This window comes from Balaenoptera ricei, chromosome 4 (genome assembly GCF_028023285.1).
Source record: "Balaenoptera ricei isolate mBalRic1 chromosome 4, mBalRic1.hap2, whole genome shotgun sequence".
Lineage (NCBI taxonomy): Eukaryota > Metazoa > Chordata > Mammalia > Artiodactyla > Balaenopteridae > Balaenoptera > Balaenoptera ricei.
In genome coordinates this window covers 19,530,386-19,602,474 of record NC_082642.1, presented here as the reverse complement: position 1 = coordinate 19,602,474, position 72,089 = coordinate 19,530,386, and the positions used below count along the sequence as shown (strand labels likewise).

The 72,089-nt window shown below is 41.5% G+C and overlaps 2 protein-coding genes across 3 annotated transcripts; both read left to right on the top strand.

Moving 5' to 3' along the window:
* Nucleotides 1-21,935: 21,935 nt before the first annotated feature.
* LOC132365224 (14-3-3 protein gamma-like) lies at nt 21,936-22,838 on the top strand. The gene is made up of 2 exons (XM_059921913.1): nt 21,936-22,022; nt 22,135-22,838. The coding sequence occupies exons 1-2, from the start codon at nt 21,936-21,938 to the stop codon at nt 22,786-22,788; spliced, it is 741 nt and encodes a 246-aa protein (XP_059777896.1). The 3' UTR covers nt 22,789-22,838.
* A 23,819-nt stretch (nt 22,839-46,657) lies between these two features.
* Nucleotides 46,658-71,139, top strand: CLDN18 (claudin 18). Of its 2 annotated transcripts, none has more exons than XM_059921912.1 (5): nt 46,658-46,877; nt 66,942-67,106; nt 67,724-67,841; nt 69,856-69,966; nt 70,968-71,139. In XM_059921912.1, exons 1-5 carry the CDS (start codon nt 46,658-46,660, stop codon nt 71,137-71,139), a joined length of 786 nt encoding a protein of 261 aa, XP_059777895.1. The 2 variants fall into 2 exon arrangements, with proteins under 2 accessions (XP_059777895.1, XP_059777894.1); XM_059921911.1 differs by lacking the exon at nt 46,658-46,877 and adding an exon at nt 56,315-56,534.
* Nucleotides 71,140-72,089: the final 950 nt, after the last annotated feature.

The window sequence follows — 72,089 nt, the reverse complement described above, 5'->3', positions numbered from 1 at the left end:
AAGAGAAAAGAGAATGTCTAATTCTTCCCAGCATGCGTTTCGCGGTTCTGCTCCCCACAGCCAGGAGGTAGACCAGTTGTTTGACACACTTCCAGTAAGTCTGAGTCGTTCTTCCCCAGGGTAATTTATCTGGTCTGGTCAATTCTGTCCTATGACTTCCACAGTCAGCTCTACCCTCCAGAAAATGACACAGGAAGAAGACAAGTTAGCTTTTAGCCAGAGATGCAGGGAGCAGGACAGATCCTCTTAGGGTCCCCGTTCTTCATCCAATACTGGGACCTTGAGCATTAGTATTTCATTTTGTTCACTCCTGATCCTCAAAGTACCCACATATGCCAATCTTAGTTATAAACTGAAGCTGAGATGCAACGTACTGGGTTTTAGCAGGATTATCTCCAAAGCAGTGAGTTTTCAAGTGAGTTTCCAAAATCCTGCCCCTGGAGCCTCCTCCCGTGTATATACATGATGGCAAAGCACCAAATGAAAATGCAAATAATTCAATCTAAAGCCAAAGCCAATTCTGAATGATTTGTCTTGACAGAATTAACTGATTTTGCCAAATGCTCTGAGGTTCTATAACCATAATTACACTTCACAATTTGTTGCAACACCATCACTTGGAGACAGAAGTGCTGAATTAATTGTACCATTTTTGTGACCTCTAGACTATCTCCATTAAGATCAAGTTAATTTCTCAACATGGGAAGATTCATTTTTCGTACAGAATAATATCAGTAATAAACCCAGAGCATAAGTGAGCAGTGTGCACAAACGGCTGCTATCAAACAGCTATGCGATCACACCCATAGTTCCGCTTAAATGCAATTTATGTCAAATACGTTAACGGAGGATGTGATGAGTGTTTGATTTGTTTTGGCTTTGTGGGCAAATAGCATAATTTCTCAAGGATTCGTATACGTGTTTGTGACTAGGCAAAACTAATAAGTAGGAGTGTTCACCTGGAGGGTCATTTATGGAGTCTCGATGCATTTCTGGAAGACAGGCGTCTCTGTAGAGACAGCTGGGGGATCTCTTGTCCAAGACACTCTAGTCGTCAAGAAGGCATTGGGCACATGCTGGTTCTGGGGACATCTCATCATCCTTCAGGAATTTCCCTGAATATGTGCAGAGCAGCTGGACAATCCTGAGATAGTCCAAGCCAGCCCCTTGGGCCAATGTTTTGACCCCAATATGTCTGTGAGCCAGGCAGGACTGCAGCCTGGTGGTCGGTCTGTGAAGAGCACTTTAGTTGATGGTTTGAGCAAGAAGGTTGTTTCAGAACATCATTCTGTTGCAGATTGAGAAGTGACCCGTGTGCTGGCCAGGGGCTGACCAAGCTCCACCCATTTCTCTGCATTGGATTCAGGAAGGCAAAAGTTCTCATTTATGGATAATGCCAATAACCAAGGGAATGGACTTAGAACTAATTAAGATAAATAATCAATGCTCCATGATTTCTGAGCGACTGACTGATTTCACTTTAAAAGATGTATTATTTTTCAGAGCTAATACTAAGCTGACTTGGTTTTAATGTAAGTAAAGAATGGGGGATGCAAAACTTTAAGCAGACCGAAATTATTCATGGCCTCTCCTAAGTCAGCTAGAACTAGTTTTTCAGATTGCTGTCTGTTGTTTAGATTTTTTGTCCATTAATGATCTTGAGTATGAATGCTAGTTGATTCTAGGACATTACACAGTGATAAATTTATGTTATTTCTACTAATAAATTCTATTTAACTCTAAACAGTGGAGTTAGTTTGTGTCAACAAAATTATTGATGAAGATGATACATAAGTAATACTATGGCTTTAAAAATGATTTATCAAGGAATCAATCATTCAAGTGATACAGTATTAAGCATTTGTAAAAAAGTTGAGACAGATTAGCAATCATACTTTTTTAACTTATTTCTCCTGAAAATGGGGGAAATAAGCTAAATATGTGTTACATGGCAAAGGTCTGACATTACCACCATGCAGAGGTTTCTGGGAGTGGCAGGGCAGCATCCAGCCCTCGCAACCTATAGGGTGGAGAACATGCAAATGTTTAGAGGGGGGAAAAGACGCTGGCACTAGGTATCCTCAGAATATGCCCCAAGCCTTTAAGTCTCAGGTTTGAAAAATGGCACCTTTTGATGAACTGTGCTCTGACTGAGAAATATCATTACGCTTTTAAAATGTAGAGTTTCGGGCTTCCCTGGTGGCGCAGTGGTTGAGAGTCTGCCTGCTAATGCAGGGGACACGGGTTCGAGCCCTGGTCTGGGAAGATCCCACATGCCGCGGAGCAACTAGGCCCGTGAGCCACAATTACTGAGCCTGCGCGTCTGGAGCCTGTGCTCCGCAACAAGAGAGGCCGCGATAGTGAGAGGCCCGCGCACCGCGATGAAGAGTGGCCCCCGCTTGCCACAACTGGAGAAAGCCCTCGCACAGAAAAGAAGACCCAACACAGCCATAAATAAATAAATAAATTTTAAAAAAATAAAATAAAATGTAGAGTTTCATGTGTGATGAGAAAATCTGCATGTATGTACTCAAAAGCCAGAAGGAAATATTGAGACACTCAATGTACTATTAAACTTCCTTGATTACCACAGGTCTTCTTGGGATTTTTGAGGTGATACAGTCCAAACCTGAGATGAAGTTGGTTTTTCAGCCTCCTGGAATGAAATTGTTTACAAGGCAAATTAAGAATGCAGAGAGAAGATTTCAGATGAAATTTTCATATTGAAATAACTTTTAAAATACCCTTCAAACATGTCAGAAACAGTCATTTATAAAAAAGAAATGACAAGCTCGTTACATTTGCATGTCACATATCTGAAAGCTAAACTGACCAAAACTTCAAGAACAAATGTAGCCAAGAATCCAGAAGTGAACATGACCACATTCCTTCCATCCTTCAGCACTGTGACCAAGACTCACCTTCCCCAAGATGTGCACCCTGCTCCCAGGGAGCCATTGGTCCACACTAACACAGCACTGAGCAGTCACTTGGAGATTACATGTTCATTTCCCTGAATCCACAGTGGACTGGGAGCTCCCTAGAGAAGGGACCATGTCTTTCATCTCCTTGTCTAATCGTGTTCTCCTGACATGAAGAAGGAATCAATAATTGCAGGAATAGAGGAGGTGGAGGAAGAAAGTAAAAGGAGGAGGAGGTGGAGGAGAAGGAGAAGATGGAGACTAAATTAGAAAGAAGAGAAAAGTCCATGCAAAGAAAAAGCAGCACCACCTTCAGGTTATCTTTTTTTTTTTTTTTTTTTAATTTATTTATTTTTGGCTGTGTTGGGTCTTCATTTCCGTGCGAGGGCTTTCACTAGTCGCAGCAAGTGGAGGCCACTCTTCATCGCGGTGCGCGGGCCTCTCACTATCGCGGCCTCTCTTGTTGCGGAGCACAGGCTCCAGACGCGCAGGCTCAGTAATTGTGGCTCACGGGCCCAGCTGCTCCGCGGCATGTGGGATCTTCCCAGACCAGGGCTTGAACCCATGTCCCCTGCATTGGCAGGCAGATTCTCAACCACTGCGCCACCAGGGAAGCCCCAGGTTATCTTTTTTATATGAAAATAAGTACCTAATCATGGAAAACTATGTGCTAATGTAAGGAGAGATAGAGGAGAGCAGAGACAGCAAACAAAAGACTTATACGAAGCAGGGGCTTTTTCCTCTGTGCTCTGGTAATTTAACACAGCAACCCAGAACGACTTGGGCTAAACAATGTATATAGGGCACAAGACTGAGTAGTTACTGGAAATAAGATACAAGGTGGGAGCTTAGTCATAAATGAATATGAGAACCTAGTTACTTAGATCTGGAATACAAGGACTTGCCTAAGGGAGGATTGGGCCTGGAATCCTAATTGAGGCCAAGTTAATGGCACTAGTTGACAGTCTTGCAGAGGGCAGGAGAACAAGCCAAGACGGTCACTATACTTACTTTTACTCTCTGTAAATCCTCAATTTTTTTGATATTTGCTAAATGAATTTTTCTTGAAATGGTGGAAAGGCCTGAAATTGTAACACAGCTAATATATCTCAAGATGGGAGGCAAAATGTTACCAGTTGGGTTCTCCAGAAGCTGACACTTGAGATGGAATTTGAGGTACGAAATGTTTTTGAATCTCAATAAAGGGATTCAAAGGGAGGAAGTAGGATTGGCAGAGGAAGAAGTCAAACTGAAATGCAGCCCTGATAAAACCTTAGACAACCCAACAGGGAGGTCTAGAGCAAATATTCCCGGTCATAATTTCCCACATCAGGTCAAAGTGGCCAAGTTTTTATACCCCGGCTTTGCTTAGCCACCGGATTCAGGCTGTTCCATAAAGGTTTGATCTCAGACAACATGCCTCTCTATAGCAAGATAAATTTTACTTCCTCCTTTCTGATTTGGATGCCTTATTTCTTTTTCTTGCCTGATTGCTCCAGCTAGGACTTCCAACACTATACTGAGTAGGAGAGGTGAGAGTAGGCACCTTTGTCTTGTTCCTGATCTTAGAGGAAAAGCTTTTAGCTTTACACTGTTGAGTATGATGTCAACTGTGGACTTGTCAAATGTGGCTTTTATTATGTTGAGGTAAATTCCCTCTATACCTAATTTGCTGAGAGTTTTTATCACGACAGGATATTGAATTTTGTCAAATGCCTTTTCTGCCTCTATTGAAATGATCATATGATTTTATCCTTCATTCCGCTAAGATGGTGTATCACACTTTTTGATTTGCAAATGTGAACTATCCTTGCATCCCAGGGATAAATCTCACTTGATCATGGTATTAATTGTCCTAATGCATCGGTGAGTTTCTATTGCCCTCTAGTGGTTGTACAAAAGAGTAGCCCCTGGGATGATTACCTCCTGGGGACATGGAAGTACAGTCTTCAGGTCTCTGGACTATGTAACCAGTGAGCTTTATTGTGGCATACTGTTAGGATCCCGCAAAGAAAGGCATACCAAAAAAAAATTTCAGACATTGGGAAAATGTGGGACAAATATCTGGCTAACTTCAAACAGAGAATAAATAAATCTCACAACCACCATCAAAACTTGACAATACCTTAAGTATGTTAGTGACATAAAATATGTCCAATAAATGGGTAGACTCTATGTTCCTTGTAAGATTTCAGAATCCTCTTTGGTACTTCTTAGCATGAGTCAAGATTTTGAATCAGAACTAAAACAGTGTCCAACGTATCCTAACTTGACACTGGCACTTATGTCATCCATTTCTATAATCCTCAACACCTAGCAGATGGTCTCATATTTAGGAGGCACTCGATTAAGTTTCATGAAATGGTTAAATGAATCCACACAATTGCATATGTCAAATGGCTCATTCCATAGACAGAATATTAACAGTTAATATTTAGCAAGCACTTAGCTAAGTGCTGGGCATGGTTATATGCACTTAATATGCAATCACTCGTTCGATTCTTATGACAACCTTATGACACAGATACAATCATTATCATTACCTCTTTACAGATAGGGGAACCTGCCCAGGCTACTCTAAAGTAGGGTTGAACTCACACCCCCACCCACACACATGAAGTTAAGCATGACCATATTACTTGCTTGGGCCAAAGAAATATGTGTGGAAGCGACATGCCACTTTCAGGCATAAGCTCTAAGAATCAATGCATAATTCACAACAATCTTTTCCCCCTTCCAAGGTGATCATGGATGCACTTGTCAAGATGAACCTCTGTCAGCCTAGTCCCTGAGTGACTGATGAACAAAAACAACCCCTGTTGGACATGTAGCATGGACAAGATATAAACCTTCACTGGGTTAAGTCATTGAGATTTGGGGCTTGTTTATTTTTTCAGTATAATCTGGCCTATCTTGAATATCATTTATTGAGCATGTAACAAATGCAATCAAGGTGCTAAGCTCTTTACATAGATCATCTCATTTAATTGTCAAAACAACCTTGCAAGGTAGATGTTATTATTCCTGTCTTATAGTTGGGCATGTAGCCTTGGAGATGTTATACAGTGTGATCTAGTCCTCCAGTTGCTGAGTCACAGAACCAGCAAAGCATGTGCAATCATTTATCACTTGCCAGTTATTAGCCATTCACTACATGGGCTGCAGAGGAATGCACAAAACTAATACTACATGTTCTTTTTTTTTTTTTTTTTTTTTGATGGCATTATTTCCTTTTTTTTTTTTGTTTGTTTTTTGTTATTTCGAATTTATTTATTTTTTTATTTTTATTTTTGGCTGCGTTAGGTCTTCGTCGCTGCCTGCTGGCTTTCTCTAGTTGAGGCAAGTGGGGGCTACTCTTCGTTGCGGTGTGCGGGTTTCTTACTGCAGTGGCTTCTCTTGTTGTGGAGCACGGGCTCTAGGTGTGTGGGCTTCAATAGTTGTGGCACACGGGCTCAGTAGTTGTGGCACATGGGCTCAGTAGTTGTGGCACACAGGCTCAGTAGTTGTGGCTCGTGGGCTCTAGAGCGCAGGCTCAGTAGCTGTAGCGCATGAGCTTAGCTGCTCCATGGCATGTGGGATCTTCCTGGACCAGGGCTTGAACCCATGTCTGCTACATTGGCAGGCAGATTCTTAACCACTGCACCACCAGGGAAGCCCCATACTACATGTTCTTAATCAAGGAGTTTGCCATCTTAATTGGAAAGACAAATAAAGATGGCTAGCCATAAAAAAAGGAAAATAGTGGTCTGTGATGGCCTGAACGTTCAAAGAAGGCTTCATGGGAGGGCTGGCGAGGTGATCCGCATTGGTGGGGAAAAACATTTATGTGCACAGAACAGAGAGAGGATATCTCAAGCAGGACTAACAGCATAAGAGAAATGCATAATGACAGGAGCAAGGAGCATGTAAGTAGGGAAAAGACCAGGCGGGCTAGAGCAGAAGGCTCAAGTTGAAATGGAGCAGCAGATAAAATGAGACAGGCAAGATCAAGAGTATGGACATGAGTGTCAGGTGGAGGATTTTATTCATTTATTCATTCATTCGACAAAAAAATTCTGACCACCTACAATGTACCCAGCACTGTGCCATACACAGTGAGTGTAGTTTATGGTCTAGGGAAAAATTGATATTAATCAAATAATTACAAGGGAAGTAGAAGGTAAAGTAGGAGCAAGGGAAGGGGTCCCCATGAGGAGAGGTCTTGGGAAGTAGTGACTCAGTGCCCAGCTGGTTCATAGAGCCAGTCAACCAGTGCTTGTTGAACTCCCAAGAGTGAATAGAGAGGAAAAGATTAGTATGAGATTAATTATGATGGATGACCAGGCAAGATTAAGTGACCTAGGGAACAGAAATGAAAGGCTAGTTATGTGCTACAATAAGAATATTTTATCTGACATCACAAGACCTGAGTTCAAGCCTCCATGATAACATTTAAGATCTATGTGACCTTGGGAACATTACTTGACTTTTCTGTACCTCAGTTGCTAGCTGTGTGACTTTGGGCAGCTTACTTAATCTCTTTTCCATTTCTTTATCTGTAAACTGAGGGCAATAATCACTACCTCACCCAGTTGTGAGAACTGAATGAGATAGCGTGTGTAAAATATCTGGCAAGTGTTTAAGTAGTCAATAAATATTAATCATGTCTTTATAAAACTCAGAATTTTAAGGAAAGATGTGCTTTTATATTAAAAATAATTTTGAAGTTATTTAAGGGTAAAAGAAGGGATTTCTATGGCACCAATAGAGAACATAGAAAAGACCCAGGGTATCACATATACTTAATTTGAAACGTGTTGGCGTGCTCTTCCCAATATGACAGGACTCTTGGTAGCTGCTCAGCTACACTCTTGGAAACTCTGAGGGTACCGGTTCAGTTGACAGGCTGCTCACTGGACTTTACTAATGTGTTAACCTTCCCAAGGCTGCACCTACTCTAAGCCTGGCACAGGTCGCCAACAACAAGCTTGAGAAGCAATGTGCCCATGGCTGGTGGAGGAGGGAGATGGGGTAGAGAATCAGGTAGCCTCTGATGAAGAACATTACTGCTGATGATACACAATAGGTGTCCATACAGACTGAAAGAAATTCCGAAGCTGGCTTCCATTGTCAGTCCCACCTTGGATGAGACTGTGCTAAGGATACTGAAAGACAAAGACAGCTGAAAGGGAGAGGGAGGCACCACTAGTTCCAAGCATCCTTCCAACCCTGTGGCATTCATCAGAACCATGGACACTTCCACCGTCAATGAGAGATAGAAATAGGGAAGGTGGTAGCATGAGTCAACTTTCTCAGGCACATCCCTGCTTATCCTTGATACTCTGGGGACATAACTATGCAGAAGTAGCCCACACCCTGCCTGGTGCAGCCCAGCCCAGCAGGTGCATGAGTACTGAAGCAAAAAGCTGCTGAATTTCAGCCCCACTTGAACCTGTAACTATGATGTGCCCATCAGCCCCAGTGAAGCCAACTCGCTGGCATCTGAAGGCAAAAAGAATAAAGTGACAATGCTAAATTCAGTTTTAAGCAAGCATGTTGGCCCTTCTGTTACCCATAGAGGCCCTTGCATGCTGCTGAACCTCATCTTCAAAGAAAGTGATTAGAGACCTCACGCTGGGCAGCTCACACCCTAAATGAGACCACTGCTGGGAAAGGATCTTTGGATTAACTTCATGTCATGAATCTAAGATGGCAATGTCTACCTGCAGACCAGTTGAGAAGGAGCCCTGACAAGGTGTGTGTCCCCATGAGGGAGAAGGGGCTGGAAGCTTACTCCCCTGCCCACTAGTGGGTTCCTGAGTGCAGTACCCAGGCCTCAGCTTAGGGCCTGACTTGGAGTTTTCCTTCAGAAAGTGCCCCTGGAAATGATACTAATAACTATATCTTCCACTTAAAATCACTGTAATAAGCAGTCTACATTATTTCATTTACTTTTCATTGCAATCAGCATCTTCAGATTCCAGATATGAAAACTGAGGTTCTGAAAGTTTAAGTAACTTGTCCAAAGTCAAACAGTTAGTGAGTGATAAAATAATTCTAAACTTCTGTTCTTAATTATAGTATCTGACATTGAGCCTGTGCTGAAAATTCCCCATGGTTATGGGTCCAGGAAAGAAATTGTCTTTCCCCAGCCAGATATCAGGAAGCACTGAAAGTCTCTGAAGAACATCCTCACCATATAGAGATGCAGGCACAGCATTTTTCAGTAGAGAAGTTTGGAAAATGAGTAAAAAGAAGATGAGGAAGTTCTTCTCTCTGGTTTCATGACTAAGGGCTCTGAAATGGAATTCAAGAATAAGAGTTATAATAGTAATAGTAGTAGTAGGAGCAGCAGCAGTAACAATAACAGTAACTAATATTGAGAACCTACTATATGCCAGGCATTCTTCTAAGATAGTGGAATTAACTAAAGTATATTAGGAATCACAAGACATGTAAACAGATTATATTATTACATTTACCAATTAAGTGATGGAGATTATAAGTATTTTTAAAAGACCAACCTAAAATAAAACCTCAAGAAAGATGGAAAAATAAAGGAATCAAAAAAGATATATCTTGCAAATATTACCAAAAAGGAAACTAGGCAAGCAATATTAATTGCATAAAAAAATTTAAGATTAATAAAAATAAGGAGCAACACAAGGAATAATAAAAGGAACATTCAAACAAAATATGTGGAATAATAAAGACTGCAGATATGCACCAAACAACATGGGCTCTGAGGCAGATTGTATTTTCCAAAGTTGGCCACAAAAATATCTCCCATTCCACATGATCTTCTGCAGTGTGACCCTGTTACTCCCCATGAAGAGATAGAGTCTGATTTCCCTGCCCTTAAATCTGAGTTGGCTTTAATCACTGGGTTGAAACCAATAAGATGAAACAGAACAGACACTATGAGATTTCTGAGGGGCACCATCAGAAGAAGGCTTGCATTTCTTCCTTGTTCTCTTGAAACCCACTCTCCAGACTCTCCTCCTTGGGGTGCTCCCTCTCAGAACCCAGCTGAATGCCATGCTATGAAAAAGTCAGTTTCGTAAAGGGCCATGTGTAGGTGTCTTGGACCTTAGCCTCGGCCTTTGAGTCACCACTGCTCAGGCCCTAGACTTCATGTGAAGAATTGTCCAGGTGATCCCAGTGCTTAGCTATTTGAGTCATTTGCTCCACAGGTTGAGGAGAAAAGACAGGCCATCACCAATATTCCCTGCACAGATTCCTGACTCAGAATTCATGAGATAATAAAAATATTATGTGTTATGCCACTAAGCCGGCTCTGTTTTACAGTGATAGATAACCAAAATAGGCTCAAAATATAATAAATCAAGTAAAATAAACTGCATAGGCTCAATATGTATAACATAAAAATTTTTTAATTTCAAAGAAAATGTTAAAATTTATAATCATAGTAGAAAATGTTAACACAGCTCTATCAGAAAACAATAGCTCAAACAAATAAAACATTGTAAGAATAAAGAACAACACAATTAGAAACTTGATCTAATAGATATGAGAATTCTAAACCCACAAAATAAATAACATATTCTTTACAAATTTAAATGCAACACTTATTTTTTTCATTATTTTTTAAATTGATTTTGAGCTTGCATTAGGTGACAAGAGAAATCTAAAATAGTTTTAAAGAATCAAATCAATACTATACAGACAACATTTCTTTTTTTTTTTTTTTTTTTTTTTTTTTTATAAATTTATTTATTTATTTACTTATTTTTGGCTGTGTTGGGTCTTCGTTTCTGTGCGAGGGCTTTCTCTAGTTGCGGCGAGCGGGGGCTACTCTTCATTGCGGTGCGCGGGCCTCTCACTATCGCGGCCTCTCTTGTTGTGGAGCACAGGCTCCAGACGCGCAGGCTCAGAAGTTGTGGTTCACGGGCCTAGTTGCTCCGCGGCATGTGGGATCTTCCCAGACCAGGGCTCGAACCCGTGTCCCCTGCACTGGCAGGCAGACTCTCAACCACTGCGCCACCAGGGAAGTCCCCAGACAACATTTCTTGATATAACACAATTAAATTAGAAATGAACAATAACAAAGAAAAACAAAGTTGGAGGTATCATGCTCCCTGAGTTCAGCCTATACCACAAAGCTATAGTAATCAAAACAGTATGTTACTCACATAAAAACAGACATATAAATCAATGGAACAGAACAGAGAGCCCAAAAAATATACCAATGTTATATGGTTAATTAATCTACAACAAAGAAGGCAAGAATATACAATAGGAAAAAGACAGTCTCTTTAATAAGTGGTGTTGGGGAAACTGCACACCTAAATGCAAAAGAATGAAACCAGACCAATTTCTTTAACCATATACAAAAGGAACTCAAAATGAATTACAGACTTAAACATAAGACCAGAAACCATAAACTCCTAGAAGAAAACAGTCAGTACACTCTTTGACATCAATCTTAGGAATATTTTTTTGGATCTGTCTCCCCAGGCAAAGGCAACAAAGCAAAGTAAATAAATGGGACTACATCCAACTAAAAAGATTTTGCACAGCAAAGGAAACCATCAACAAAACAAAAAGGCAAACTACTGAATGCAAGAAGATATTTGCCAGTGATATATCTGATAAGGGGTTAATATCCAAATTATATAAAGAAATTATACAACTCAATATCAAAACAAACAGACAAACAATCCAGAGTGGTGGCCAAGATGGCAGAGTAGGAGGACCCAGAGCTCACCTCCTCTCAAAGACGCACCAACATTGCAACTACTTACAGACCAACTATCGATGTGAATGACCTGAAAACTAGCAGAAAAGATTTTCCACAGCTAAAGATCTAAAGAAAAAACCACAAGGAGATGAATAGGAGGGGTGGAGACGTGGTGCAGTCAAGACCCACACCCCCAGGTAGGGAACCCACAAATGGGAGGATAAGCACCACTGGAAAGGTTTTCCCCAAATAGCGAGGGATCCAAGCCCCATATTGAGGGCCCCAGCCCTGGGGTCCTGCAACAGGAAGACAAGGCCCCAGAACATCTTTCTTTTAAGGTCAGTGGGGCTTGAGTACAGGAGAGCCAGAAGGAGGTAGGAAACAGAGACTCTGTTCTTAAAGGGCTCACACAAAATCTCACACACTCCATGTCCCAGTGCAGAGCAAATTTAAAACTTTAGGTACATTCCTTTTGATTATGGAAAAAATTCAAACGAAAGTAGAGAAAAGTATAATGCAACCCTATGTATCCATTATCCAGCTTCAATCATTGTTAGCATTTGACTATCTTGGAGTAAAAAACATCATATCATTCCATCCATAAATCCTTCAGTGTGTGTCTCTAAAAGATAAGCATCTCTCTCTTTTATTAAGCAAACCACAATTCTGTCATCACACCTAAAACAACTAATAGTTATTCCTCATTAATTTTTATATAGTTAGTTTGAATAAGGATTCTAAACAAGGTCTATATATTGCATTTGGCTTACGTGTCCTTAGGTATCTTTTAATCTATAAGTTCAACTCTCTCTCCCTCTCTCTCACTAATTATTTGTTGAAAAAGTGGTGTTTTTCTTGTGGAATTTCCCATATTCTGGATTTTATTGATTCTGCCCTCATGGGGTCAGAATGTTCCTTGTTTTTAACATGGAATATTTAACATATTCCTTGTTTCCCTGTACTTCCTATAAATTATTAGTTAGATGTTGAGATCTAATTTGGTCAAGGTTTGGATTTTTGGCAAGAATACATCATAGGTGGTGGTGTGTACTCCCAGCACATCAACTCAGAAGACTTTAGAAGTCATCAGGGATTATTGCCCACCTTCGTTTGACCATTAAGAGCCACAAAGTGGTGATCTCCTAGCATATCATTTTTTATTTATTAACTAAAATTATTCTAAAAAGAGCTTTCCTTCATCAACTATTTAGTTACCCTGAGGTATGGTTTGTATCAGAAAAGCAGGATAAATACTGACACTTTCCATTTCTAAAAGGTTTTCAGGACAGTAATTTGATCTCCAAACTTCAAAGATTCCATGAAGGATATTTTTAGTATCATTATGAGTTCATGGATTTTAATATGCGTGATGTATTTCAATCCACTGCAGATATTATTCTTTTTGACGGTCATATTGTGCCATCTTTGGCCAATGACAATGAACCCCTTTAATTAGGCTTCAGGGTCCTATTGTTATGACCCTGGTAGTCTTTGATAGCTTCTTTGTTATCTATTGTGACATATGTTCCAGGCTCATTTTGTACATTTTCTGCCCCAGATCTGTACTCAGCAATTCTTCAAGAAGCCGTGATTCCTTTCTGTGGGAATGATATTTAGAGAAATGCATTTTTTAACGGACAGATTGGAAATAAATTAGTTATGTGGTCATTTCAAGAAGCTAGAAGCAAAAAGTCCTTTAAAAAGTAGTGGAAGAAAATAGTAAAGATAAGGGCAGAAATTAGGATCTAAAAGATGGTTCCTTGCAAAACTAACAAAAATAGTTTAATAATAACAAAACAGACAAAATTTTAACCAGAATTTTAACAAGACTAAGTAAGAATGAAAAGGCAGAAATAAGCAATATTGTGGAGGAAAAAAGGAAGAAAAAGCTACATCTACAGCAGAGTCTAAAAATCATAATTTAATATTATAGATAATTTTCTCTCAATATATTAGTAAGCAGATATATTAGAATCTAAAAAGCAAAGTGAAGACGAAAAGGAAACCTGAATAAACCAAAGAACTATAAAAGAAATTGAGTTGAAAAGGGGAAAACTCTTCTTCACTCCCAAAGACACGGAGCCAGGGGAGTTTGGTCAAAGTGTTAAGGAATGTGTAAAGTGAGACTTTCGCTTATCCGTTACCATATCACCAGAAACTAGAAGAGGGCCTGGCACATAGTTGAGTACTCAATAAGTATGTGATAAATAAACAATCTTGATCACACATAAACTGTCTCAAAGAATGGAAAAATATGGAATGATGGAAATTAACTGATGGTGTTACCGAGTCCAAGCTCATACTGCTCACTACATGACAGGCCAATAAACCAAGAGACAAGTTGCTGGGGCAAGGAATAGCAACTTTATTCCGAAAGCCATCAGACTGAGAAGATGGTAGACTAGTATCCCACAGAACCATCTTACCTGAGTTAGAACTCAGACATCTTTTATACTAAAAGGGGAGGGGTGTGGCTAGTTGTTGCAAACTTCTTGGTGCCAGAATCCTTTGGTCCTGCAGCTGTCCATGTAGGTCTGGTCACAATGTTCCTGTAAACCTCCAACAAGACAATCATTATTTTCTGTTCTGCAACTTTTTATCTCTACATGAATGGAAAAGTGTTACACCATTAAAGGTCAAGCCTGGGAAGCAGAGCCCTGAGAATGTGCTATTAGGTATATTTCAGGCTACAGGCAACATTACTTTACAAAGGTGCAGAGCCAGCAGACTTAGCACAGGCAACAGAGCACAAAGGTGAGAGCTAAAGGAATAGGTCCAATATGGAGTCAGGCTTGTTCTTCACTGTTACAGTGGGGGAGGGCACAGGCTCAGCACTAAAATGAGGGAAGGAAGGAAGGAAGGAAGAAAGGAAGGAAGGGAGGGAAGAAGGAGGGAGGGAGGGAGAGAGGGAATTATAGATCGATCTCATTTATAAAACTAAATGGAAAAACTTAGGTAAAATATCATTAAATTGAATACAACAGTATAATCCGATAAGATAGGGCATATCCCAGGAATGCAAGGAAGTCTATTCATGTAATATACTAAATTAAATGAGAAAAACTATGTGATTAGCTTAGTAAATGCAGGAAAAGATTTGATGAAATTTAACACTTAATCAGGATTAAAAGTAACTTCTAATAAAATAATTATTATTCTTTTAGAAAATAATTTCTTTAACATGTGACAGGGCATTTATCAAAACCTAACACAAATAATATGTTTAATGGTGAAACATTACAGGTTGCCCCTTTAAAATCAAGAACAAGGCAAAAATGCCTCCATCATTGCTTCTATCCACCATGGTACTGAATACAAGCAATTCAATTCATACAAACATAGAACTGAAAAGAGGAAATTAATTTGCAAATGAGAGAATTCAGCAAGCTTGCTAGAGCTAGGAGTTATTTACAAAAATCAATTGAAATTCTATGCAATAGCGATAATCAAATAGAAAAGATAATAGGAAAAGATCCCATTCACAGTACCAAAAGATTAAAATCTGTAAGGAGTCTTGGAATAAATAGATGTGCTTTATGAAAAAATTATAAAGTATTATTGAAGTACATGAAAGGAGACCTGAGCAAACAGAGAGATACTCCACGTTCATAGACAGGAAGACTTAATCTCATAAAGATGTCAAGTTTTCCCCAAAGTAACCTATAAATTTAATGTAATTCCAATCAATATCCCAACAGGGGTTTTATTTATGGAATGTGACAAGCTCATCCTTAAATTCACATGTAAGAGTAAAGGGCCAAGAAAATCAATGATTGTTCTGAAGAAGAGGAGCAAGGTGGGTAGGTGGGGAGAGGGTGGGACTGAGACATGGCAGTGGGGCAAGGCAGGAAGTTACTTGCCCTTCCATATATCAGACTTTCTATAAAGCTATTGTGATTAAGAAATAGTGTTACTGGTGCCAAGACGGACAAGTAAATCCAGCTCTGCCACTTATTAGCTATGTGACTGGGGCAAAATTCTTAGCCCTCTGAGCAACTTCTTTCATCCTATCTGGAAATTTAATTTTATATCATCTACATCATAGGTGGGTTATAGAAACTACATAAAATAACGGATTTCATTACTGCCATTGCCTTTCATTTCTTAAGACATAATTTTCCTCACCAGAGCCGAAATTAGGTCAGAGAAACCAGGACTTGGTTACTAAGGAGTAAGAATTATAAATAATTTCTTTTAATTGTGTGAGTCTTAAACTTATTTCATGTGGCATGCATGCCTTCATCAGCACAGAATTAAACTGAGGCTATTAACTCAGAATATCCAGTTAGAATAGGAGGCCAAGGTCAGCCAGCATGAGGCTAGCAGCTAACACTTTATACTGCTTCTCTGATGCCAAGAACCGCTTTTTACAGTTCTGGTCTAAAGTTGGTGAGCAGGGCTCTGGGACACAGTCCTGACTGGAACCTCTAGACCCCAGAGATTCTCACACCTTTTTTTCCACCATACACACATGATCCATGATGTCCCCTTGAGGGTCAACGCCATGGATGTACTCCGATTATGGGCAGCAGAAAGATAAAATCGACTATGGTTTATGTGTAATGCCTAGCAATTCCTTTCTCTCCTTCTCAAGAAAGTCATTAAAAGCAAATGAGATGGGTTTTAAGGGGGAAAATCTGAAATGGCTGTAATTTTTATGAATTAGATTGCTCAAATGAATTAGATTGCTCAAAACTTTGTTACCGAGTCCAAGCTCACTCTGCTTGCCTCATGACAGGCCAATAAATCGGTGACGAGGTGCTGAGGCAGGGAAGACGACTTTATTCGGAAAGCCGGCAGACCGAGAAGATGGCAGACTAGTGTCTCAAAAGAACCATCTTATCAGGTCTGGATGCCAGTTTCTTTTATAGAATCAGAGAGGGAAGTAAAGTAAAAAGGCAGAATAGAGAGGGCGAGGTGGGGAGGAAGTAAAGTAAAAAGGGCCATCAGTCTTGTAAAACATCTCCTGGAATGGCCAGCCTTGGGGAAGGGATGTGTTAATTTCTTCTTTCTTGCAGCCATTCACAGGTGGGTGGGGTTTCCTGAGGCAGACCATTATGTATGATTATAATAACAAAAGCAACAAGAAGCAAAGGTTAAAGTCAAAGAAACAGATCCAACATGGAGTCAGAATTGGCTCTTCCCTGTTACAGCTTCACACCTTTCTTACAGCAATCATTACTGTCACAAGAGCACAGCTGAGCCTCTAAACATTTAGCCTCAGGTATCACCTCTCCTAGTGACACTGCCTTCCAATGGCAGGAACAATCTTCTCTTCTCAGTCGTCACAAATCTCCAGGAGGAGCCTGAACTCTCTCTCTTCCCACCCCCTGGATGGCGGTGGTCACTTCCAGCAGGTACCACACATCTCTGTATCGCTTGAGAACTCTCATCACGCTGTCTACGTTTCATAAAATGAATTCTGAAGGTCGGAAATCAAAATCCTATCTGGGTTGAGTTTCAGGTTTCCTGGTTCAAAGAGGAAACGGGAATCTTTCGGTTCAGTGGCACTTTTCAAAAGAAGTGTAATTGAAGTCTGAAATGTTGCATAAATGGAAGATATAAGTTTTAATTGAAAAATAATTATAACCACTTAATCATTTTTAAATGAGGGCTGTAATTGCAGTCAGCGCACAATAGCCACATACAGACACTGAGATTTGCGCAATAAAGCAGGGATGGTACAGCCTGATTTGCTAATAGCACTTCCACTTCTCCTCCCTTTGTCTCAAAGATTAATTCAGGCAAGGGCTATTAGTGCTGTTAATTGGTTCTGCAATTTAGACCTCGTGCCTGTGAATGAATGACTGATGTAGTCGCTCAGCCAATAAATGGGAGCACTCTGTCACCACTCCCCATTGTCCAGCAGGGCGCCGTCTCGCTGGCCAGCTTCCCTCCCGTCAGCCCTTGGAGACAAAAGAGGCCCAGCGCCTCTTCTGGGTCACAGCTTCAGCAGGACCTGAGATAGGTCAACAAGATGCCTTTGAAATGAGGCTGACTTATTGAGTCTAGTGGATACTCAACGAGCACTCTTCCCCCTCACCGGAGGAAGGGTTTTGTTTTGTTTTGAACCCTCCTCGTACTCCGTGATGAGGCTGGGAAGGAATAAGAGGCCCAGCTGTCATGGAGCTTTGGCAAAGGAAAGCGCCAACCGTAACATTAGCTTGAAGATAAACGCACCCCAGAGCTCAGGAAGAAAACATTCTTTAATGGCTGCAGCGCCTCCTTGGCATGGGCACGGCACCCCCAGGGATGCTTTGGAGAGTTATCAAACCCAGTGGGGGTCCATACCGATTGTGCCAACCTCTGAGGACTTTGGAGCTAATTGCGAGCTGAAACGCCACCAAAGAGGCATCCTGGTTGAAGACTCACTCACCAGCATGGTCACTTGCAAAGCCATGTTGGATTTCAGGATTCAGAAAAATTTCCATTGCTCTACGAAAGAGTCCCCCTCTAGGACTGCAGGTCCCTCCCTCGCTGCCACAGATATTCAAATCAATGCTCCTCAGAATGAAGACATTGGGAATGAACGGCACCTGCCATTTTAGCTCCTGAGAGAAGCCTCAGGCCAGGAATTGGCAAAGAAAATGAGGGTGTGAAGTGCCCTGAAGAGGGGAGGGGATTGGAGATGAAAGGGGCTTCTGTGACCCACTTGACATTGAGCATGTATGTTCCCTGAATTCTGTGCTAATCGTGTACTGAGGTTACACGTTCATGCTTCTGCCCCACCCACCAACCCCAAGGGAGGTGGGGAAGTCTGTGTTTGGTTTGGATCCCATTTACTAAGTGATTCTTCTCTCCAAAACAAAAGTTAAAAATCTCTTCTACCCATACAACAGAAACTATACTATATGGGCTCAGATGAGAGAGAGAAAGAGAAGCAGCAAGCACCAACAAGCAGTTTCTGGAATAACAAGCTACAAATTTCCAGCCACAGACTCAGATGTTTAAGAGAGTAACTTTTTCCATTCTTTAATAACTGAGCATAATTTTTACTTTGAGCCCCATTTCACTCAACGACCGAAACTCATATCTTTCTCCTATGTTTTCCTGAGGGTTGAATCCAAGCTCCAGAGCTGATATGGTATCAAGGCATCAGGTAGGCATCGTCTGTAGAGAATTTAAAAGCAATAATAAAGTCTAATCAACGTCAATCTGCTTTTTATCATCATCATGTGACAATTCTATAGAATGTCAATGATAAACTTCTCCCCCCCAAAAGTATCTTTTGTTGGTCTAATATCTAAACAATTGCTGTGGATACTCTTGAGTATTATATATGTAGGCTCCAAATTAGGATATTTTTATGACTTCTCTTTTAATAAACAGTTTCTGCCTGGAAGTTAATTCAGAAAGTTTCCTGCTGCCCAGCTGGCCCCAACACACTCGAACTTAGCTGCACACATTTGTTTTAAGAGTAAATTTTAAGTGCTCAGAATCACTGTGTTTGCTTCAGGCACAGTTTAATATCTCCAGCTCCTGTGGTACTTCATATCCCTGCATTTAATCAGTAGATTTGAAATAAGCCATGATAGCATGGTTATTGTAAAGACAAAGAACACATGTTATTTCAATTCTGTCATTCTCTGAGACCACTTGGAGTTTTTCTTGGTTTAAAATTTAAAGCCGAGTGCAAACTACAGTGTAATTCTTTCTTTCTTTAAAATAATCATAACCTAAGTAGAAAGTATTAATTCACTACTTTTCCCCTTTCCTGTATTGTAGTATTTGTTTTATTTTTACTTATTTTTTGTTTCCTGACATGATTATATATGGACGTTTGAGAAAAGAAAACTTGCACTGTTTACATTTTTTTCTTTGGCCATTGTTATTATTTGTTTCCTTTAATGATTATACTGAAAATAATTTGGCCCTATAGAGGGAGGAAATGTTGACAAGTGATCCTCTGTGGGTGTCAAATAACAGTGGACACACACCGTTGTTAGAGTGGACATACTGATCACTGAAACGGGACCTTTTCTTGGTCTCTGATTTGTGGACCTTTTGTGTCTAAGGATGATTGGGAAAGCAGGATCTGCTTGGGATATCATCCACGAGTAGTGGAGGACTATTCCAAGACTGGGTTTGAGTAGACACCGGGGAAGGAAAATTGTCTTAGGTTTGTAACCTATGGGTTCAGCTCCTTCACTGTGTTTTGTAAAACATACTGGAGGGAAGAAAATCCCTGAGCTTTACTCTCATGATTACACTGGGCCCTTACACTGAACTGAAACATGACAGAAAGAGCAGGAAGGATCAGCCAACAAGTGCCACCATTACATCTCATGTAAAGATGTGTCTGGCACAGCAAGAGCTATGGAGACACATAGAAAAGGTTCCCAGAAACCCGGTCGCTGCCAAAGGGCCAGGAGTGGCCATTCTATTCCTCATCCCAGGTGAAGACTTTCAAAAAGCTCCATAGTGAAGAGAAAATTGAAAGTGATGACAGAACCTATCGGTATATGTTTCATCAGATGGATACATTTATATTTAAGTTAAGTGTCCAGCAAAAAAATTGAGTTCAGTCTCATTAACAAACTTCTTTTTGGTCTTAATAAACATCCTCAAAGACTGTTTCAAATAGATCTGGATGGCCTGGCTTTTAGAATCAATGAGTAGGTCCCACAGAGATGCAGCTCTCTTCCCTACCAAAGGCCACATTAGCAACCTTATTTCTGTCTGAGTCAGCTTCACACTACACTCACATTCTTCTAAAAAATAAATAAAAATACCATAAAACCTTGGGTTGCACAGAAGATAAGAATCTGAAAAGTACTTTAATCTAAGACAGTAATTGGAGGCATTAATCTTATATATAATTGGAGAGTAGAGACCTCTGCCCACCAATTTGACATTAATTTCACTGAAAGAAGATATTAAGACACAACCTTGTAATGGAATTATTAATCTGATTAAAACTTTACTCATGAACATGAACAAGCAAATCGAAAGAGAAGAAATAAAGATGTCCACAAATACAGAAAAAGGTACTTGGCAGACAATAATCAAAGAATTGCAGGTTAAAATGGGGCATCACTGCCATCTATTCTTTCTTGAAACTAATAAAATATTGATAATCCTCAGTTTTTGAGGGTATGGAAAATTGTCATTTAAATATACTGTTTTTTAGCAGGAGTATAAGCTGATCTAACTTTTTGAGCGGACAATATGATCAAAATTTTAAATATGTATCTTTTGTATGCTCATACCAGATATTTCGCTTCAGGGAGTTTATCTTTAGGAAATAATGAAATGAGGGGGAAAAGATTAATGTTCTAAGATATCAATATCATTGATGTCATTATAAATAATTATAATTTAAATATTGGAAACAACTAAATATACATTATATGCGACTGATTATTTTTTAAACTAGCTGAATTTTTTCCCTTTTTTGTTAACTGAAGTATAATTGATTACAATGTTTCATGTGTATAGCAAAGTGATTAGAAAATATATATATAGAGAGAGAGAGCTATCTATATACATATATTCTTTTCCATTATAGGTTACTACAAGATATTGAATATAGTTCCCTGTGCTATACAGTAGGTCCTTGTTGGTAATCTATTTTATATATAGTAGTCTATACCTGTTAATCTCAAATTCCAAATTCATCCCTCCCCCCCCTTTCCCCTTTGGTAATCATAAATTTGTTTTCTATGTCTGTGAGTCTATTTCTGTTTTATAAATAAGTTCATTTGTATTATTTTTTTAGATTCCACATATAAGTGATATCATATGATATATGTCTTTCTCTGTCTTGCTTACTTCACTTAGTATGATAATCTCTAAGTCCAACCATGTTGCTGAAAATGGCATGAATTCATTCTTTTTTATGGCTGAGTAATACTCCATCGTACCACATCTTTATCCATTCATCCGTCAATGGACATTTACATTGCTTCCATGCCTTGGCTCTTGTGAATAGTGCTGCTGTGAACATTGGGGTGCGTGTATCTTTTCAAGTTAGAGTTTTCTCTGGATATATGCCCAGGAGTGGGATTGCTGGATCATGTGAAATAAATTACAGTATAGACAAATGATGGAATACTAAGCAGGGTCTTAAAAGACTGGGGTAAATTTTGATGTAATAGCATAAAAAATTATCCCATTGTATTAAAAAAATTAAAAGTAAAAATAAAGAGGTTAAGAGCCGCCTCGCGCCGGGTCCCGCGGTCGCAGCTCGAGCCGCAGCCTTCGCGCCGTCACCTCAGCTGCTCGCTTCGTGGGTCGGTCCTTCCAGCACACGGGCTCCAGCCGCGCCCGCAGCCGCCCTCCGAGTCCTTCAGGCCGCCCCGGTCTCCTCGCCCGGCCCGACCCAGCCCATGAAGATGGTGGACCGCGAGCAACTGGTGCAGAAAGCCCGGCTGGCGGAGCAGGCAGAGCACTACGACGACACGGCTGCGGACATGAAGAACGTGAGTTTCTCCTCCACCCCCCGCCCCGACCCTGCTGCCTCGCCCCAGCCCCTTCACAGACACGGGCTTTCGCTGGGTCGACTTGGGGACTAGTCGCCCATCGCTCCTGCAGGTGACAGAGCTGAATGAGCCACTGTCCAATGAAGAAAGAAACCTCTCCGTGGCCTACAAGAATGTAGTTGGAGCACGCCGTTCTTCCTGGAGGGTCATTAGTAGCACTGAGCAGAAGACATCTGCAGATGGTAATGAGAAGAAGATAGAGATGGTCCATGCTTACCGTGAAAAAATAGAGAAGGAGTTGGAGGCCGTATGTCAGGATGTGCTGAGCCTGCTGGATAACTACCTGATCAAGAATTGCAGTGAGACCCAGTATGAGAGCAAAGTGTTTTACCTGAAGATGAAAGGGGACTATTACCGCTACCTGGCCGAAGCCGCCACTGGAGAGAAGAGGGCGACCGTCGTGGAGTCATCTGAGAAGGTCTACAGCGAAGCCCGTGAGATTAGCAAGGAGCACATGCAGCCCACTCACCCCATTAGATTAGGCCTGGCCCTTAACTACTCCGTTTTCTGCTATGAGATCCAGAACGCCCCAGAGCAAGCCTGCCACTTGGCCAAGACCACTTTTGATGGCGCCATTGCCAAGCTCGACACTCTCAACGAAGACTCCTACAAGGACTCCACGCTCATCGTGCAGCTCCTCCGTGACAACCTCATGCTCTGGACAAGCGATCAGCAAGACGACGACGGTGGAGAAGGCAACAATTAAGGCCCCCAGGTTGACTGGCAGCACACGCTGATGCTACTACCGCAGTCTTCATTTTTTTCCCATGAGTTGGGGGTCGGGTGGGGGAGGGAAAGGGAGCGATGACCTTCCTAGGGAGAAACCCATGACCTGTCTTGTCTTTGATCGCCTCTTTGACATTTTTGCCAAAATACCACTAGTGGAAAGTCAGGCTAGCTGTGCTGGTGTTGGAATAGCAGCCTCACACTGGCATATGGATTGTTCTGCAGATTAATGCAAGCAGAGCTGTCCTTAATTTAACTTATTGCTAGAAAATAGGGTTTTAAGATGAAAAGAAAACTTAAACGGAATAGCCCTCATTCAATAAGTTCTGTGGTTCCAGTAAGGATTTTTATGTACATATGCTCTTGTCTTTTAAGTTCTGGGTACTTTCTAGCTCATCTGTTTTAGCCATGCATTTTGTTTTTCAGGGTGTACTCTACCAGACATGGAATAGTTAAAATCCCAAGCTGATAGACTTAGAACATAAGGTATATTTATCCTTGTGGTTTAGGCCTTGCCAGTTTTCAGAAGTTTCTGATTAGTTGACAGTATTAACACTGAATTGCAGTTTACAGTATTTCTACATTACAGCCATATGTGACATCAAGCCATTGATTGTGTGTTTTTCTTATTTTGGCTTTTACATCCTTATTCAGCCTTATCCAGGTTGGTTTTGCTGTTATCTATCTCCTAGGCCAAAAGGCTTCCCTGAGGAGAATCAAAGCTACTTTAGGTTTTGTTTAATAAGTGCTTGGCAGATGGCTGTGGGGTTTTTGTCCTTCTTTCTTCTTAACTTAAATCCATCACAAAAATGATTAATCACTTTAATAGAAACGTTAAACACCACAAAAATAAAGAAAATTCAGGTCTGTATGTCATTTATTGTGCTGATATTTCCAGAGAAATCCTGATTTTTTTCAGCTGCCATAGCTCCTTCCTCAGGAACTGCACTGCTGTCTCACTCCTCACGTGAGTCTTCCCTACTGTACCTTGTGCCCATGGCATGCACTCGGGTGGGTTGAAAAGCTGTTGGGTCGTAGAAGTTGGCGGTCGTTTTGAGAAAGTTTGTGGTGCAGTGTGTGAAAATTCAGGTGCTAGGAGCTTACTGGTAGAAAAATCCTAAAGGAAGAGCTCTATTCATAAACATTCTGTCCAGTTTCAGGAGCCTCGTGTGTCAGTTTTTCCTCCCTGAAAACACTCCTTCCCCAAATAATCGTTGTAGGAAAATAAACTAAAATCATTATCAGATAATAAATACTTAACTCCTATTTGACCAAAACTTTTTCTATGTATTTTTTTTCTTTTTAATGAAAGCATAGAAGTTGGAAATTGATTTGTGCCATCTGTACACGTTTTAGAATTGAAGGAAACCACAATGCTGTTTCCACAAGTTTGTTTCAGTTAGCCTTAGGTCCTTGGTTCTCATTTTGGATAAGTCTTAACACACGACCTGTTGCATGTGCATTCAGCCTTTTTTATAAGGTCAGTAACAGCGTGAACTGCTGAGATAGGTAATGACACCAGACTTGTTTGTTTCTTTGTTTTATTTAGGCAGGGAGAGGAATGAGTAGTAATTGAGGAAAACCTGACAGTTGCTTTTGCTAAAACCAAAATGGAGCTTCCAGTTGTGAAATGCACGTGTTGACCAGGATCCAGGTGACAGTGAAGATAGAAGAGTGTGACGATGCTCTGTAATGTGGCACAGTTACCCAGCATGACTTTCCGTCGAAGGCCCCCTCCATACGCTAGAGCGAAAGTCCCAACAAACCAAACCTACCTGAAGGACTAACAGAAGAGAGCTTTATAGCTTCTGTGCCCTAACAGGGGCCTAAGGTCAATGCCATGGATGGGAACAGATTTGGGGGGCGGGGGCGGGTAGGTGGGGCTTTCCTTAATTTATCTTCATGTCCAGTGAGCAGTGTTCTGTCCTTCCTTGTAGCATTTGGAAATGATTCACTGGAATTACAAAACCTATTTTTCTTTTAAATTTCAGCTTTGACTCTGGCTGCTTTTTAGAATAATGCAAGATAAAGCCATATCTGAGGGCTAAAAATGAAGGAGGGAATGGTAGACTTGATATTTAAGCAGCTTGAATGGTTTACTTTCTTTTCTTTATTTTTAAAGAAATGCAGTTGCCTATCATGCTGTCTCTCCAGTGAAATGATTACTCCTCCATTACTCTATTGATACAATATTGTGCATGCTAGTGTTGTATTTCTATACAGTAGCTTGAAATCTATTAACTTATACTGTAGGTGTTATGTATTCCTATGACAAAAAAAAATTGTCTTCAAATTTTTTTAAGTATTTTTAATTTAATTTTTCCTTTTGGGGGTAAAGTTTGCTCTACCAAATAGTGATCGTAACAAACTGATCTGTTTTGGATGTTGCTATAGTGACATGCAGTTATATATTTTGTTTTTAAGGGGGGGGGGGGGAAGCAAAAGAAACACCAGTGTCAGCTTAATCTTAATGTCTGGTGTTTGTCATGGTGAAATTATAACTATTACAGTGTAGGAGAACAACGAATATGTTCTCTGAATGAGCCTTTGAGCTTTTTGTCATGTTATGCAGTGAACTATTTTTAAGGTCTAATCAGTGATTATTTTTCCAACTCCATGTTTCTCTAAGGAATTATTTCACACACGGACCATTCTTAGCAGTTTTCCTCAGTGATGGAATATCATGAATGTGAGTCATTATGTAGCTGTCGTACATTGAGCAAATAAACTTACAGATCTGAAAAAATAAATAAATAAAGAGGTTAAGAATACTGGGTATGACCGGTACATTGAATAGTTACCAGTGCTGACATAATAAAAATGCAATTTTATTTTGGGTCTGGTATTGTCACTTTAAAGTTTGGTCAGTGAGTGTAAATTTCCTCTGCAACTAGATGAAAACTGTAGCAAGCCCGTGATTTTTCTGCTCACTCTTGGTTGACAATCCTACAGTCACTTTAAGATACAATTACTGTCTCAAGTGAAAAATCAGAATGTTTGGTCCAGGATATTAATCAAAACTGCAAACTTGATTTAATATCATTTATATATGAGACCTGGTAAGATATTAACCTTTTGGCATTTGTCTTCTAGCTTTGTTTTTGATAGGTTTGCTGTAGAGCAAATCTGTTTCAGGCCAAAACCTGCAAAGGTTGTCTACTTTGTTCTTTCCCACATGGAACTTCTCCTCCTTCCTTCCTCTAAGGCACCCATCGCCTCCCAGGAAGACCTGTCAGCTAAGTCCGGCTCCTTGGGGCTGAGTGAAGTGGGAGGTGGGGTGGGGAGTAGGGTGGGAAGAGTGGTGAGGGGATAGAAAAGGCCATATTTGAATTGGCCCAAGGATAAACTCATTGCTCCATCAAAGAAACTGAATCCGAAACCAGGGTGGAGCAGTAGGGCACCAAAGACAGGATCTAATAAATCCAAGGGAAGCGAGCAGTGCTGTTGGTTGAGCTGGCCCAGCTTGGACAGAGAAAGAAACAGAGGACATCCCAATAACATATAGAGTGTGGAGTGGTTGGGAGGTGAGAAAGAATGGCCTGTGCAAGAAACAGTAGGAAGGCCAGGGACTTAGGAAAGAGGGGGCATAGGAAGTGGTGGGGAAAGGATGGAGCATGGTTACCCAGCCCTTACTCTGCCTTATATATCTTACCACCTCCTGGGCAGGGGTCTTATACTGTCTCCTTTAGCAATGGCATGACAGAGGCTCAGAGAAGTTAAGTAAACAGCAAAGCATGAAGTGAAGTCCAGGACCCCTGATTCCAAATCCTCTGTTCCTTCCACATGTCGGTGGTTCCCACACAAGCCACAAAACCAGTACCAGGCTGGCTTCTCAGAATCACCTGGAGAACTTCTTTAAAATTCATAATCTATAATCCCTGGCCTCATCCCAGACCTACTGAAGCAGAATCTCTGGGAGGATCAGGAAATAGGATTTATGCATAAGTTCGTTCGATGATCCTGTGGTACAGCTAAGTTTGGGAGCTAATATGTTAGGTGTGTCACATTACCTCCAACACATCTGCAGGGGGGCAGGGGGGGAATGAACCGTTACTCCCTGAGCACATACCTTGCTTCATTTTCTTAGGAGTATATCATCACACGTTGTCCTTTCTCGACATGCTTATGAGATTGATAGTATCTCCACACTAGTGAAGAAGCTGGCAACGATTATGGGAAGCCCTGAAAGGGTGCTTGGCTCATCAATAGCAGAGCTGGGATACGACCCCAATCTCTAGGACCGCTGGTTCCTAGTCTTCGTACCTTACAAACTGCTAAGGGGGGAAAGACCTCATGATGGTGGGAGAAGGGAGATCAAGATACAACAGAGGAAAGGCATAATTATGGAGCAACTTAACAGAGAGATCTGCAATAGCGGCCCAGGCTATGGGAAACCTTGGCTGGGAAAGCGAGTGTGAGGGAAACTGAGGAACAGGTCCAGCCGCTGCGCTCGTGGACGCGTCCAGGTTTTCCCGAGTCCCTGCCTAGTGAAGACCGGGCAGCTTTGAGAAGGCTTTATTCCAAAGGGCTGGCTCCCTCTTGTGGCGGCTGCCGCTCATCATGGAATGATCTGTGACCAGGCATCCCTGAAGGGCAGAAGTGGCAACCAGGCTGCACATTGGAATCATTGGAGCTTTTAAAGCTCATGCCCCAGGTCAATGAAATAGGAATAGCTAGGGAGATTCGGACCTGAGCTGACCAACACAGTAGCCATTAGCCACATGCGGCTACTGAGCACTTGAAATGTGGCTAATTCAAAATGAGATGTAAGTGTAAAATATACACTGGATATCAAAGGCTTAGTACAAAAAAGAGAATGAGAAATATCTCATTAATAATATTTATATTAATAATATGTTGAAATGGTATTTTGGATATATTGGGTTAAATAAAGTATATTCTTTAATTCACCTACCTCTTTTTACTTTTTAAAATGTAGCTATTAGAAAATTTTAAATTTCATATGTGATTCACATTTGTGGCTCAGATCATACATAAGCTTTCCAGATTTAGGAAATAAAAATACTGGATGCCCAGGTTAGTTTGAATTTCAAATAAACACAAATTTTTAGCATATTTAGTAAATTTTTAGTGTAAATATGTCCCATGTGCTATTTGGGACATATTTATTCTAAAAATAAAATTCATTGTTTATCTGAAATTCATTAATTAAACTGGGCATCCTAAATATTATCTGGCCACACTAACATGTCTATTGGACAGCACTGATCAAGACTCTTGCTACACAGAATGTGGTCTGAAGACCAGAAACATAGATCTAACCTGGGATCTTGTCAGAGATGCTGCATCTTAAGCCTCACCCATAGCTACTGAACCAAAATCTTTCATTTAACAAGATCCCCAGGTTATTTGTGCGAACATCAGCAGTTGAGAAGCACTTAGCTTGAGAGCCACCAGCCAAGCAGAGGTGTATAGGAGAAGGAAGATGGATCTGCCCAGTGCCCTTGGCCAAAGCAGACAGTTCTGAATTCCAGACTCTGAACTGATCCACCGCTCTCCTCTGTCCCCACAATGACCAACACATAAATGTCAGTTGAGTAAATGAGTTAAGTGGGAATGTGTGAGTGAATGAATGAATGAATGAGTAAATAGAGTATGAATGGATGAACAATTTAATTAATAAATGAATGAATAAATAAATGAGTAAGTAGCTGAATGGGTGAATAAAGTATGGGCATGTTTGAGATAGTAAATAAATTCAAGAGCAACTAGAAAGATGATTGGAGAATTTCATAGTGAACTCTGGACTACACAAGGCCCAGGAGAAGGAGGCAGATGGCTTAGAAAGAAAAGTGACCCAAAGGACTCTCCCTTCCTTGGCCCAGGATGAGCCCATGAAAGGAGGAAGGAAGGGAGGAAAAGAGGGAGGGAGGGAGGATTAAGTGAATGAGTAGAGAATGAATAAATTCAAGAGCAAATAGAAGGATGATTCAATGGAGAAATACTTAATGGCCTCTGAACTACACAATACCCAAATGAAGGAGGCAGTGGCTCAGGAAAAAATTAATTAAATGAATGAATGAATAAAAATAATTGAATGAATGAATGTCTCTCTCTCTACCTGCCTAAACTCTGGCTTTACACCTTCTATCTTCTTAGGGACCTCAATCTCTCAATTATCCCCTCTCTCTTCTGAACCTTATTCCTTTTCCTCTCTCCTGTTTATCAGCATTTATACACTCTAGCCATGCCTTCTCACCCACCTGCCATATTCCTTCAATCCCATATCCCTTTCTCATCTCTCCTTTCATGGCCAAACTTATGGGAAGAGACATCTACTGCCATCCTCTCCTCTTCCCCACATGCTATGCACTCCTCCGCTCCCTACATCTGACTTTCTTCCCTCTCACTAGACTGAAATTGCCCTCAAAAGAGAACAGAAGAGAAACGAATGACCTCTTTATCATTCAATCCACTGTACACCACTCAGTCCTCCATTTGCTTGACCTCTAGCAGCGTTCGACACTGTCACACTCTCTCTTCTCCTCCAAACACTCTTTTCTCTTGCCTTCCATGACCCACATTCCAACTTCCTTCCACCTCTCTGGTCAACCCTTCCCAGTCTCTTTGTCGATGCCTCTTGCTCTGCCTGTTCTCTAGTGTTGGTAGTATTCCCAAGGCTCTTATCTTTGGCCCTCCATGCTACAGATGCTATACTCTATTCCCATATGATCTCATTCCTCTAATGACTGTCTCGTCTCTCTCATCAGGTGCCATCCATACACTGATAACTCAGAAATCTATACCTCCAGATGCCTACATCTAACTATCCAGGGGTCACCTTTGTACATACAACCCACAGATATCTCGAAGTCAGTCCCTACCCAAATGAACTTATCTCTCTCCTTTCTCCAACCTCCAAAGAGGTTCTCCTTCTGCCATGTTTTTACTTTAATAAAAATCTACCATGATACTCTCAGGATCTAAGCTAGAATTAGGGGCTTTTCTTAATACCTTGTTCTCTCTTACTCTCCTCGGAATCATTCACCAAAGCCTATCAGCCCTGCCACCTTTGAAACAGGTACTGCATGTTGACTCACTCAATGCCATTCCAATTACTTTCTAGCATGACTTCCTGTACAGAGATTGTACGTTTCTCTTGCTTCCTTGCCACTAGGGGGGACCTATGTGATTAAGGTTCTTCTCGTTAGATAAAGTTACATGATGCTTTGATCAAAACTGAGTTGTGTAAAAGAGGCAAGGCGTGGGACATCCATGTTGCCCATGTGGGTAGCAGCAGAGACGGTGTAGTTCTGAGTTTGATAGTGACAGAAGCAGCTGTCTGGCTGTAGCAGAGGGATTTCTCTACCACCTCCTCTAGCTGTTTTTCTGGAAGCTCAGCCTAGAGTCTATTCCCTGAGTCTTCCTATACATTTTGTGAGCTACTTAATATCTTATAATAAATCCCTTCCTGCTCAAATCACCTGGAATGATTCTGTTTTCTGCAATTAAGAACCCAGACTAATACAACCTTTTAAGTAAACCTCAAATCCATCTACTTCTCTCCATTGGCATTGCCACTCCTTCAGTCCAGGCCACCATAAGTCCAGGTCACCATAAAAAGCTCCCTCAGAAGCCTTCTGGATTGCCTGTTGTTAGTAGTTGCCCACTAGTCAATCACATTCTCCACATGCAACCAAAGTAAGTAAGCAAGATGTAAAGACGAGCTTATCCCTCCCCTCTCAAGCCCTTCATTGGCTTGCCATCACACTTGGGATGGAGTCCAAAATCCTTAAGAGACCTATTAGACCCTTCATGTTTACTCCATGGCCTACAAGCCCTCCATGTCCTGGCTTCTGTCCAACTCCCCAACTCCCTAGCCCCTCTCTCACATTCACCCACAGCCCTCTGTGCTGCAGCCATTCCCAACCTCCTATAGCACCTGGTCCTCCCATACTTACTCTTCATTCTCAGCCTTTGCACAAACTACTCTGTACCCAAAACACTCTTTACCTCGTTCTTCCCACTTCCCACTTTTATGACTCACTTCCAATCATCCTCCAGGTCTCTATTAGTCACCATTTCAGTCAGGAAGTTTCCATAAATACAAAGATTAAATGAAATTTTCTGGAGTATCACTCTGTACTTCATCTATTTCATGTTTTTGGTAATTTGATAATTGTCTTAATCCTGCCTCTAGACCATGAGCTCTCTGATGGTCAAGACCACATCTGTATTATTCACCATTGAATCCCTAGCACCTTGCAGAATTATTAGGATGCTTACTAATTTTTAAAATAAATTTATGCTTTAGTAAACATACTTGAACATAAATTGTACCTAATCTCTCAGTGTCTCAGGTTCTCCATTTGTAAAGTTAGGATATTCCTATCTCATAGAGTTGTTATGAAGATTAAATTAGGCAATACCTCTGAGTTCTTATAATAATGCCTGGTACAGTGTAAGTGCTCAGTAAATGTCAGTGGTCACTATTATTATTTCTCTACATAAGGATGCTCTATGTGAGTTAGTATCATGGAAATTGAGGAAGAAGCTGAATTTGAGATCTGAGTATACATGGTATGGAACAGGAACAGCTGCAGGGGAGCAGGATCCCAGAGGCAAAATTGATACAAGAACATAAGACTGTCAGGAAATTGCAGAAACTGCGGGCAGGGCTTTGGAGACCCAGGAGATGCAGAATGAGTGATAGAACCAGGCTTATGTAGATCACAAGAGGCTGAATGCTCCAGGTAACCACAGCATACACACACACACATGCATATCCATATCCAGGGGAACAACCAGCCTTCAGGCAAAAAGCAGTTTCATTCTAAAATGAGGGGAAAAAAAACTTTTTTTTTTTTACTCCATTAAATTCTCCTTACAAAAAAAATAAAAATTCTACAGAGACACGATTCTGACTCAGGCATACACCAAAAAAATGTACTTTACCCATCAGGATACTTGGATTCTCAGTCTACAAACATCTATATTATGGTTGGTGATGATACCACATTTTCTCCAAGAATAGTAAGTGAGTAATTTACATTTGTGTGATTATAGTGTTAATTCCAGTGATGCCCAGAACAAAATACAGCCTGTCTTGAAGGAGTATTAAAGCCTCTATCGCTAGTGAAACAGAAAACTGCTTACAGTTTAAATGTTAGTTTTTTTAAACTTCTAACCATCAAGATTTCAAAAATCAGAGATTCTGGTTTTTCAAAAATCATATTACACGTAAAAAGTAAACACTACAAATAACCTAAATACTCAACAGTGGGGGAAAGGTTAAACAAACATGGTACATCCATGTGATAAAGTATTAAAATTTACACTTACAATAAATTTTTGATAAAGTACAAAAATATTTTTGACAGATATAAAGTTAAATAAAAAAGCTTGAGTAAAAACTATACGTGTAGTATGATCCTAACTATTTAAAAACCATGTATTCAAGGAAAGAAGACTAGAAGGAAATAAAGCCAAAATGTTAACAATCGTACCTTTTAGAGATAGAGTCACAGTTTATTGTTTTATTCTCTATGCTTTTCTTGGTTTTATTTTTTTGGATTTTTATAATTTTTTCTTTTTCTTTTTGAATATTTTTTATTACATTTTATTTTTTTAGAGCAGTCTTAGGTTCACAGAAAAATTGAGGGGAAGGTACAGAGATTCCTCATATAACCTCCCCCACACACATGGATAGTCTCCCCCATTATCAACATCCCCCACCAGAGTGGTACATTTGTTACAATTGATGAACCTACATTGACACATCATTAGGGTTCACTCTTGGTGAACGTCCCATGGGTTTAGACAAATATAAACTGACAATATAGGATCCTACAGAGTAGTTTCACTGCCTTAAAAATCCTATGCTCCACCTATTCTTCCCTCTTTGGATTTACACATTTTTTTAATTCTGTAACATTTTCTACAGTTTATATTACTTTTATAATTATAATAATAAAATACTGTCATTTAAAGAAACTCTTTTGTGAAGGAAAATGCACGTTGGAGCTTTCATTTGCCCTGTGACTCAGAAACACTTTGAGAATATTTTCAGCTCCACTGAATAAAAGCACCAAAAGGTGAACATGCAGTTTCCGTGTGGAGTACCAGAAGTCAGGGTGCCTCTGGGCCCAGGCTAATCAAACAGAAACCAGCCAGCCCTCCCACCTTATTTGCTCTCTTTCCTCATTCTCTTTCTGGGAGCAGGAACAACAGAGTACCACTGCTTCCTGATTCTGAGTGTCAGCTCAGATAAGGTGTGTGCCAGTGGTGAATGAAAACTCCTACGACCATATCACTCCAACCACTTGCCATGTAGGGGGTTTCTTCTCATCTTACTGCATACATTAACTAAAGGTGACTCATTTATATTAAATTTTTTTCATTAAAAATTTTCATTTAAATCAAAAGCAAGGGTGGGGAACCTGCCCCAGTTCACGTACATAATCTCTTTAGTTTGGAAAACAGTCACTGTACAGAACTTTTATCAGGAGTGTTCTGAAGCATCACTGCACTTCCTTTTACTAGCCTTCTCTCCTGGGAGGACTAACAGTATACTTTCCTTTAGCATATCTCCATTCTTCAAAGTGAAAATTGGATTTCAAATTCTTAAAAAAAGATGATTTCCACAGTACCACATTCCACTGATTCATCTCACTTTCTTGATCCTGTCCTTTGACACACAAAAATTTTATTCTAATAAGGTCGAGTTTCTCTGTTTTCTTTTGTTGCATGTGCTTTTGGTGTCATATCTAAGAAACAATTGCTTACTCCAAGATCACAAAGATTTATGTGTATGTTTTCTTCTAAGAGTTTTATAGCTTTAGCACTTAACATTTAGGTCCATGTTGAGTTAATTTTTGTATATAGTGTAGGTAGGGGTCCAACTTCATTCTTTTGCATGTGGATATCCAGTTGATCAGCACCATTTGTTGAAGAGATTATTCTTTCCTCTATTGAATTGTCTTGGCACTCTTGTCAAAAACAAGTTTTCTGACTTATGACATTATGGTGATGGTTTATTTCTGGACTCTCAATTCCATTCCATTATTCCTGTACCACACTGTCTTGATTACTGTAGATTTGTAATAAGTTTTGAAATTGGAGAGTGTGAACTCTTCAATTTTGTTCTCTTTCAAGGTTCTTTTGGCTATACCAGATCCTGTGAATTTCCTTATGAACTTTAGTATAAATTTATTGTTTTATAAAGAAGTCAGCTGGAATTTTTATAGAGATTGCATTGAATTTGAAGATCAGTTTGAGGAGTATTGTCACCTTAACAATATTAAGTTTTCCAAGTCATGAACAGTAGATGTTTTTCCATTTATTTCAATCTTTTAAAATTTATTTCAATAATGTTTTGTAGTTTTCAGAATATAAGTTTTATACTTCTTTCATTAAATTTATTCCTAACCCTTTTGTTCTTTTTTATGCTATTTTAGATGAAATTATTTTCTTAATGTCCTTTTCAGATTTTTCATTGCAAGAATATAGAAATGCAATTATATATTGACCTTGTACCCTGTAACCTGCTCAACTCATTATAAGCTCTATTAGCTTTTTAGTGGATTCTTAAGGATTTTCTGTATATGAGATCATGTCATCTGAAAATAGAGATAATTTCACTTCTTCTTTTTCAATCTGGACATGTTTTATTTCATTTTCTTGACTAATTGCCCAGATTAGAATCTCCAGTAAAATGTTGAATAGAGTGATGAGAGTAGACATCCTTGTCTTGTTCCTGATCTTAGGGGGAAAACATTGTCTTTTTAGATATGATGTTAGTTGAGGGTTTAATAGATATTCATTATCAGATTTCAGGTTTAATAGATACTCTTTATCAGATTTAGGATATTTGAAATCACTTTTTTTACTGTCTACAAAATTCCTTTAGAATTTCCTTAGTTATAGGTCTGCTAATGGAGAACTCACTCATTTTTTGTTTGTTTGAATGTTTTTTCTTTATCGCAAGTCTTGAAAGATGTGTTTGCCAAATATAAAATGGTAGGTTGGCAGCTATCTTCTTTCAGCACCTTGGAGACATCATTCCACTGTCTTCTGTCTTCCATTGTTGCTGACAGTCTACTGCTGCTCCTTTTAAATTAATCTCTTGTTCACCAGCTGCTATTAAAAAACTCTCCTTATCTTTGATTTTCAGTAATGTCATGATGTGTCTAGGAATACATTTCTTTTTATTTATCTTGCTAGGGATTGGGGGGTTTCTTGAATCTGTTCAATGGTGTCTTTAATCAGTTCTGAAAAACTCTCAGCAATTATCTCTTCACATACAGCATCCGCTGCATTCTCTCTCTCTTCTCCTCTTTGGATTGCAATTATACATATGTTTATGTCTTGTCACTGTATCTTGCAGGATTCTTACCCCCTTTTCTTTCTCTCTCTCTTTCTCTCTCATCTCTATCTCTAACTCTATCTCTGTTATCTCAATCTCTCCCTTATTTTACCTCATACAGTATTCTGAATAATTTCTTTAATGGGTCTATCAGTTCACTAATTCCTTCTTTGACTATGTCTAATCTGCTGTTGTGTTTTGTTTTGCTTTGGGTTTTTGCTGGCTCTTTCTCATGGAGTCTTATTTCTATGTGTGCCTGGTTATCTTTGGCTATAGGTTATATATTATATACTTTTTAATTATTTGAAGAAATAATTTGAGGCCCACAATAAAGAGACGTTCTGCAAGGAAGAATTTGAGTTTGCTTTATGCCAGGTGCCTGAGGTTATTGCCAGTCCCAAACAACCTTAAATCAAACTATCTGGAATACCAGGGAATTTTTTTATAGCTTAAGTTCTAAACTTCTGGTGCACCCTTATCGTGAGGGTTTAGATTTTTGGATTCCCAGTAAATTGTGGGATAGTCCCTTGAGTCCTCATCTTTAGCTCTCATGGAACTTTGATTTTTGTTCTCCACACATACCTCACTAGGTTGTCAAAACAAAGGTTCTAATTTTGAAAGATCAGCAAATGCTCTCAATTAAAAGTCACTTCCGTGCTCAGTTATTTCCCAGGGTTCTGGTTTTCCTTCACTTTTGGCTGGTGATCCCTTTAATTTTTAAGAACCCTTTTTCCTAATATTTTATTCAGCTTTTTAAATAGTTTCCAGAGGGACGGTTGATCAAATTACATAGCTCACCATTTCTAGAAACAAGGAACCTCTCCACCTGGCATTTCTACCATTTCTACTGCCCATCCTGAGGACAACAGACCAGTTTTCTTACTCTTTTTTAAAGCATCCTTTCCTGAAGACTCAGAGATCCAAATTCTTCTCCCCCCTCAGTATCTGCTACCATGTTTTCTCTCCAGAGCTGGATTAGGCTAACCAGGCAACTGATAGCGGTGACAGTCCATATGGGATATTACACCCTCATTGAATAAATTGGAAATATTATGTCATTTAACTCATGTTTCCTCACACAACTCTATACCTTGTTGGTGAAAAGTTAAATAGTCCCACTGCCTCCAAAGTAGACTATGCCCTCCAGTAAAAGTTTTTCAAGCACATCTCTCCAGCACCTCTTTTTCTCTTGACTGTTCCAACCCAAAGCCAGCCTGCTAATGGCCACCAAAGGTCTCTGTCACAGAGAACTGAAATTATAAAACTGAATCATGCATAGCATAGTGCCATTTACTGAAATTTATTTTTAAAATTTTAAACTTTGTAATAAGCCTACCAAGGAGATGTCTGCTTCAGTAAATCATAAAACTATAGGGAAGAATGAGAACTACAAAAACATTTTATGGAATGTTTTTAGGACAACTTTAATTAACGGAAGTAAATTTTTAATAAATATAAGTTTTTCTCATCACTTCTAAATAAGTGTTGAACAAATACTTAAAGACTTTTGGTTAGACAGAGGGCTCTAAATTATTAGTCTCACATGATGTTTCTTGATTTCTTCTTTCCCTAGCTTAGCTGCTCCCCAAAAGATGCTTACAAGCTAATTTTTAATATGTTTTTTGAAGATTTTACTGTTAATCACTCTGCACAGAGGAATAAATAAAAATAAAGTAAATAAAATGGAGTGACAAAAATCTAGAATTTTCCAAATTTATTATAACACTGGTCCTGCCTTACTATTCCTGACTATTTTCTGATATACTAACCGAGTTCCATTAGACATCAGTTCTCCACTTTTATTCCTGACTATTAAACTCCACACAACTACTGATTATTTCTTTTACCTTAGAGGAGGGCTAACAGCTATTTGTACCCCTTACCCCAAGCATCAAGATGCAGAATGAAAGATGTCTTCTGGATAGAACAATATGTATTTCCTTGTCTCTATCTGATCACCACAAGCTGTATTTGTCGGGACTCTACCAGTTAAAAGTTAGAAAAACCTAATTCAAATTGGCTTGAGCAGAGGGTGGGATGTGGGGATGGAGAGATTTGTTGGCTCACATAACTGAAAAGTTTAAGTGTAAAATCTCTTTAGGCAGAGTCTGGTAGAGGGAATCAGACATCATCAAGATCATCAGTATCTCTCACCATCTCTCCTTTCTACCTTTTTCTAAGTTGATTCATTCAAGATTCCACTAAGTGGTTTCAGCATCTTCAAGTGTTCATCAGACTCAGTGCCTGCAGTCCCAGTGAAAACAGCCCCTTTTCTTTCCCAACAGCCCAATAAAATGCCTAGAATTGTCTCGCTGACCTGGTTTGTATTTTGTGCTCATTCATAATCCAATCACTGTGACCAAGGAGGTGAAAGATACTGATTGACCAGCTTCAGTCACATGTCTACCTCTAGAGAGGAAACCACTCCACTGGAACCTAATGGACTGAAAAGGATAAGAGGTCTTCCTCAAAAGAGCAAGCAAGATGCTCTAACTTAGGGTGATCAGCTGTCCAAATCTTCCCAAAACTGAGAGGTTTCCCAGGACCTAGGACTTTCAGTGATATAACTGGGACACTCCCAAGCAAACCAGGATGACTGGTAACCCCAGTGCTGATATCAGATGATTCAAAAAGCTATCGTTGAGCCACAGTGCCTCGTGACCTATATATCAGCAGCAGTGCAAGGTTCTCCCTGAAGATTTCTGGTTTTTCTCTATTTCAGGTCTCATGGAAGCCCTTCCCACCCAGACATCTGTGGTTGAGCACAGCCATCCGTCATCACTGTATTACACTGTGGGGCTGAGTGGCTAAATCGCAGACCCAGCCTCATACTGCTCACTTAGCTGGGTCCAAATGAGCCTGATCCACCCCACCTAGAGTTTCAAGCTCCCTTTCTGTTGATAGGCTCTGCCTCAAGGGTCATTCAACAGGTTCCTTGACCTCTCTACTTTCCTCCCAGGCCCAAGCTACATATTCTTCTCTTTTCTTTTTGCTTCATTTCACTTTTATTCACTCTTTCCCCCCTCTTTTCTCTTTAATCCTAAAGAACTTGGGCTACTCTCTTTGAGCCCCATGTCTATTCCTCAGCCTTGTAGTAATACTTCTCTCTGCAAAGCCATCATTGCTCTGACTTACCAGTCTCTCTCTCAACTTGCTCACAGCTGATTTGGCCAGTAATTTCCAAATAAGGAAACACCCAGTGCAACGACAGACAAAACAATACACCGAGATACAGGAAGATTATTTATGAACTTCTATTTACAATCAGTTTGTATTATCCTCCTTTAATTTCTTGTTAGGCTATGTTTTGCAATGTAATACATAAATATAATAGCACATATATATCATTTATAAATAATTTTACATATCTGGGAACAAGGACTGGATCTTATTTATTTCCAGATTTCCAGTGCTTAGTGTACACCTGGCTCCGCAATTCCTTTTTAGGCAAATGCATCCGTAAATGAATCAAATAGGTCACACAAAATCAATCAGTCAATGATGTTCCTTAGTCTCTGTCTACAGAACATTCTAAATAAGTCCTTGTAAGGTTATAATCACTGTCCTTAGGAACTTTTCATTGCTTTTTTCCCCACGCCTGATGAGAATGATTTTTTAGCAGACACACTGCCCTTCCACCCACCTCAGTCTGTACACCCCCAACCAGATCATCCTGAATCCTCAAGATCTCCCACCTTTGCCCATCTATATCTCCTCCCAAAGCTAACAACTCCCTTCAGGATCACCAAAACTCCCACCCTCACCTTCCATTCAATAATCATGTTTCTAGCCCCTATATCCTGGCATTGCTTCCCTTCAACAAACCTTAGCAGTGAGCATCTCATTGGCTATAGGAAAACACCCAGTCCTCCAGCTCCAGACTTCTGCAGCCATGCTGCTCCATGACGATGGTTTTCCCATCTAAAAAGAAATGAGGGGAGAAATGAGGACAATGTGGATCATAAATCCAAATATATATATATATATATATATATATATATATATATATTTCTGAGATTGTGGTTTTCTAGCTGTGCATGACTGTCCTTTATTCTGAGATTATGGTTTTTTATATTTTTTATATCAAAACATTTTTCTCTTACAAATGATGGTGATCATAATAATTAGTTATTGTCTTTACTGGGAAAAATTAAAATTTGCTGGTCTTATTTGTGTCCTGGCATCTTTTATATGAAAATTTACTCATTCATACAATCCACAAGACTGGAGATCACCAAACCATTAACAAAAACACAATGTTTTGTTTTATTTGTTTTTTAGGGGGAGAGAGGAGAAGTTGATTCATGGGGTAAAACACAGAGTCCAGAAGAAGTTACAAACTAAGCTTTGCCATTCAATCATCGTGCCTTAGCACATCTCTTTCCTGATAGCAGCTTTTAGAGCTGGGAGTGAGCTTGAGGAGCCTGGGGCACAGAGCATCAATGAGCATCAATGAGGAAGTGATATAGGTGAGGGCAGGGGAGTAAGAGGATCATCTGTGACATCATCATACCTGCATCAAGGGCTGATTCTGTCCTAGAACTTTTGCCCTAATAGTGTTTCCTATATTTCAGGGGACACCTTGATATTGGCTTGTGCTGGCAACAAGAAAAACATGGACACTGTGGATGTGTCCATATTGCTGCTGCATTTTGCTTTATCACCAAAGAAGCAAGGTTTGGGTTTCCCAACTAAAACCCTGCTTGGCAGACAAATAGGGACTTAATTCTTGTCTAGCCTGAAATGATGCATACTGTCCAAATTCTTTTCTAGATATGTTAGGCAAATTTTTTATTAAAAATCCATATGCAATTAGTCACTCCAATTGGGACTCAAAAATATAGCCAGGTCTAGAAAGCTGATGAATGCTGAGCAGTATATTGATTAGCCTTGCTTACTGGCTTTAGAATTGAATCTTGAAACTCAAATGGGGTGGGGTACTTGAGTCGTTTATACCCACCACAGTCAAGGGAGTATAATCTTTTTACTCCCACAAGCCAAACCAAATGGAAATGAGTCACCATGTGGCTGAGTCCTGTCCTTGGAACACCCACATTAGGCTGAAACTCAGGGTTCAGTGGTCATTTTTCTGAGTCATAGCTAACTCAGGAGCATAAGCTTATGACAAGGACATGCTGAGTTTCTCCTGCAGAATCTGGGAGAGACATTTTACCTGGAAAGAGCAGACCGGCTCTCTCAGGAAATTTGAGTTTGTTTTTTCACAGCCCACACTCAGTGCCAGAGATCTCTGCATGTAGTGGTATTCAGCCTGTTATTCTTCAAAATATTCCTTATTTCTCTGGGGGAGAGAGGTCCAGTTTTGGTAAAATGGTGTAAGTAAAGCCACACAATGTTAGAGTTAGGACATGAACTTCTTCATATGTTAGCGTATATACTGAGATTGCTTTGCCTCTGATTCCAAGATTTGATGATAAAAAAATTCCTACAAGTTTTTTAAAGAATCCTTGACCACTGACCACCTGGACAGAAGGTAAGATATAAGGAGTGTTCTCTTGGCCACAGAGCTTAAGGTGTACATCTGGCAGCCAGAGGGTCAGAGCTACACGGAGCCAGCCTTGCAGTCACTGAGAATGTTTTGAGTCAGAATTCTCTCTTCCCAATTCAAGCCTCACAATCGCCCCGTTACCAAGAGTTTGAAAGTGTTCTGACTTATGTCCTCCCCATGACTGAGCACATCCGAGATAGTGTCCTTGCTCCTTCTGCTTGCCATGTAACTGAGATTTTCCCTAGGGGCTCCCCTGTCCCTGAAGACCTAAATGAGATGGTTTTGAGCTCTCATGCCACACCTTGAGAAAGTCTACTGCCCACTCCAAGATTTCTCAGAATTCCCAGCAATTTTACCTTTTCACGAGCACTTCTCATTCCAGCTCCCTGCTCCTGTGGAAGTCTTGTTCTCTGCTCTGCACTCCCAGAGCTGTTCTTCTCTCTCCACTCAGATATCAACCCAAATATGGAACTCAGGCCTTTTATTAAAACGAGACTTTATGTTTAAGAGCAGTTTTAGGCTCACAGCAATATGGAGAGAGTTCCCATATAAGCCCTCCCCCACACATGCACAGCCTTCCCAACTACCTACATTCAACCCCAGAATGGTACCTCTATTACAATCAATGAACCTACACTGACGCATCATTATCACCCTAAGTCCATAGTTTACATTAGGGTACACTCTTGATGTTGTACATTCTATGGGTTTTGATAAATGTATAAAGACGGATACCCACCCCCCATTATAGTATCATACAGAATAGCTTCGCTGCCCTAAAAATCTTCTGTGCTCCTCCTATTCATCCCTCCTGAGCCCCAAGACCCTGGTAACCACTAATCTTTCTTACTGCCTCCATAGTTTTGCCGTTTCCAGAATGTCGTATAGTTGGAATCATACAGTATATAGCCTTCTCAGGTTGGCTTCTTTCACTTAGTAATGTGCATATAAGGTTTCCTCATGTCTTTTCATGCCTTTATAGCTCATTTCTTTTTAGCACTAGCTAATATTCCTTTGTCTGCGTGTGCCACAGTTTATTTATCCATTCACCTACTGAAGGACATCTTAGTTACCTACAAGTTTTGTCAATTATGAATAAAGTTTTTATAAACATCTGTGTGCAGGTTTTTGTGTGGACATAAGTTTTCAACTCACGTGGGTAAATACCAAGGAGTGTGATTGGCTGGATCATATGGTAAGAGTATGTCTAGTTTTGTAAGAAACTGCCAAACTGTCTTCCAAAATGGCTGTACCATTTTGCATTATCACCAGCAATAAATGAGAGTTCCTGTTGCTCCACATCCTTGTTAGAATTTGGTGTTAGTGTTTTGGATTTTAGCCATTCTAACAGGTAGGTAGTAGTATCTTGTTGTCGTTTTAATTTGTAATTCCCTAATGACATATGATGTTGAGCATCTTTTCAGATGCTTATTTGCCATCTGTATATTTTCTTTGATGAGGAACTCTTCAGATCTCTTGCCCATTTTTTAATCAGGTTGTTCATTTTCTTCTTGTTGACTTTCAAAAGTTCTTTGTATATTTGGGGTGAGTCTTCGATCCAAAAATTTTTTGGATAAAAAATACTTTTGCAGGGGCTTCCCTGGTGGCGCAGTGGTTGAGAATCTGCCTGCCAATGCAGGGGACACGGGTTCGAGCCCTGGTCCAGGAAGATCCCACATGCCGCGGAGCAACTGGGCCCGTGTGCCACAATTACTGAGCCTGCGTGTCTGGAGCCTGTGCTCCGCAACAAGAGAGGCCGCGATAGTGAGAGGCCCGCCCACCGCGATGAAGAGTGGCCCCCGCTTGCCGCAACTGCAGAAAGCCCTCGCACAGAAACGAAGACACAACACAGCCAAAAATTTAAAAAAAAAAAAAATTAAATTAATTTAAAAAAAATACTTTTGCAGATATTTTTCTTTCATAAATATGTTCCTTTTGCAAATATTTTCTCTCCATTTGTGGCCTATCTTCTCATTGTCTTGAGGTTGATAGTTATTTTTATTCTCAATTTTTAAAGATATAATTCTTTCACCTCCTGGTTTCTATTGGTGCAATTGATATAATGGCTATAATTCTTTTCTTTCAGATTTTTAAAAGGTTTTTCTCTTTATCTTTGGTATTTTTGCAATACTACAATACATGCAGCTCTTGTTTTATTTTTATTTACCTTTCATGGAACTACTGTACCACCTTAATATGGAAGTAATGCTTTTCACCAGCTATAGAAAATTCTTAGCCAATAGCTTAGCAAATATTGTCTTTCTCTCATTCTCTTTATACTCTTCTTTCAGTACTCATACATTGGATGTATGTTGGAACTTCTCTTTCTATCCTCCATGCCTCTTACTGCTATTTCATGTTTTCTATCTCTTTATTTGTGTCTCATTTTGCATACTTTTCTCAGTTCTATCTTTTAGTTTATGAATGCTAATTTTAGGTGTATTTAATCTTCTAATTACCTGTTGTTAGTTTTCTATTGCTTCCATAACAAATTTTCAGAAACTTTGCAGCTTCAAACAACATCCATTTATTATCTCACAATTTCTGTAGGTCACAAGTCTAGCATGGTGTGGTTTGATACTCTGCTTACGGTCTCACCAGGCTTAAATCAAGGTACCAGCCATGGCTGTGGTTCTTATATGGGGCTTGAGGTCCTCTTCCAAGATCACTGTTGGTTGGAGGAATTCAGTTCTTTGCAGCTGTAGAACTGAGGTCCCTGTTTCCTTGACTTATGACTCCTTTCATCTTCAAATCAACACTGGTGCATTGATCCTTCTCGTTCTCCTAATCTCTGACTTCCTTTCCGCTGCATTTCTCTCACTATCTGTCCTGCATTCCTCTTTTGCTTCTTAGGGATCATTGGAATACATTGTGCTTCCTATCCTATAATCTAGGATAATCTATTTTAAGGTCCCCTGATAAGTAAATTGATATCTGTAAAACTCTTTTTGCCATATGACATAATATAACCATGGTGTAACCTAAAAGGCAGAAATCATCGGGCCAAAAACTGCACCTGTTACACTATCCTCTGAGTTTTTTGTTTCATTGACTAAATTTTTAATTTCTAGGAATTCTAGGTGGGTGGGTAGTGGTCAAATCTTCCTGTTCTTTTTTTCATAGCGTCTTTTAGTTACTTGTGATTTTTGTTCCTTCTTTTACATCTTTAACCAATATTATCTGATTTTCTTAGGGGGTCCATTGTAACTGCTTGTTAAGTCTCGTGATCTTAGTTGTAATCAAGTGATGTGCTGGAGTCAGCTTGTGGGAGCTGATTCATGCATCTCTTCCCAACTTTTCATTCAGTGACCTCACAATGGTGGCTTGAAGTCAGCCATAATGGGAGTATTTACGCCATGCAAATTGGCAAATGCTATAAAGTCAGCGGTTTTTTTTAAAGAGTTGGTTTACCACTATTCATAATAGACTATTTTTGAGTTTTGAGCTCAAGTTTGACAGCTTTAAATGTAGAAGTCTATTCAGTCTTCACTGAGGGTTGTGCAGTTGCCTCTGCAAGTCTTTCTTGAGGTTTTATCAGCCTGGAATCACCTTTTAATGCTATTTTCTTAGTATGGGAGTTCCAGGACCATGATGTGGGATGTGTCAATTCAAACCCAGTCACATATGAAACAAAGTCTCATGGTCATATATTCTCAGATGACTTTTTCTTTTTTTTTTCCATGTGGAGACCAAGTCAGACTAAGCCTAACAAGCTTCTTTGTTTTCTCCCTGGGCCAGGGAGCTGAATTTTCTAGTCCATCCCTTCACTGTATAAATTGTTGAATAGATTATTGAATGAATCTTGTCCAGTGGTTTTCAAACTATGTCCCCAGATGCCCTGAGGGATTCTAATAAATGATCCAAGCAGCTACTTCAGGGAGCAAGAGAAAAGTGGGCAGATTCTTCCCTGCTGCTTCAAAACCAGGATAACACACCCCTCTCCTCTCCTTGCACTGCCACATAAGCGTACACACACACACATTTTACCTACATGACATGTTAGTCTTCCTGACAATATCACAGACAACGAAAAGGGTTCCTCTTTTTTTAAATTATGAGATTTCTGAGATATTCCATACCTTTTACTTTATTTTTTCCTGGTACACAACATAGTGATCCAATATTTCTATACATTACAAATACTTTAATAATTTGGGGTAACTGAGGCACAGAGGTATTAGCCAACAATGTATAATATAGTCCTGCGAGTTGGTAAAAGAGTTGAGACTTGAATCCAGGGTCAAAGTAGGTAGAAATGATATTTGGACCAAAAAATTTTAAAACCTCTCTACAACTAGAGATACTTTGTGTGAGAGGCTGGGGTTTAGTTTCTGATCAATGTGAAGAAACACAATGTGAAAGTGATCAGTCAATCACTAAAGCTTTTAATTCTACTACTATCAGTCTGCCCTAGTAATATTAGCTATTATTTCTGAGTTCAGAGCTCCACATGTAATACCTAGCATTTCACATGCATTATCACATTGAAGCTACAAAACAATCCAGGGAGGTAATCACTCTTATTATCTCATTTTACAGATGAAGACAATGAGACTCAGAGAGGTTAAGCGATTTAGCTGTTGTCTCACACAGCTAGTTCCATGAGGGTGAACCCAGGCTGCTGACTCCAGAGCCCAGGACCGTCCTGCTCCTTCCCTCTGCCATCTTCCCTCCCCCATGATCTCTGGGCTGAAGGCGGAGTCAGTGCCACAGAAGCTGCAAACAGCTTGACCACAGTCACTACTCAGTTCCATCAAATAACTAGTCGATTATTTGCAGATTCATATTTGCCAGTTCACCTATTCGCTAGAATGTACTTTAGTCAGTGCTCAAGGTGCTTCCTCAGTGGTCACCGGACATGTGCGTATGCAGACGGCAAGATACATGGGCGGTGGGAGGTACATGTTCCCAGGTGAGGCGAAACAAGAAAGGTTTTCTTTGCCTTCTTGTTTCAGCTCATCCTGTAAACAAATGCCTCTTCGCAGTATTTTAGTGCCATGTTTTTCACGTCTTTGTGCTTTTATTTGGTGATTTCTCTATTTAAAATGGCCCCAAGCATAGTGCTGAAGTGCTGGTTAGTGCTCCTAAGGCCAGAAGGCTGGGATGCGCCTTACAGAGAAAAGGACGCGTTAGTTGAGCTTCAGGCCTGAGTTCTAGTGCGGATGGCCACGAGTTCAATGATAATGAATCAACAATGTAAATAAGGTGTCTTTAGGCAGAAACCCACACATAACAAGGTTATGTATTGATCGGTTGACGGAAATGTGACCCGAGGCTCACAGGAACCGAACCCTGTATCCTCTCAGGCGCAATGATTCGGTATTCGCTAATTCATTGTTCCTGGAAACTTTATAGAACGTAAGCAACGTGCTTAAGGAGAATCGGCTGTATTTCATCCTGCCTCATAACCTGCCTTACCTAGGTTTTTAACTAAAGTGGCAACAGTACATTGGGAGAGCCACACGGATGAAGCCCTTTCATTTCTAAGTATTTTTTTAAATTGAAGTATAGTTGATTTACAATGTTGTGTTAATTACTGCTGTACCGCAAAGTGATTCAGTTATATGTATATATCACATATGTATATATATGTATACATATATGTATAGATAGATAGATACATTCCTTTGACATCTCCAAGTATTTTGTGGCTTAGCCACTGGGAGCCCTGCCTGGCCAGCCTGTGGGTCTTGCAGGCAGTGCCCTCTGTTCCTGTTTTACCCTCCACAGAGGGGAGCCTGGCTAATCAGGAAACTCCTTCAAAAGGTAAACAGTGAGTAGAGTGTACATATGGTGGAAAACAAATGGCTCTTGGTACCATGTTATGGAAATTATCTCACTCAGGTAGATAAAGGAGCAGGGCGAGTCCAGGTGGCACTGTTGAATCCCCTCCTTACATGGCCCATTCGTGACGTGTGTGCCAGCCTCTCTGAGAAAACTCCATCCCTACACTCAGTGCTCTCAGAACTGGACTGGCCCCCTGCTGAGTGGCGCTCTGTGTCAACTCTGCACCCCACCATGTCCGTGACCGCCTGCCAGGGCTTGGGGTTTGTGGTTTCACTGCTTGGGGTTGCGGGCACCATTGCCGCCACCTGCATGGACCAGTGGAGCACCCAGGATCTGTACAACAACCCGGTGACAGCTGTATTCAACTACCAAGGGCTGTGGCGCTCCTGTGTCCGAGAGAGCTCTGGGTTCACCGAGTGCCGGGGCTACTTCACCCTGCTGGGGCTGCCAGGTAAGGGCTGGTACCTGGCAGGATGTGGGGGAAGACAGAGGTGGACAGGAGACAGCGGCCTCTGTCTGGCGCATCACAGAAGGACCACGGGGGAGGGAGAAGCAAAAGCCTCCACCACCAAGGTAGGAACAGGAGTGCAGGAAACTTAGGGAGAGGAGCTTCCTAGAGCTGGTAGGGCTCCTGTATCCCTAACCGGATGGTACCCAGTTCTCCCCAATGGGCACATTTTTAAAATAACTCCTATGCAAGCAATAGCATTGTCTCAATCACCAACAGGAACAGGACTCAGGAGGCCCAGATCATAGGCACTTCCTTCCTTTAGCCTTGAGATCTCCCCTCCCTGAGTTGGGAACTGTGAATCTCCTGAACAGAGTTCCATCTCCAGCCCCCCTTGTGCCTGGTCCCAGCTTCCAGGGGGCACCTCAGCATGTAACAGCAACAGAAAGGGAGCAGAGGAAAGGGACAGAGAAAAAGAACTGGGTGTTGCATTTCTCAGGGATGGGGGCGCCAGATGGGTCCCCTTCTCTGCATCTCCTGACCTCCGGAATGTATTGGCCACATGGAACCAGCTTCAGGGCACTCTCTGCACAGAGGACTGTGCGGGGCAAAAGGGGTGTGGGCTGTGATGTCCAGACTGGCATATTAGCCACACAAGGATTCGTTTTCAAGGATTTGTAGATGGGTCATGTTAACTTGAAGAAAACTTCAAGTCTCGAGAGTAGAGAATGTTAAAAGTGTCTTTCACTCAGGTAACAGAGTAAGACAATGAATACACTTGTCATTTTTATTTCTTAGTTCTTTTTTCCTTCCATAAATATACATCAAAGTCTGGAGAGAGGCATTTCCTAAGGTGGACACAGTAAGGAGGATCAGAAATAGAAACTAGGGCTTCTCCTGCAGGAATTTCCCATTTGGCTGCAGGGTCAAGACTTAGACCTGCACAGAAGGTAAGAGGTAAAGACAGTGACGCAGTGACTCAGTCTTTCATACATTCCACACTTATGGATGGAGAGCTCACTACAACCTCAGGATTCTGTGGACCTGGCGTGCTCCCCCCCCCAAAATGTGAAAGTGCACTGCGGGCTGGGTATGACAAGGTGACAAGTAAGGAGGACAGAAGGCCGGTGCTGCAGGAGATGAGATGAGGATGACCTGCTCAGGAAGAGACCCACCGAGAAGGAAATCCCACAAGTGACCCTTGAAAGGTAGTTAAGAGTTAGAGGGGCAGCATACCAGGAGGAAAAACAGCATGGGCAAAGGCATGGGGGTGCTTCCACCCAAGTCTTACTTGGGAGAAGATGAAGGAATGACCTTGGCTGGAGAAGAGGGTTTTTGCGGAGATGATGATGAAGAGCATCGAATGCCAAGCTAAGAGATGAAGGGCCTGCGTGCAAACAGGAGAATGTGAGTCAGATCCGTGGGTGACCAGCTGCCGATTCAGTGAGGTCTCCCTCCACCAGGGACTGGAGGAAGGTGAGCCACTCCCACATCCCTATGTCCTGCTGACCCCTCCTGAGCTTCGGGGCTAACCATCTGCCCTTGGGATTCTCCCTCACCTCAAATGCAAAATGCCCCAAATCTCTCAGAGGTCTGGTCCATGGACCTGTGTCCATGCAGAGCTAGAGGCCACGAAGGAGAGAGTCAGCCTGAGGCTGACCTCTCGCGCACAGAGCACCCACGTGACATCTGAGGAGTCATAAGGCTTCACAAAGGGCAAATAACAATGGCAGACCTGGCACTAGCACTTGAGCCAACAACTGCCTTGCAATATTTTGTGCAATCTCTACAAGCCACCCTGTGAACTTGGTGCTATCACTACCACCTTTTTAGAAACAAGGAAGCTGAGCTGGGGGTAACTTGCCCAAAGTCACATGCAAATGGAGCCAGGGCTCAGACCTGCCTGTACCTAAGCCCCAGCTCGCAGCCCTAACTGGGACCCCCAAGGCTCTCAGACACAAAGCAGAAATCCCCAGTGGAAAGGCACCTTTCCTATCCTCCCCTCTTGCCTAAGATTGAGGCTGCAGTCTTGGGGAGTGTCCTGGACTAGCAACAGCTGTCAACAACCCCGGTAGTTATTTTGCAGGTCAAGAGAGGGAGACTTAGAAGGGCAAAGTGACTTGCCCACGTCCACAGAGCTAAAACTGAGCCAGACTGAAACTGCTCTAGGGCCTTCTCTTAGAAATTTTGTGTGTGTTCGTATGTGAAGATCCTGCGACTAGATAGTTCAGAGAAGGATTTTTCAAAGATAATTTTGTAGGAATCGTTTTTAAAAGAAAAAAATTCTTGCAGCCCCTCAATGTTGATTTCAATTACATTCATTTTAGTGTCACTTTAATATAAACACGTATAACAATAGATTTAAATTCCTAATGCATATAAATCTTATGCAAGGACCAAAGCCACACCTGCAAATGTAATGTAAATACCACTAAAAAACTAATAAACACAAATGTCAAAATTCATCTGGTGTTAGGGATATTGTTGGTTTTCATTTGGAGCTTAACAGGACAAAGAGACAGCCTCAAGTCCGATTTTGTATTTCACCTCTCTCAATGTTTTGACTTTAGTATTGTTCATGCAGATTCTCTATTCACGTGGGTTTGTTTTACAAAATGGTATTAATAAATTCGAGGTACTCACATCTTACGCTTAGCCACCACCGCATCAGAGAATCATCTTCTTGAGTCTGTGGTGATGAGGCATCTGTGACTTACTGCTTTTTGCAATGGTCTTGTTCATTTGAGGTGAGGTTGGGATGTGGAACTACTGAATGTGGCTCTAAGGCTATCAACCCAATTATTTCTGGAATTGGAGAGGAATAGTTCTCTGCTGTGTATTTACCACCACTAACTGTTGCAATCGGGTTTATGCAAAGACAGGACAGAACAGTGCTGCTGGTGATGCTGTGTATTGACCACCAGGGCACAGGTGTCTGAGCTCATGGTGCCAGTGCCACAAGGTAGGGAGAAATTCCCCTGACTCCATTTCTATTTGAGCTGGAATGAACCCTTTGTTCAAGTAGCAGCTGAGGCTATCACTTCACTGACCCCTGATATAAACATGATCATAAACACCAAAATGAACCCAAACCATAAGTGGCTAGCCTGAGGATCTGGAACATACTTGTTTTAACTTCCTTTCCATTGCCATTGAAATGAAAGCACAGAATATTTAAATTTCCATGGAGAAGCTACATACTCCCAAGAACGCAAACACAGATACTCAGGCTCAGAGGGAAGAAATCAGGCACAACCGAACCCTCCAGAGAAATCTGAGCCATAGGACTGGCAGCCAACCTTCCTAGACAAAGTCTTTTCACTAGAACCATCACTGGCAGCCACCCTCTCCTGGGCTGACCGGGTTTGAACAAGTTCTCCTCTTGGCAGGGATAAGGAAAGAAAGGCAAAGCCTTTGGTCCTCCTACACAGGCAGAAATAACAGGAAATAAACAATAACACAAAATAAATATGTTAATTAATTTAAATTTTTAAAAAATTTAAAAAAATTTTTAAAACCCAGTAACACAGAAATTGTGGCACTAGAAAGAACGTTTATTTGTTCAACAAACATTTGTTGAGCACCTACTATGTCCCAAGCTGTCTGGACATGGGGAACATAGATATCAAAAGGCTCACAAATCTAGAAAGAGAGACAGAGGCTCAACAAACCATTGCAATGCAAGGTTTCTCAACCTCGGCACTGCTGACAGTTTAGGCCATGTAATTCTTTTTTGTTGGGTACGGTTCTGTGCATTATAGGATATTTAGCAGCATCCCTGGCCTCCATCCACTAGATGGCAGTAGCAGCACCTCTCCCTCCCCAGTTGTGACAACAAAGATGTCTCCAGACGTTGCCATATACCTCCTGGGGCAAAAGCAGCCCCAGTTAAGAATCACTGCAATAAAGCATAGTCAGTGTCTTGTATGGTACAGGGTGCAGACATGAGGGAAGGGACTTCCTAAAGGAAATGACAGCTGAGATGAGTTACTAACAACAAGTATGAGTTACCCAGGAAGATAAGGAGGTAAAGAATTTTCCAGAAAGAGAGGAACATCATTGGAAAAGACACAGTGGCATGAGAGAGGGTAGTGTATTAAGAGAATTAAAATAACTTAGACCTCTTTGTGAGGCAACACAATACAATATGTGTTAAACACTTAGGAATAATATCTTTAAATATTAGGCAAGGATCACTTCTCGGCCTTCTGGCTAAGATCAAGTGTAAATATCAGGCAAGGATAAAGATGAAAAAAGAGGTTTACTAAGAAAATTTTAAATGTCAATTAAATGGAAATATATACTACAGGTTCCTAGATAGGAATATTATAAAGATGTGAATTTGTTCCTAATTAATGTATAATAATAAATAATATAATTAACTAATTACATAATAATAAAATGTATTAAGACCTTACTCTGTGCTAGGCATTGGCTCAAGAAATTAGCATATGTTAATTTATATGTTTAAATATAATTTACATGGTTGTATAAATTTACATAAATTACCTTACACTTTAATTTTCACAACAACACTATGAGGTAAGTAGTGGTATTACCTCCATTTTATAGATAAGGAAACTGAAGCACAAAAAGGCTGTAGAATTTGCCCAATGACACTGTAGTAGTTAGTAAGTGGCAGGTGAGAATTCAAACCCAGGAAGAATTTCTGCAGAGCGTAAGCTTGTGTGGATAACATTACAAGAATTCTAATCAAAATGCTAGTAAGAGTTTTCCTTTGGGACCTTGACAAAGTGGCTATCTATAAGAAGAAAGTAGATGAAATTAACTTTTAAATTTTTTTTTAAGAATAATACAAAAGTAAAGAGCTAACTCGGCCAGATATTCAACCAAATTCTAAAGTTGTGATAATTAAAAGGTGTTTCGGCCCAAAGATGAACAGAAGGTCAATGGAACAAAGTCTAAAATTAGAAAGACATATACATGAATTTAATATAGATAGAGGAGGTTTTACAAAGCATGGGGAGAGGGAAGGTTATTCAGTAAGTGCTGTAAAAATTATTGATTAACTTTTTTGAGGGAAAAAAAGAATCATAGACTATAAACCAAAATAGATTCCAGATTAATTAAATGTAAAGATACATAAAATACTTCTAAACTTTCTAAAATTCTAAAATAATTCTAATATCATTTCTAAATGGAAATTAAATTCTTAAGCATAGAAAAGAACAGTCATTTTACTACATCATTCAACAGATTTTTATTAAGCACGTATTATTATGCACCATGTAGTGTGAACATATAAATGGAATACGCTGTATTTTTTCTAGAACCATGAAAAACACTAAAAAGGAAATAATTGATGTGAAAAGGTCTTTTCAGTAATCATAGCAATATATTAAGATCCTTAACAAATAAATAATTCATATAAATTGATAGAAAAAAATGCTAAAATTCCAGCAAATAAATGAGGAAGAAGTACAAATTGACAACTCAAGAAAAGGGAAAAACAAATGCTCCATAAATATTTGTTTAAAAAATATAGTTTCAAACTCATTAGTAATCAAAGTAATGCAAATCAAAACAAGTGATCGTGTATAACTTACCAAATTCACAGTGTAGGTAAGGGTACAATGAGGCAAGATCTTTCAAATACTGCTGCTAGGAATAAAATTCATAGAAAAAAAATCTGCTTCTACATAAGAAAGATTTTTTAAAACCTCACACCCTTTGACATGTTAATTCCTCTCTTAGGAATCTGTCCTAAAAGAGTAATCAGAAATGCTAGCAAAGAGTTATGTGAAAAATGTTCATCATAACATTGTTTTTCATACAAAAAAAAAAAAAAAAAAAACTGGGGAAAGGATATAATCTAACTATATAAGAATAGATTCTGTTTTAGTGAATAGTAGCACTTCTATATAATGGGATATTAATATACTAAATTAAATATATTAAACAATGTTTACAAAATACTTTAATTGCACATGTATGCAATCAAGTGAAAAGCACAGAACATTAAATTGTATAATCTCTTAATCATGTAAAAATATATACAGAGAATGGATTAGAAAGAAAGTATGCCAGATATTTTGTCTAGGATTTAAAACTGTAAGATTTTTTTTAATTTTCCCTGCTTCTAAATTTTCTATTTTGAGCAGCAAAAGGTGGAGTCAGAAATTAAGAATATGAAGTGTGTTAACAGTTTAAAAGAAAAAAATCAATAGATGTATCAATCATTTGTCTTGCTAATAATACTAATTTTACTCCTCCTATATTCCTAGCTATGATATTTTATATTGCTATTTGATCACCATTTTGCCTAATAACCATAGATGGTGTTATATTTATATTCCTAAAATGAGGTAAAGAAAAGGTAAGGGAAATGTTTTCTCTAATGTCAGTAAAGTAATATAAGCTCCTGGAAATTTACAACCTGAAATGCCACCACCAGAAGCAAATTTAAAGTTGAATATAGGGAGGATTCCCCCTAAGAAGTCAGCAAAAATTTTTGCTCCATTTTAAAGGTGATTAAACAAAGTTGTAACAACCCCATTATTGTTAAACACAATCAGACCATGAATTATTACCATTATTATTATATACTATTATAATCAGACCACAAACTATCACTATCATTAGAGATACAGTTAATATATTTTAACAAAGCCTATTGCCATAAACAAGAAAGCCAGATGTTCCTCTGCGGACCCCCATTCACTCTTTAGCAGTGACAGCTAAAGCAGTGGTCCACTCATTTTGGAGCACAGAAAACTCACCAGGAAGTGAAAAATCCCATCTTCCACATGTTTTAAAACATGTTAGTACTTATTTCATATTTTAAAAAGTGTATAGATTTAGAATTTCTCTCTATTCGTTCAGTATTCTGCCTAGGTAGAGGGAGCTTTAGTTCATCCTTTAAACTTAGTTTTTCCTTCCTCCAAAAACATAAAGTCACTGTCGCCATTTCAAACAAGAAAGAAAGCTTAATTCATTATTACCTGAATAACTTTGTTTTTTCTGTCCTGAAATTTTGCATAAAAACATTTGCATAGGAGAGTGAGTGGGGAAACTGCCACGAATCAGAATAGATAACTATAATAACTTTTTCGTTTTAATGTTTCCATTTTCAATCTACTGTTCTGGTGGTATTGTAGTCAATGTGTGGGGAGGGGGTAGACAGGTGTCATAAAATGAACAACTGGAAACCAAACTCTTACAGATCTCTTTGTGGATAAAAAGCCTGCCTCTTAGTTGAAAAAAAGAGTAAAATGAGCTCTGTCCACAGAGACAGTGGCAGAATCATTCCTGAATTACTCCAACATTTTCCAATTGAATCGGTCAATCCCTGTCCACCAGCAGAGACCAGAGTCACTTCTTCTAGCTGCCTTCTACCCACATTTCAGACTTGGCCTTGTAGCTCAGTTCAGGGGATACAGAGCCACAACTTGACCTTAGTCATATAACTCTTGCTTGCTCTCTTCTTCTGGGTTTCCTGGCTCATTCTTCTTTCTCTACAAACACTGATCACAGAACTTAAAGCAAGGTGTACGGTTGAGGGGAGCATTGCCTCCATTCAAATCAGAGGGGAGACCTTGCATATTTGCTTTCTGTGTTTGCTGGGAATAAAGCCGTGGGAGTGGTGGCTGGGTGCACCCAAGATAACATTGAAATGTCCAGATGCACAGGTCTGTTTCCGGGAGGACCTGTCCGCAGGCTAGAGATTGGGGTATGGGTGTGTGGCGCTGTGTATCAGGGCCTTGACATCCAGATTTGGGGAAAGTCTCATTAAAATGAATTCAGAAGCCAGACACACACCACCTACAGGAAGCAGCAGGTCCATCAATTCTCTAACATAATTCTAAAATCAAATTATGTAGACAAAACGCCATGGTTGATCTCCAGCCAAGTCTCTCTTTTGTGTGACTATATAATCCTGATATTTTGACCAACTGTAGTGAAAACCGTTTTTGCAAAATGTAGAAGATGACAGTGTGTGAGACCTGAAAGGGCTCTGAAGTGTTCTAGTTTAATCTGTCCATGTTACAGATGAAAAAACTGTGACCCACAGAGGTTGAGCCATTTGTCCCAATTCATGCAGCACACGGCGTGTTAGGGACAGTGTCAGGAGCAGATGCTAGGCCTCTCAGTAACCAGGTCAGGGTCTCTGGCCCAGCCTGCCCTGTTCCCTCCTCCTGGCCTTTGTGGAACTTCCATGTCTGCCTGCCACGTGGTCTTCACGTGGTTCTTGCAACAGGAGTGAAAGGGTGAGATGGCCGTCAACACAATGCCCTGCTTCTTCTCATCCCAGTTCCAATACCGGTGGACCGAGAGCCTATCTCTAGGATTTGGCTTCCTGTTCTCAAAAGAGGGGTCAATTCTGCCTGCCTCTGTCACTCCATATGGAAACAGAGAAAGAGCCCCGGGTTGGAAGTTGAGATGGGAGCTCCACCTTTGTCATCTTTAAAGTAGCTGTGGTTCAAGGCACTTGGGCAAGTTTCTTAACCTGTTTGTAGGTCGCTTGATTCACAGCCCCCCCCCAAAAAATATGAGTGGGAAATAATAATACCTGCCCTACCTATTTCTGTAAGAACAAAATGGAACTATGTCAGTGAAACGTGGTTTTAGTCGTGAGGAGAAAATGTTAACATCTGGTGTAAGAGGAGATTCCTGGAGCCGTTTTGTTTTGTTTTTTTTAAGGTAACTTGCCTCAATTAATATTAACATCATCTTTTAATTTTTTTATTTTTGGCTGCGTTGGGTCTTCGTTGCTGCGTGCGGGCTTTTCTCTAGTTGCGGTGAGCAAGGGCTACTCTTCGTTGCGGTGCGCGGGCTTCTCATTGAGGTGGCTCCTCTTATTGCGGAGCATAGGCTCTAGGCGCGCGGGCTTCAGTAGTTGTGGCACACAGGCTCAGTAGTTGTGGCTCACGGGCTCTAGAGCGCAGGCTCAGTAGTTGTGGTGTGTGGGCTTAGTTGCTCCGCGGCATGTGGGATCTTCCCGGACCAGGGCTCGAACCCGTGTGCCCTGAATTGGCAGGCGGATTCTTAACCACTGTGCCACCAGGGAAGCCCCGAGCCTTTTTTTTTTTAAGTGAGGTCAGGCGAAGTGGTTTCCTGTGATGAGCAGAGCCTAAAGGAAGGGCTTTTGGGAGTGGGGGGGGGATCTCAGCTGTGCTTCTTCCCCAGATGGTGGCACCCTCGGGGCAGAGCCCGAGCCAGGGTGGGGCGGAGGTCCACCCAGACCGCCTCGCCCTCAAACCAGCTGGGTCTGCGCGGCTCAGCGGGACAAGTGCCTCTTGGGGCTGCTTCCCTAACAAATGAAAAAACAATGCCCTTGAACCAAGAGTGAAACTGAACTATCTAAGGAAAACACTGTGAGCAAACACCAAGGGCTGAGGGAAACCATCTAATCAGAGCAGCTCCCCGGGCGCACAGCAGGACGAAGGCGGCAGCTGGGCGGGAGGACGGGGACCCAGGCCATGTCCACCGCCACATGCCAAGTGGTGGGCTTCCTGCTGTCCATCCTGGGCCTGGCCGGCTGCATCGCCGCCACGGTGATGGACATGTGGAGCACCCAGGACCTGTACGACAACCCTGTCACCGCCGTGTTCCAGTACGAAGGGCTCTGGCGCAGCTGCGTGCAGCAGAGCTCCGGCTTCACCCAGTGCCGGCCCTACTTCACCATCCTGGGCCTGCCAGGTAGGCGAGGGCACAGGTGAGGCAGGGAAGGGCCTGCTTCTCTCACCGCAGCCAGGAGGGACTGGGTGAGATGGGCGCAGGGCATGACCCTCGCAGCACGGGCTCCGGATCAGAGGTGTGAATAAGAGGAGAAGTTGACCCTGTGTCAAAAAGGGCTATAGTCGTAGCGGTGAATATCGGCGATTTCATACTCAGGTCAAAGGAATTGCTAGTAAGGAAGCAGGTCATGAAAAGAATGGGTCTATCGTGAGGACAGGCTCATGATACTAGAATAGACCATGTTTCTCAAGGAGAAAAGTAATCGTGTGCATGTATGTGCATGTGACTTGTTCTTGCCTGCATACACATGGGAGTAGGTAGGACGGTGAATATTTTCTTACAGTCAAAAAAGTTTATTGGGAGCTAATATCATTTCATTATCAATTCAATTATTTTTCCTTTGAAAAACTGGAGTCTCTGTAGGTGCCAGAAAGTATACATTGTCATTAAACTATAAATATCCTTTCTCTGCATTTGGGTTGAGAGGTTCTGGTATGCACTCCTAAAAAACAATACATGTCAAAATATAATTATAGAACTGTAATGATTATAATAATTTCAGAATATAAATATAATTATAAATGTGACATCGTTTCACCCCTGAAGATAAAATCAGCTAAGTCCTTGTTTCTCATACAGAGAGTTATTTCAAATAGGAATCATAGGAACTTTGCATTCTAGATATTATGGGAGCTCTACTTGTATTTTTTTTTTTTAAAGCAAAAAGAAATAAAAGGTCAGGCTAATCAGTGGCTCCAAGGAGTGGCCCAGATGTGAGTTTGGTGAGGAAAGGAAAACAGGGCTGGGTTTTGCCTCTCTGAAACAAACACTTTGTGGACAGGTAGATGGGAATAAATTTGCACAAAACTGTTAAGAGCCTGTGAAGCCCTTGCAATTGAATTGTAAAGAGTAATTCAACTAATTCATCTCCATGTGAAGAAAGAAATAGAAGGTGGGTGGCAGAGTGGAAGAATTGGGGTATTGACTCCATTTTTAGAAGCCACTTGGGTTGCAGGACAGACCGATCACTGACTGAGACCTGCTTAGAGAATCAAGAGAGATAGAACCTGGCCGGAGGGAAGGAAACCCTGGAGGAGGGATGATGCTATAGCGTGAGGGCAAAGGTCAGAAGGGAGGAGATGCGAGACCGTGGATTGTTGAGTTGCTAGCTAATTTTAACTATTAAATGAAAAAATAAGATTGACCTTATGTTGAAAATTAACGCATGACATTCCATGACTTCAGCTCGTTAACCTCTTCCCAGGGCCCCATCACATGTTATCAATCTCTTGCTCATTCTGTATCTTTCTACACATGGGGCTCCCAAATATCCCCACTCTCCTAAATGGCCAGACCCCATCACTGCCACTCTCATTGTCTTTCCTGTTCTACCGAGGGATCCCATCCTCCCTGAGCCCTCCCAGAATCTCTCCTCATCTCCCCACCTCTCTGCAGAACAAGATCCCCTCCTTCCCTCCCGCCCAAGGCCGACCTCTCCACCCCGGCTGTGAATGCCCCATGCCCTCCTGTCTGGCCATCACCGCTGATCAGCCCCTCTCCTTTTTGCCTCTTTCATCTTTCCTCCTCTCTTATGCTTATATCCTCTTTTCCTGGAAAACCTTCTCTTGATTCGGATCATTGTCAATTTTTGTCTCTCCTCGGCTCACTGACAATCAAATTGAAAAACTAAATTTTTCTACCACCCCTCACTCTTAACCTCTCACAGTCTGGTTTCTATCCTTCATCTCTTTAGAGTGTTTTCTGCTTTGACGGTGGCAGAAGGTCGGGCAGAATCTTCCAGTCACCAACTTCCAGTTCTCACCTCTCATCTCCCTGGATATTTCAAGACCTAAACAGCTTCCATGGTTCCCCACTCCCAGCTTAATTAGGTGCAGACATGACAGCCTGACACCCACGCCCTCCTGCATTGCTCACCTCCCTTCCCTGACCCATCTCTTACCAGCCCTTTGCCCACAGCCTAAGGTTTTCCCTGTCCATTTACTATACCTTGAGCTTGGTCCTGGATACCCATTGCCCCTGCTGCCCAAATGTCCCCCCTCTTGCACCCCAACTGCCATCTGCACAAATCTTCCCATATGTGAGGTCCAGCTCAAATACCATCTCCTCCCTGAAGAAGCCTCCTCACATCCCCAAATTAAAAAGGATCCCACAGATCTCTGTACCACATCCTGTACCGCTCCTGACAACTGCTCACAAATCTGAAACTCTGAAAAGCTCCAGGCAGCCTTCACAGAGGGGGACCCCAGCCCTGCCAGTCTGCGTCGGGGGAACAGGATCCCACCAAAAGCCAGGAAAGACATTTCTTGGGACTGAGTTTGTGGAAAAGGAGATACTTTAAATAGTTGATCATGTATGGCCTTGGAGAACAGTGTGGATTTAAGAATAGCCAGTCCTCAAGGCAGCAGGAGTGACTACAGTGTCAACTGGCATCCTGAAATGCAAATCTTTTTTTGATGACTTAAGACATAGCTGACTGACTGAGATGAGGGAAGGGCGGCAGGATTACCAGGAGGAAAAGGCTAGAAAGAAACTCAAAAGCTAAAGGCAGGAACATAAGGCAATGAAGCAGCCAGAGAGGAGGCCAGAGGATGGCTTGTGGACACTCGCGGGGCTCCCAGGGGGACTGAAAGGAGTAACATGAACCAGCCAGGACCCAGCGCCTAGGGGGGACTCGGCCAGCGGAAACGGCTGCTGAAAGCATGCTCTTGAGCATGACAAGGGGCCTTGGGAAGAGACACCTGAAGCAGAGGAGCTGGGAGAAATGCCCAGAGGTAGAAATGGAAGGTTGCAGAGAGTTTAATTTTGACCTGGAACTCAGGGAAATAAGCTTTCAAGTGCTGTAAAGGCATGAGGCAGATACCAATATAATGCTTTAATCACCGTAATCATCACTACCAATTATTCAATTCTTCCTAAGTAGAAGCTCTTTTCTTGCAAAAATCTCACTTAACTTTTCATTCATCTGATAAAAATGTATCACTTTTAGTTGGAACTGACAGCCATAGAATAACCTGTTTCCATTCATCTAGCTGTACTACGTAATCTACAGAGAGATGAATGAGGTAAATGGTGGTGGTAGCAGGACTGTTCACCTGTATATTACAAGCGTTGTATAATTTATATCTCAAGATTCTCTCCACTGGATTCCAAACAGCCAATGTAGCACGTAATTCTACAGAGACAATGCCCAGAAATAAAAACAGCTCTGGCTTATTGGACTGCACATAAACTCTCCAGTTTAATCTTCACAACAATACAAGGAAAGAAGTATTAGCTTTATTTTTTACAAAAGTGGAAACTGAGGCTCAGAGAGGGAGGCAAGATAACATGCCCAAGCTCCCATGGGTAGAAGATGGCAGAAGTAGGGTATGAACACACGGCTGAAAAGACTTCCAAATCGTGTCTTTTCCCCTGTCCATGCTCATTCCAGCTAGAAGGGGCTTCCTTATGATTGAAGAGATTGAGCACAATAAGAGTAGAGGGTACCTCGGCACCTTGACCCATTTATAGCAATATCATTAACAATGCAAAATTAAGAATACTAAGTTTAAAGAGTGGATGACTTGTGTGTCATTCCCACTTCCCCGCCCTGGAGACAGTGGGAAGAAAAAGAAAAGGGCAGTCAATGAGCAGGGTGGAGAGGAGGCCTGGCAGACTCAGGTCTCTGGCCTCCATGATGGTATCATAGTCAAGCACTGTTTTTTCTAACGTGTTTGCAAATATTTGGACTGAATTTGGTGCAGTGGCAGGGCCCTATGGTTAGAGGCGAGTGAGTTGGTATCAAGGGTATAGCTTGGCCACCTACATCTCTTGACCTCGTGTTCTCCAGGTGTGCAGTGCCTCATAGGAAGGCATTTGTGTGAAAGTGCTCTGCGACCCATTTACAAGATCTGGCTCTTGGCATCATTAAATCATTACTGTCATGTCTATACCACCCAAAGCTCTCAAATAGGACATTCTATCTTCCAGGTTTTTTTCTTCTCCAAAATCAAACACCTTTTATGAATCTAAATATCCAAAGAAAAAATTATTTAGGGTCCTTTTTTCTCCTTTCCATCCCCCATTCCACCTGTGCTCTGAACACTTCACTGGTTCTCAGCCCCTTTGCAGGCACTGAGGGTCTTGATTTTTTTCACACAACTGGCTGCATATCCCCTTTACCACCTCAATGTGAAAAAACAACAGCCACTGGAGAGCTAGGGAGCTTCCCATCAACTTGTCAATCATATTTACACACACGGCAATGGCTGGGGGGAGGGCGGATAAGGAAACCACATTTAACAGAGAGAACAATTCCACAAAATCTAAAATCCATAAGGGAAAAAAATATGAAACTGTTCTTATGTATCCTTTCTAAAGGAGCTGCCTTGTTTACTTCTTCTTACTATTGGCTGAATGTTTCACATAAAGTCATGATTCTGTGAAACCAGCTTGTCTTTCCCCAATGTCAGGTGGAAGAAACTGGCCCTAAAAGGTAGAATGATTATAAGTTAGTTGTAAAGTTGAAGTGAGATCTGGGGGAACCTCTTGGTCAAGCTGCTTTCCTTTTCTTCAAAAAAGAGACATGTTTTAGCACAAACATGCCTTTTTCAACATGTGGACAAACATCTAAATGTGTACACACTATTGTACCTCTGAAGGTGATCCCACAGAGAACTGAGAGCACATCTACAAAGCCCAAGGAAACCTGTACCTTACATATAAAAGGAAGTCGTTGCTCTGATTTCTCTATGATCAAAGCTATGTAGACCCAGGAATCAGGACGCCTCCTCAGCCTGTGGCTTTGATAGCGGAGGCAGCCATCCACAAAGCATCACACCCTAGCATGGACCGGTCAGTGGTGGGGCATCATTTCCTGGTGGGGACACACACGGTCAGAGTTATGTAGTTGGAGCCCACCTTAGAGTTGGAAAGGAAGGGCAATAGGATAGGAGCTGCCTACGCTGCTTCCACCATCAGCCCACTCATCGCCCGCCAGACCCTGAGCCCATTTTTCCTGATCTTCCCCCCTACCTTGGTCCAGGCCTTTCTCTTCCCCCTCTTCTCAAGTCTTCTTCCACTCCTTCCCTTCACACTCTCTCACCCATGGCTTTCAAATCCTCAACCATATTTTATCGCCATGTGAGAGGATTCAGGTTTGTACACGGTTAGCACAAACCAAAGCCATGTCGGGTTGGAGAGAGATAACTGCTTTTTTTCAAATTGTTTTATTTTTTTAAATTAATTTTTATACAATTTTTAAAGCTTACTTTCCAGTTACAGCTATTACCAAATGTTGGTTACATTCCCCGTGTTGTTCAATACATCCTTGTAGCCTAGATTACACCCAATAGTTTGTATCTCCCACTCCCACACCCCTATATTGCCCCTCCCCCTCTCCCCACTGGTAACCACTAGTTTGTTCTCTATGGAGAGATAACTTCTTTTTAGGGAAGGGGAAGAAACTAAAACTTACTGAGGCTGGCTTAGTTCTATGCTGGGGCCAAGCAGCAACTGATCCTCACAACATTTCTTTGCAAGAAATATCTCTATCCCACTCCAGAGTTGAGGAGACTTGGCTTCCGTGAGGTTAAAAGACTCGCCTAATGACACTCACCTGGTATCATGAAGTCTGCTGGATTTCATGAGATACACAGGACCTCCATATCGGTTCCCTGGGATCTCTGGAGAATCGAGGCCTTCCTACCTTGTTCTGAAGGTCTGAGGTCTGGCCTCAGACTTCCCTCCTCTGGGATCCCCTCCTTTGGGCTCCTCCACCAGCCATTCCAGCCTTCAATCTGAAGCCAAGCTGTGCCTGAAGGTATGGGTCCTCCCCGTCCCCACCCCAACAAAGGCCCCATGTCCAGTCTTTGGCACTTTGTGACTTGCGGTCTCATCAGCCCCACCCACACCCCCTAGCCAGCTTAGTGATGTCAGCCACTGGGAACTCTTTCCTCTCAACTCCCCATTCTGAGCACCTCCTCCTAAGCCCTCTTGAGGGCTGTTTTCTCAGATCATTCCTTGCAATTTTATGTCACTGAACAATTAAGTGAAAATCCCTAGGGATCAGGGCAAAACATTAACATTTCTTTAAAAGTTTCCCCAGGAGAGGCTAAGGTACAGCCAGGATTGGGAACCACGCCTTGCCTGTCAGTTCATAGCTACTTTGGGGGAATAAGATATATTGCAATGGTGTGGGGTGGGGGTTGGGGACACTGAGTTCCTATTTTTCTGTTTGCTTCTGTCAGCCCTGAATCCTGCCCACCCTTCATGTCTGATAATACGTCTTTGTTCGTTGGGAAGAATGCTGTAGTCACACCTTTGGTGCAGGGAATCAGTCTATAGAACCCGTTGACTCACCTGTTATCAGCTGATAAGCCTATGTCTCTTGCTCAGAATATCAAATAAGAGAAAATTATACTCCAATAAAGATGTTTTAAAAAAAAGAAAAAAGAAACAGAGAGGCTAAAAGAGAAATCTACCTCCTTTGGAAGCAATTCCTCTGGTGACTTATCCATGGAGACGGATTAGTATTCCAGGTGGTAGAATCTTCCAGATGGAAAGGAAGTTTGGGTCACCACCATGCATCTCCATGGTCATTACTAGACATAGGGGAGTTCTAGCAATGAGTAGTGAAGAACATTTCCCCTTGCTTCCTGGCAGCTGCCCGCATCACAGCTCCCACCCTCAGAAGAACACCCACAAGGGGTCTCCAAAGCAAGGAAGATCTTGGTTCATCCATCCAGGTCAAGAGTTGTGGCTCTGACAGTGGCCCCACAAGATATAAGACAGTGTTGTGTCTTTGCCCAACCACAGGCTAAAAGAAAGTAGTAAACTAACCCTAACCCTAGAAGGAGATTCTAAAAAATAAAAAGGAGCTCAGGGTCAGGGTGGACCCCTGGTTCAAAGCAGGTACCAGTGTTCATCAGAAATCCAGAGATCAAGAGAGAGCAGTAAAGAATGAGGTCTTGTCATGCAAACCTGACCCAGCAAAGGCAAGAGGGCATCTGAGAGCCTGAGGCAAAGGCTGTCTTTGCAAAGGCAAAGACAGGCTGGCTAGGGCTTCAGTACCCAAGGAATCCTGTGGCACACACAGCAGCAGCCGCTCTACACATCAGGCAAGCCCGGTGCTTTTACCTCCCACCAGCTGGCATCGTCATCCCTTCTAATCCAACAATGTCAGGGAAGACCACATACTTCAGCCACAACCACAGCACATACGTGGTATGTTTTCGGGAACAAATAGTAGAACCACTCAATTAAAGAGATTCAATGACCCCATCCTTGCCAACAGTCCAGGATAAGTAAAATTTTTCATAGAATGAGGAAGGGATATTTTTTATCCTGCTTGGTTAATATTGTTTATTTGGCTGGTTGATTGGTTGATGGTTGGTTGGTTCGTTGGTTGGTTGGTTGATTGGGTTTTGGTTGTTTTAACCAGATGCCTTGCCAGGTGCTTCTCAAAAGGGATAAAAGATTTTGTTCTCTGAATGGCTTAAGGCTTAAAATATCAGAACAAGAGCAGTTTTTAAAACCTTTAACATGTTCCTGAGTAGATTTGGAGTTCATAAGAGGCCCATGAGGACAAGACGGAAGGAAAGTCAAAGTCCCTTCCTCCTCTCATAGGTCCAGTTTTCTGGCAGCAACATGCAAAAATAGAAGAGCCCTGAGGGTATTTCCTGAAGTCTGGGGCTGCCCCACAAATGTCCTCTCCATAGCTGTCCTGAACCACAGCCTTAGAATTTGTGTGTGTGAAAGAGAGCTAGAACCACACCATGAGTGACTGTCAGAAAGGGGTTCTATTATGATTTCTTAGCCAAAGTACTCTCAAGGTGAAAAGAAATTTGAGGTTCAGGATTTCCAGTGAAAATATAATCTTTCCAGGTTGTAAGCTGCTTGAAGACAGAGATTATTTCTCATGAAATTTTATTCTTCCTACAGCATCTGGCAAAGGGCTTTGCAGAGAATTTGAGCTTAAGAATACATGATGGATGAATGAATAAATGAATGAATGAATTCATGGATGAGCGCATGAATCTGTTAACGTTTGACTATGAGAGTATACCAACATGTGCTGGATGAATACACAAAGGTATAAATAAATACACAAGTAGATGTCACATGCTTCCATTTGTTAATGAGAGAATGGATGGGGTGTTTGTTCCCAGTATGAGTGGGGTCAACAAAGCCATTGGGCAAGGCTTTGGAAAACAGAGGTGACACACTAGAGCCCTCTTATATTAAGGAGTGGATCCAGAGGCCACCCTTAAGGCCTCATGAGTTCTTTTCACCTTACTGGGGCCACCGTGGCTCTAGCAGCAGGAAACTGCAAGCCCAAGACGCTAATGTTCATCAATTCTTCTAGGAATGAATGGTCAGATCCTGGAAGATTGATCCACACCGTACACCAACACATTTACCCCCAGAATATAGTGGTTAATAGGACCAAGACTGATGATGGATGCTTATAGAAATCTCTTCCCAGCAGGGAAGCAAAGTTAAAAGCAGAAGTTTCTTTAGGGAGAAGAGAATCAGAATTAAGTGAATGGAAGTCAATGGCACAGAACTAGAGTAGCTGGTTACCATTGTCTCGCTACCTGATGAGAAAGTTGCCGGGGCCTCCATTCCTCAGACACTGCAGAAGGCTCTTTAATGAATTGTGCATGATCTACCTCTCCTGTTTTCAATATCTTTCATTGATTTCCAATTCTTCCATCATGACAAATTGCTTTATGATACACACGTTAGAGTGAATAAGCAGGCAGCTCCCCTGATATTGGCCATATTTGAGATGAAATCTTCCCGAAGAGATTGGAGAGAATTCCTCCCAGGGCTCCCTTGTCTTGAGAGTCACATTTATAAATAATCTCCTGGGACAGGCAATTCCCTGAGATGACATTTGGAGAATATTCCTTTATACATTCTTAGCATCCATTTCAGAGGATGACATTTTATGGTCTAGTCTCCAAGTTTGAAGGATACATTCTGTTAGGAGCTTACAGATCCCTATACCTTGCTGGCAGCCAGAACTCTACCTGTTCTTCAAGGATAAAGTACCTCAGAGCAATGTATTGTGATGGGAAAATAACCATTTTGAAACAGTTCCAGGTTTGACCCCCAGCTCTGCCTTTCCTTTGATATGTGTCTTTGGGCAGCTTATTTCACCTCTGAGTCTCAATTTCTTCAATTATAAAATAGAGATAATAATATTACCTACATTGCAAGGGAGTTTTTATATGGATTCAATCTCTTAACGTTGAAAAGTCCCTAATAGCTTTCAATTAAAAGTAGCAGTTGGCTATGACAACTAGGATAGGACAGAGCTCTCTGCTTTGCTTCACATGGTTCTTCAGTTCTGCTTTACCAGAACTACCCACGCTAGTGGCCTTTCCCTCTGGAAGACACAAGAACTAATTTATCTTGCTTTTGTAAAATTAATTATGCTTGTGGTGGACATGTTTAATGACTTTCTTTCCCCACTTTGGCATAAGCTCCGTGAGGGCAGAGACCATATCTGATCTGTTACTCACCGTCATCCCCATGCCTAGTCATGCAGGCTCAGTAAAAAACTGTTGGGATGAGTCACTGCACATTAAGGTTGCACTAGAAACCTCTTTGGAAATATCTGGAGGAGAGGTCACTGCAGGAGAGTCCCAGCAGGACGTACAGCTTCCATTGATTCCTGGAAAGGGAACTGCTGATAAACTGCGGTTGTGCTGAAAGGCCTGAGATTGATATAATTGATATAATCATCTTTTTATGTAGACCCCAAACCTACAGCTCACCATGACCTTAGTAGTCCCTTTGGGAGGAGGCAACAATACAGTGCCCCTGGTATACTACCTAGTGACCTTGCTTCATTATAGGCTGTAAATGAGTATTGAGCTTTCTGGAAGTGGACACAACCCTATGAAGCATTGCATTCCTATGGAAAGACTAGAGAAGAAAGATGTTTGGGTTAGAAGTCAAAGCAACACAGTTTTACTATAAGCTCTATCAATAATTTTTAATGGCACCTTAGTCAAGCCACTTCCCCTTCTTGGACCCCAGGTTATCAAGCTTTAAAATGAGGACATGAAATAGCTGAATTCCCTTGGCCCTTCCAGCTCCAACAGTTCATAATTTTCTCATTCTATAGACTTCTGCATGCATGTCTTTCATCAATCAGGGGAGTGTAAGTGATGGTTTTGTATTTTTCACAATTTCATATCCCCTGATGATGAGAAGGTTCACAGTTTATGGACTTGCCGTTTCTCAGCGGTTTGGTGCCGGTTGGTTGTAGTTGTTTTGTTGTATTAAACCATAGCCTAATCAATCACTTTGAGGTGGTCTTACTTGTCTGCTTGTGTCTTGCCCCTCGACCCGCAGCCATGCTGCAGGCAGTGCGAGCCCTGATGATTGTGGGCATCGTCCTGAGTGTCATCGGCCTCCTGGTGGCCATCTTCGCCCTAAAGTGCATCCGCATTGGCAACATGGATGACTCTGCCAAAGCCAAAATGACACTTACCTCCGGGATCATGTTCATCATCTCAGGTAAACAAGGAGCCTGGGGTTACCTCTCTCAAATGCGCATCCAGGAATGTCAAAGCAAAATCATTCTGGCAGAGGACAGGGCTTCTCCCTAGTGAGCATGGTTTGAATGTGGATCAGAGCTTTACACACTGGGATTCAAGATCTGAGATTAAGGCTCACTTACACTCTACAGAATTATCATGTGTGCTGATGTCCCTCTTAGCTGCCACCCTCACCTCATTATGAGATTCTCAACTCTAGGTAGACATGTGACTCAATCCCTAAAGGCATTATTTTGGTGAGACTTTAGAAAATGATTTTAAGGGAAAAGCCCTTGACATCATCAAAGGACCAGACCCAAAATATTTGTACTACTGATACCTGGTCCCAAGATGGAAAATCTCTTTCTTCGCACGTACAAATCTTTCCTCAACCAGAGAGATAAGAGAGTGTAGGCACCTAGCACAGGGTCTGACTCATAGTGGGAATTCAATAATCGATGCTTGGATTGACCATCCTGTTATAGGAATGGAATATTCTGCAGCCTGCTCCTCTAAACTCGTTTAAACATACATTGCCTCACAAACAATGTGATCCATTTAAAGCTGACTCCGGAGTTTTCTTGTTCTTGCCCACAGGTCTCTGTGCAATCGCTGGAGTGTCTGTGTTTGCCAACATGCTGGTTACTAACTTCTGGATGTCCACAGCTAACATGTACACCAGCATGGGTGGGATGGTGCAGACCGTCCAGACCAGGTAACCTCCTAATCGAGTCTCAGTATTCCGTGGTGAACATTGTTGTAAAAATCCGATTAAACACGTATGCCTAATGTGACTGTCAGCGCCTGAAATAGCAAAAATTTATCAGAGGCAACCATGCCATATCATAAATCAACAATGATCTGTAAATTCATAAACTTCATTTCAGTGAAATATCCTTGGTGATATGACTTGAGGCTGATCTGACATTTGCATTGAAATACAGCGACAGTTCACAGTATTTATCTAACACTCTTACACAGGCCCCATTGTGGTGGCAACGAAACAGGCACTGTTAACCCAAGCATGTAAATGGGCATCACCCCCGCGTCTCCAGTCCATGACGGGAACCCAGCTAGGGACAGGGAAAAGCTGGAATCGAAATGAGGGAGGTGCGGTACAGATGAAAAAAGTAATGTTTCTTCCTTGTACGGCTGCTCTTTCTCGCATTCATTAATTCATTCATTCTACAAATGTATCGAACACCTGCTGTGGGCCAGGAACTCTTCTGAGGTCTGGGGATAACGACAAGGTCCTCGTTCTCACAGAGGTCACGGTCTAGTGGAGGGAGATGAAACCTCACTGTAATTTGGTGTCGGAAGCAGAGTAGAACTTTTCAAAGGCGGAAGAGCAATTCCAACACCTATATTCATTTAGCCACTTCAAAGGGATGTATTTCATAGCAAGAAGCAGCAGCAAATTCCTGAAGGAGAAAGATCTTGTTCTGGGAGAGCAATGTAAATATTATACCTAAGTGACCCGTCATCTCTGGAGCGGATACACTTGGTATTTCTCTAGCAACACCATCATGGGAGACAGATGAGCGTGAGCACGTGATAAATCCATTACTCTCTGGCTCCCTGGAACTCCACTCGCCATCCATGTTCCTGCTTTATTTCAAGAATAGGAAAAAATGTGATCCCCATAAGCTGCCCTCAACCTCCTTTACCGTCTTCCCATGGTCTCTTGACTACAAGGGCAACTTAGAAGCATGCTGATCAACTCATCCTGGTTTTCCTGGGATTTTCCCAGTTTTAGCACTGATAGTCCCAGATCCTGGGAAACTTCTCTGTCATGGGCATATCAGGATGGTTGGTCACCCTATTTTGAAGAGCCCGCCTTGGCCGCAGTATCTGGGTGCCTGGTGTCACTGCCCCTGCCCGAGGAGTCACCCACCCGCCTGGCACCCAGCGCTAATGCCTGCCATCACTCTCTTACACCGTCTCCTTAGAACATTCCTGTGTCCCTTGGGCAGGCAACTTCAGAGATTTTGTTCTCAGACAATCCTGTTTTGATGTAATTGAGTCCCACTGGAGGCAACCCTCCAAGGGGAAGAGCACCAGCCTTGGCGGACTGGAACAGAAGCACTCTGAGGGTGGGGTCTGTGTCCATTCTGTTCACCCCTCTGTCCCAGTGCCAGGCAGTGCCAGGCATATAGTAAGAGCTCAATAAATACTTGTTGAACAAATGAGTGAAGAAATGAATGAAAGAATGACTGGTCTCTTCACATTAGTTCTTTCTAAACATAATACTCCTACCGGCATGGACGGTTACCAGGGTTACTTGAGTTAGAGAAGATAAAGGCTTCTTGGCTCACAGTAAGAACCCAAGAGACCAAAATTCCTTCTGAAATAATAACTTGAGACTGATCCCATAATGTCTCAAACTTCTCTTACCAAACCGTCAAGACACTTCCCTTTGCCAATAGGGAGGGAGGGGGATTTCCTGAGATGTTTCTCTGAAATTAGAAGTTTACAATTAATTCTATGCCTGAGTGATGCTAGGGGCCTAAGAATCCCACAGCTGTTTTGCTGAGTAACTTCAGTCCCAATTCTGTTCTCCAGGACACCTGATGCAGTTGACTGCGACCCAAAGGGCTGTGTTCAGGGGCGGGCTGGGATAGATGTGGGATCCAAAAGTGGGGACAGAGAGGATGGGCATGGCCAGGTTCACTGGATAGAGCCCGGGGAGTTGAGTCAACCACATTCACAGCCACCGTTTCCCCACCCAGGTACACCTTTGGTGCGGCTCTGTTTGTTGGCTGGGTCGCTGGAGGCCTCACGCTAATTGGGGGTGTGCTGATGTGCATCGCTTGCCGGGGCCTGGCGCCTGAGGAAACCAAGTGAGTCTCCCCATCCCAATGCAATCAGACGTTTTATCCGAGTCCATTTTAACACATCATCTACAGGCAGGATGATCAGTATAGGTACATGGAAGAACTCTACTGACAAAAGGATCATGAACATTATCTTTTATGAGGAGACCTAAAGAACAGGACAGGCCTATTTCAGCCTGAGCAGATTTAGAAATGATGCTACTGAAGGAAAAACCCAGCCCTCTAGGTTTCCCCCTGACTCCAGTATTCTGTAACTCAATGGTTCTCAGCTGGGAGCAATTTTACCCACCCCCTACCCCCACCCACCCCTGCCCTGGTCCCCAGGAGATATTGGGCAACATCTGAAGACTCTTGATTGTTACAGCTTTGGGGTGGAAGAGTTGGGTGATACTGGAATCTGGTGGGTATAGGCCAGGGATGCTGTTAAATATCCTACAAAGCGCAGGACAGGTCCCTACAACAAAGGAGTATCCGTTCCAAAATGTTAGTAGCACTGCTGTTGAGAATACCTGTTGTACCTCTGTAACTGGGCCTGGGGTTGGGAGACCTGGATCCCAGTCAGGCTCTCCTGCTCACCAGTCCCGTGACCTCTAGCCCGTCATTTGCCCTCTCTGAGCCTCTGTTACCTCATCACGTACTAAGCAGATTAGGGGAGATGGGTTGCATGTAAATACCTCCCAGCTCACAAATTCTATGATTCTTTGGCATAACCATGTTCCCCTGGACATCATTTCTGGTTCAGCTTCATCTTAACTGATGAACAGAGGGAACTCACTAGTCACTAACCCCCCAACTCTAATACAAAGCAAGAAATTCTGCTCCACCGCAGAGGCTGAAAAGCCAGTGTCCCAAAGCCAAGGGAAGCAACTGTCTCAGTTGGCCCAGGACTAAGGGTTTCCTGGGACACTGGACTTTCAGTGCTAAAAGTCAGACATCCTAGGGAAAATGAGTAGTTTGTCCTCCTACCAAATACATCTATGGTCATAGAATGTTTCTTTTGCTTTCAGCTACAAAGCCGTCTCTTATCACGCCTCTGGCCACAATGTTGCCTACAGGCCTGGAGGCTTCAAGGCCAGTACTGGCTTTGAGTCCAACGCCAAAACCAAGAAGATATACGATGGGGGTGCCCGCACAGAAGATGAGGGACAATCTCATCCTTCCAAGTACGACTACGTGTAGCCCTCCAAGACACCTCGGCAGGAGCAGAAGAAATCCCCCAACTAGAGCTCACCCAAAAACAAGGAATTTTTACCTTGATTTCCCATTGCTTTTGACTCACAGTTGGAAATTAGAAAGCCTTGGTTTCACCTGTGGTGAGGCCAGATGGTGTTTGCCACCATTCTCTGTCTCTAAGTGTTCCATCACAAAACAGCTGAGTTATCAGATGTACATTAGAGGCTATAGCCCACATTTTCCAATCCTCTTATTTCTTTTTTTTTAACATAACCTTTTTAATCTGATGATAGAATGTGGTTTGAATTCCTATCAGTCACTTAGGTAATTTAGGCAGACTCTCCCTCCTCCTTCTAGCCAATGGCCCATTGATGATCTATTTCCCAACTCATCCCCCAGAACAATTCTGAAAGGAAAAAAAGAGTCAATCAAAAGACATCATTTTCTGCTATTTGATTTTTGCCCCTTCCCCCCACCCCTGCCCTAAATTGGCTACTAATAAACACTGATTGAAGGAGAGTTGGTAGGGAAAAATATTTATCATATCTGCAGCTCATTATCTGAGTTTTCTTCCACTATGATCTTGAACATTACTTGGACCAAAGTGATTTCAGTTTGAGGAAACCAACCTTTTCCACTTCTGCTAACATCTGCTAATTCTAGCTGGAATCCCCACTGCAGGTCCTCTTTCTGTCACAGGCCAGAAACTGTCCCTAGAGGAATGAGAAAAGAATTTTTTTCTTTTTTCTTTTTTTTTTTTTTTGGTAATCTAAATATATTTGGTATTCTAAATATACTTAGAATAAATAATGGATTAGTGAAATGATACACTGTGTCTGTGAATTAGCCTCACCCCTGCACATGAATAGAAGAAAATGAAAAAATAATTGCTCTGATGTTGTAATGTACTTTGTAAAATCACATTTAAGTCCAAATTTCATGAAATGCTCACTGAT

Excerpts from the sequence above, each read along its gene's own strand:
- LOC132365224 (XM_059921913.1), top strand. The coding sequence starts at position 21,936 with ATGGTGGACCGCGAGCAACTGGTGCAGAAAGCCCGGCTGGCGGAGCAG. Across the intron at positions 22,023-22,134 it reads CGGCTGCGGACATGAAGAAC|GTGACAGAGCTGAATGAGCC; the intron begins GTGAGTTTCTCC and ends TCGCTCCTGCAG.
- CLDN18 (XM_059921912.1), top strand. The coding sequence starts at position 46,658 with ATGTCCGTGACCGCCTGCCAGGGCTTGGGGTTTGTGGTTTCACTGCTT. Across the intron at positions 67,107-67,723 it reads GATCATGTTCATCATCTCAG|GTCTCTGTGCAATCGCTGGA; the intron begins GTAAACAAGGAG and ends TCTTGCCCACAG. Across the intron at positions 69,967-70,967 it reads CTGGCGCCTGAGGAAACCAA|CTACAAAGCCGTCTCTTATC; the intron begins GTGAGTCTCCCC and ends TTTTGCTTTCAG.